The 72089-nt window shown below is 42.9% G+C and overlaps 1 protein-coding gene and 1 long non-coding RNA gene across 3 annotated transcripts; one reads left to right on the top strand and one right to left on the bottom strand.

Moving 5' to 3' along the window:
- Positions 1-28773: 28773 nt before the first annotated feature.
- Positions 28774-30209, top strand: LOC128773679 (uncharacterized). 2 transcript variants are annotated; one of them, XR_008418084.1, is made up of 2 exons: positions 28774-28882; positions 29936-30209. It is a non-coding gene; the product is annotated as an uncharacterized LOC128773679 (long non-coding RNA). The 2 variants fall into 2 exon arrangements; XR_008418083.1 differs by lacking the exon at positions 28774-28882 and adding an exon at positions 29446-29556.
- A 10713-nt stretch (positions 30210-40922) lies between these two features.
- LOC109272069 (monocarboxylate transporter 1-like) lies at positions 40923-69952 on the bottom strand. Its single transcript, XM_019457873.2, has 5 exons — positions 69816-69952; positions 49852-50112; positions 48666-48809; positions 44952-45818; positions 40923-42180 (listed from the first exon to the last, which is right to left on the bottom strand). The coding sequence occupies exons 2-5, from the start codon at positions 50066-50068 to the stop codon at positions 41975-41977; spliced, it is 1434 nt and encodes a 477-aa protein (XP_019313418.1). The 5' UTR covers positions 50069-50112; positions 69816-69952; the 3' UTR covers positions 40923-41974.
- Between the last annotated feature and the right edge of the window lie 2137 nt (positions 69953-72089).

The raw sequence follows: 72089 nt of genomic DNA, 5'->3' as shown, positions 1-72089 counted from the left end.
GAAGCCCAGAGACCACAACTAGCGGGAGATAGCAGTAAGTCTCAGAATAGGCCACGGCTTGCCTGTTTCAATGTTTTTCTCTCCAAGACCACTCACATTCTACCCTCCAGGCACGTTTTATGCCAAGACCACAGTGTCCTGATGGCCTGAACTTTATAGTAAGTATTGAAATCAGAGTTACTTTCTCAATTAGTGCTTCTTTTTAAAGTTGTTTTGACAATTCCAGGTCCTTTACCTTTCCGCATGAATTTTGTAACTCAGCTTGTCAATTTCTACCCCCAAAAAAGCCTGCTGGGATTTTGACTGGGACAGTTTTTGATCTATAGATTAATTTGGGCACAAAGGGTGGAAGGTAGGAATGAGAACCTGACCAGTTGCTCTTGTAGCACTTATCACAGGGTGTGGAAGTTGTCTGTTGACTTGTTTTTCTCTTCCAACAGGCTGTCAATCTGATAAGACCAGGGGCTGGGCTTCATTTATCATTTATTGTTCGCCGTTGCAGCCGCAATACCAAACACTGTGCCTGGCATATAACAATTGATCAGTACGTATTTGTTACAGGAACAATTATTTCTTTGATCATTTATTTGTTTTTTTCCACAACAAAAAAAGAATTTTTGTTTGCTTTTATTCTACATTATCTTCCTTATAAACAGTCTAGTCCTCTAAGTGCTTGTTGAATCACTAAGACATTTTGAGGCATATGCCCAAGGTTCTGTCTTTTTGACTCCTCCGTGTGTAACATTGATGGAGGCCTTTCCATTTTTTCCATCCTGGGATTTATAGAGAGGCAGCTGTGTTAATAACATGTCCAGGTGTTAATAATATGTTGGATGTGCTTCTCCTTTCTCTATCTTCCAGTTATAAACTTCATTTTAGTAGAAAATGAATCAAATATCATGTCTGCAGGGCACCTTGGTGGCTCAGTAGGTTAAGCGTCCAACTTTGGCTCAGGTCATGATCTCACAACTCATGAGTTCAATCCCCGCTTCAGGCTCTGTGCTGACAGTTCGGAGCCTGGAGCCTGCCTCAGATTCTGTGTCTCACTCTCTCTCTGCCCTTTCCCCACTCACACTCTGTCTCTCTCTCTCTCTCTTAACTAAAAATAAATAAACATTTAAAAATCTCATTAAAAAATATATAATAATTATAATTACTATATATATTATATCTAATAATTATAATTATTAGATAATAATTATGATTACTATATATTATATCTAATAATTGTAATTATTATAGTAATTGCAATTATTATTATTATATACTAATAATTATGATATAAATATTATATTATTATAATATATAATTATTATAATATGGTATATTATATATTGTATATTATATTATATATTATATAATACATTCTAAAACATATTATAATATATTACAATTACATATTATATGAACACATTAGTATATACATAATTATATAAAATATATTAATTATTATATACACATATATGTGTGTGTGTATATATATATATATATATATATATATATATATATATATATATATAAAATGTCTGCTTCTTAACCTCTCAAACATGAATTTCCCTAAGCATGGAGTTGGAAGAAACAACCTTTATTTAGACAAATTTATTTATTTATTTACTTATTTACTATTTTTTAAATTTTTATTTATTTTTGAGAGAGAGACAGAGCATGAGCGAGAGAGGGGCAGAGAGAGAGGGAGAGGGAGACACAGAATCGGAAGCAGGCTCCAGGCTCTGAGCTGTCAGCACAGAGCCCAACGTGGGGATCGAACTCACCACCGTGAGTTCATGACCTGAGCTGAAGTCAGATGCTTAACCAACGGAGCCAGGCAGGCGCCCCTAGTTAGACAAATTTAATGTAGCTGCTGCTAACTGGTGGAAGCCACGCCTCCTCTGTGGTCTTGACGGTCCCTGCTCTGGGGATGCTGTAGGAAATGCCCCTGGGCTGGACAAGGAGCTGAAGGAAGTGGCTCAGCTCTGCGTTTCTCTTTGGATGTTTCCTCTGCCCTTTGGCTGAAACCAATTTCTGCTGATGAATGAAGTGAATGGTTTATGTTTATTTTTTGATCAACACTCCATTCCAGCCAAAGTAAAGGGAGGAAGGAGAGGGAAGAAAAACATTGATGAAGCACACTTAAGTATCAAGCTCCCTTTCCGCCTAAAGTCACGCTGCCGAACAGAAGAAAACAGTTTCTTCCCTTGGAGACCCATCAGGTTGGGTGTTCTATACTCTAATGGCAGCAGGGCCTAGCTTCAGGCCGGGAGGCAGCATGGCACCAGGGGACCACCAGCCTGATTTGGGAACAGAATCTGGTTCTACCGTTTACCCGCTCTGTGGCTTCAGGAAGGTGCCTTCACATTTCTGAGCCAGTTCCCTCATCCATGAAAAGGTAGTTAATAACTCCTACTGTATAGAATCAGTGTAGTGATTAGAGAAAATCTCTGTAAAGTCTTCCTGCGCGGTAGAAAGAGCCACTGCTGTCACGTGCCTCCGCGTTGCGGGCTGAGAGTGCCCACGGCGCCTGTGCCAGCAGATGGAGCGGACACGTAACGTGCGTGAGCACGGGTGAGGGCGCCGCACAGGGGCGGTGAGTGTGTGGGATGCGCTTGTGTGTCAGGGGAGCCCTGGCAGCCGTGTGGCTGAGATCTCTCTGTAGCGGAAGAAGTCGGAGCTGCCCTACTTTCTGTAGAGGTCTGTAGGCCAGCGTGGGAGGAAACTGCTAGGGGACTCATCTGGGGTTGTCTGGGGTTTGGGGGGTGCAGCACCCCTTTCCTTGCAGAAGAGGAAGGTCCCGTCTCAGTATTCTGGGAATCACTTCCATGCCTTCATCAGTCCCTGGTGTCTTGTTAAGACACTTCAAAGGAGGAACTTCACACCAGAAACTCACTTGCCATTCACATGTTGTAACATTGAAGATGTAACCGTAAAGAACACGTCTGTGAATGCTGATTAGCTGAGAGAGAGAGAGCGCGCGAGAGAGAGCAGAAGAGACACACAGACAGACCCAGAACTGTAGAAGGCCAGAAAAATGCTGCAGGTACAGCAGGGGGAAGGGAGTAACTGCTCAGTTCTAGAAAACAACCTCAAGGGTACTTATTTATGGCTCACGGAGATTTAAGAGATTCCGTATTAACAACAGAAGGATCTGATCCCAAGGAGGAGTCAGTAGGATGAGAAATGGAGCTTGTGTGGGAATCTCCCTTTTCAAAGAGGCAGAAGGAGTGGGCCCCGCTGCCCCTTGCACAAGTGGGACAGAGACCACCCAGAAAGGAGTGCATTTGGCACTGGGATGTGGGGTGTGACCTGAGGGCCCCTGTCCAGGGTCTCATACCAGGCTCTCTTCCCTGCACCCACTAGCTCCCAGCCACTTACATCTGAACCCCCACTTTAATAGGAAGTACATTAAAAATGGATATTTAGCACCAGGTACATTTTTAAACATGATCTTATTTAATTCTAACAATATCCATATGAAGCAGATACTTAGGAAATATTATCTCCACTTGATAGATAAGGAAACTGAACATCACAAGGTCACGTCTGTCCCTTGACAGTAGAACAGGCTGTTTCTATCCTTTGAGTTTGTTGCTATCAAATTGTTTCAATCTTCACTCTCCCCTCTCATTACCATGAAAATGCTTATTAAAAGGCATTTTAAAAAATACTAGAGGGGTTCCTGGGGTGGCACAGTCAGTTAAGAGTCTGCCTCTTGATCTCGTCAGAGTTAGAGCCCTGCATCAGGCTTTGCACTGATGATATGGACCCTGCTTGGGATTCTGTCTCTCCTTCTTTCTGCCCCTCCCCTGCTTGTTCTCTCTCTCACCCTCTCTCTTTCTCTCTCAAAATAAATAAATAAACTTAAAAAAATTTCTTTTTAAATACTAGAAGTTACAAAGAAGAAAGAGGAATGTAAAAATAATTTGTAAGTTGTAGTGATCTCTATTTCTTTATGGCTTTGATAATTATTATAGCTCATGAAATGCTTTGTTAGGAATACTTTCAACTGTAAGAAACAACTTGACTACCAACACAAAGATAAGCTGTGTTTAAAAAAAACAAAGATTAATTATTTTTGTATATCACAAAGTCTGGAGGTAGACAGTTGCCACTGTTAATTTAGTTGTTCAGCCAGTGCATCAACATCCTCAAAATGCCCTTAGTCTTTACCTCATGCTTACAAAATGGCTGCTGCAGCTCCAAAACTCACAGCCAAGTTTGAAGCAGTAGGAAGAGAAGGGAAGGCACTAGCATCAACTGTTCCTTTATTAGAAAAGGAAAAAGCTTTCCCAGAGGCTCCTGGCAGACTTCTGTTTACAACTTACGGGCCAGGCCTGGTTCACACGCCCACCTCTGTGCACCACAGACGGTGCTTTCCCACAATCACGGAAACGGAAACTGGTAGAAGAAAAGTGGGTGCTATAAACATAAAGAAAAATGGATGCTAGGGAGGCAAGAATGAGAAATGTCCATTACATTTTGTTATCAGTTAACTTTTCTTGCATAACAAATCACCCCCAAACTTAGTGGCTGAAAACAAGCATCTGTGATTCCTAGCAGTTCTGTGGATCATTTCAGCAATCTGTTCTGGGTCTATTTAGACAATTTCTCAGGTCCCTTTCAACTCTCAAAAGTGAAGTAATAATACTTCTATTGACCAGGTGCCTACTATTTCTTAGTGACATTAACCTACATACATATTTCCTCACACTTTCCTCCTTTCCCTGCTATCTGTTAGCAGACTTTAAATGATTTGTATCCTGGGGCGCCTGGGTGGTTCCATCCGTTAAGTGTCAGACTCTTGGTTTTGGCTCAGGTCATGATCTCACGGTTCGGGAGTTCGAGCCCCGCCTCAGGCTCTGTACTGACAGTGCTCAGCCTGCTTGGGATTCTCTCTCTCTCTCTCTCTCTCTCTCTCTCTCTCTCTCTCAAAATAAATAAATAAATTTAAAAACTCTTAAAAAAATGATTTGTATCCAATTGAGGTATATTCTATTCAGATGTAAGTAGTAATTTTTGAGTTTCAGTGCTGGGTGCTCCACATACATGGTTTTGTAAAATCCTCACCACAACCCTGTTAGATATTATATCCATTTACCGGTGAGGAAACTGAGGCTCTGAGAGGTCAAGTGACTTGTTCCAGGTCTCTCAGCTAGTAATTCTGAACTGAAGGCCTCCTTATTCTGAGTATAGCTCTCCTCTTGCTGAACCACATCTGTCTACCAGCTTCCTCAGAACAGACTGTACCCAACCCCATAAAGTCAGGTCCCTGCAGAAGTTACTGGATACTTTCCTTTCACCCCTAGAAAAGCAAATGAAGTGACAGCTACTTTTGGAGTAAAAGCCCCAAATCCCCTCAAGGAACAATCCTCTGTCTCCACTGTGGTTATTCAGGAAGACTTGCATGCTTCTGGGGCTTTTTTTTTTTTTTCCCAGCCAGATTCTCTAACAGACCTTAACCAACCTACTTTTCTGGAGCAAACAAGTCTGTCAGGTGGCTGGGACACAGGCTGCTCAGGTTTTTGACAACCCTTGGCCAGGGTGGCCCCCTTATCTTGGCAGGCTTCCTGGACTTCCTGCCATCCACAGCCCCAACAACTGAGTAGGATGTAGGCTACTAGGAAGGGATTAGAAAGACCCACGGGACTTGGAGGTTTAACTGCCCCCATCGTCCTTCTGGTTCCCAGGTGAGGGATGTCTAGGAACGGGAGTAAGGGCAACATTTTCCCAACTTCCCTTTGGTGCAAAGACAGATCTCCAAATAAAGCTTTTCTTCCCGTTGTTGTGCAAGTTCAATTAGAACTTCTTTTAAGTATGATTGGCTAGGAAGGTGGCAACTCTGTTGTTTAAAAAAAATCTACACCTGCCTGTGTCTATTCACAACTGTGCTGGATGATATACCAGAATAACTACCCAGTAAAATGCAAGATGAGGCGCAGGTGTTTGGAGTACACTTTTTCTCATGGTGTAATTGTTGCATGTACAGTAAGTTAACACCTGACACATTATGATGATATTATCTTTCTAGACAGCATTTATTGTCAGAGTGGGTTTCCTTGTGTTTAACTTCAATATCAAAATAAAGAATTTGAGGGGTGCCTGGGTGGCGCAGTCGGTTGGACGTCCAACTCTTGATTTCACGCTCAGGTCACGATCTCATGGTTCATGGGTTCGAGCCCCACGTCAGGCTCCACGCCGGGAACGTGGGGACTGCTTGGGATTCTCTCTCTCTCTTCTCTCTCTGCCCCTCCCCTGCTTGTGCTCTCTCTCTTTCAAAATAAATAAATAAACTTTATAAAATCATTATATAAAGAAAAGAAACTGTTTTGATTCTGTTTGAGGGGAAATCCCCACTACTCTTCTTTGAAGCTTCTGGAATTAAGAGAGTTAAAGAGGATCCTAAGATTACAAGGTTTAAAAACTGCTAAAGGGGCATCTGGGTGGCAGTGTTGGTTGAGTGTTTGACTCTTGATTTCGGCTCAGGTCCTGATCCCAGAGTGGGCTCTGCACTGAGCATGGAAACTGCTTAGGATACTCTCTCTCTCCCTCTGCCCCTCTCCCCTGCTCTCCCTCTCTCTAAAATAAATTAAAAAAAATTTTTTTTTGATGTTTATTTATTTTTGAGAGAGACAGAGAGACAGAGTGCCAGTGGGGGAAGTGCAGACAGAGAGGGAGACAGAATCTGAAGCAGGCTCCAGGCTCTGAGCTGTCAGAAAAAGGCTCCTGATGTGGGGCTCGAACTCAAAAATGGGGAGATCATGACCTGAACCCAAGTCGGATGTTCAACTGACTGAGCCACCCAGGCTCCCCTCTAAAATAAATTTTTTAAAAACACCGCTAAAATTTACAACTACTTATTTGTGTGAATGAGGATTCTTGTTCTGTGTAACGAAAATAAAGTTGAGAAATAAACAGGTTGAGAAATAAACATGAGATTGCAACCGTTATCCAATATCTCAGTTTCAAAGCAACCTCTTACTACAGCATTGCCTTTAATAAGTTAATACCGTAAATCTTACCTTATAAAATCCATTTCTTCATAGAAAATGCCATTTAATCTGTTTTGTATTGGGACTCTGCATGAAATTGAATTTTGAAAAGAGTTCCTCTGCTCTCCCATTATCTTGCTTCATCTCAGAACAGCCCCTGGGTAGTCAAGTTTTATTATTATTCTCATTTTATAAATAAAGAAGCAGAGGCTCAGAGAGGTTAACTGACTTTCCCAAGGGAAATAAACAAATGAACAAATAGGCAAGTTTTAGGCAGAGCTAGGACTTGAAACCAGTTCTACAAACTGCAAATTCAAACTTCTTTCCACTGTACCCCCACTGTACCACACTGCTCTCTCTACTGTTTTCTAAGCTCCTGGGAATGTGTATATCAAGGCTAGTGCTCACCAGAGGGCACTCAAGTCCAGGACAGACCGAAAATGATCAGTTTTGGGTGGAAAGTGGGAGGAAGCAGCAGCCCTGTGAATTCTCCCCAAGGGCCCAGCAGGCTGTTTAGGGAGAATTAGCTAGTTTTGTCCCCTGAACCCTGCAACCCCCGTGCTCCATCCAGCAGTCAATGGAGTGATCACCTAGGGATTTCCACCTGTCCAGAGCTCAGGCAAGCTCTGAGGGAAGGAGAGGAGCCTGATCACTCTAGAGCCATTCTGTATCTGTAGATGCTGCTCATTCCCACTTTGGCTAAGTGTATTTAGGCAGCTGGAGAAGTGCAGAAACATGAGCTTCTTTTCCAGGCTGAGGCATTAAAGCTTCCTTTGGTTTCAGAGGCTTGTACTGAGGCAGGAAGATATAACTTTGGCCCTATAAGCTCTTTGACGTTTGCACACCGCTCATCTTCCAGAATGAGCCATTAGAAGAAGCCACGCTTATTCACACTGTCCAACTGTCACGGGCAGGGCCTCATTTATGGGGGTTTGCAATACCTGATGCTTCCTGTTCCAGACCTGAGGGTCCCCTGTGGCAGTTAGAGTGAAAGACATATCAGCAACCGCTCCCCCCCCCCCCCCCCCCCCCCCCGGCTCCCATTGGTGTTGTCCCAGGGACACTCAGAGCTCTTGGGGCTTTGCCTCACTCTCCTCTTATACTGCATTCAAGTGAGCTTAATGCTACCTCTTTCCCAGGCGTGAAATGCACCTAGGAAGTCACACCTTCTCTCCAAATGTTTTGTCTGTGCAGGACTCTACTTCCTTCCCTTGGGATTATCATGGCTGAGCACTGCTTCCCCTCCGTGCCCCAGCCACATGTTTTGGAGAGCTGCTGTGTTCTTATAGAACCACACCCCCCAGCTAGGTCGGACTGTGCAGGGGCTGGCACTCCCCACGCGTCATACGTGGGACTTGGCTCTTGGTGAGTGAATAAGAAGCTCATATTTACTGAGCACTGATATTAACTCACTTCATCTCTACCCTGAGCTTTCGAATCAGGCACTGTTATGGGGCGTCTGGGCAGCTCGGTCTGTTAAACGAATTAGGCACTGTCATTAGCCTAATTTGCAGATGAAGAAACAGGCAGAATTTAAGTCACTCGTTCAAGTTTACTCAGCTAGAAAAAGGATCAGAGTTAGGATTCAAACTCAGGTCATCTGGCATCCTCTCCTCTCCCCTCCTTCTCCCCTCCTCTTTCCCCTTCTCCTCTCTTATCAAGTTTGAAACACGCAGGAAAGTAGGCAGAATAGTATAATAAATTCCCAGACACCCATCATCTATCTGGATTTAACAGCTGTTAACATTTTGCCATATTTGCTTTGTTTATTTTTTTGAAAATCTCTGGTAAGGACTTAAAAAAAAATAACATTGCCATAATACTATAATGACACTCAACTAAATAAACAGTAATTTCTTCATATTCTCTAATACTTGGTCCATGTTCACTTTTTTTTCTCACTATATCAGAAGCATCTTTTTACAGTTCTTTTTTTTTTAATTTTTTTGGTGAGAACATTTATTTATTCATTTATTTTTAATATAATTTATTGTCAAATTGGTTTCCATGCAGTTCTTTTATATAAATGAGAATCAAATTTACATATTGCTTTTGGTTAATACATCTCCTAAGTCTCTATTAATCTTGCCCCGTCTTTTTCTAAAGCCATTCATTTGTGAAAGAAACACGGGTCATTTCTCACGGGTCATTTTTCACATTCTGGATTTGGCTGATTGTATTCTCCACGTACGGTTGAATGTGTTACTACTCTACTATAATACATTTTTAAAAAAATGTTTATGTGGTTTTGAGGAACCGATAGTGACCAAGCATGAGTGGGGGAGGGCAGAGAGAGAGGGAACACAAAATCTGAAGCAGGCTCCAGGCTCTGAGCTGTCAGCACAGAGCCCGACGCGGGGCTTGAACCCATGAACAGTGAGATCACCTGAGCTGAGGTCGGACGCTTAACCGACTGAGCCACCCACGCGCCCCTGTACCCTTCCTATTGATTGCATCACACCTCAGGGAACATGATGTTCGGTTGTCCCACTTTTATTGAAGTGAAGACTGATCAGTGGGTTCAAGTAATGTCAGCCTGATCCATTTATGATAAATTTCCCAAGAAAATTCAGCTGGAACGAACCATTTCTCCAGATATCCCCAGTTCTTTTTAGTGGGAAATGGTACTTGGGAACACAAAAGGAACAGTAGTGATGTGGTTTTGAGGTGGTGGGGGTTCAGAGCTGACAGCCAAGAAAGAATTCTTGAGATATTTTTGGTGCAAAAAGGTGGTTTTATTAAAGCACAGGGACAGGACCCGTGGGCAAAAAGAGCTGTGCTGGGGCTGTGAAGATATTGACTGGTTTTACACTATGGAGTCGGGGGAGGTGAAGGCACAAGGGAAGCCTCCAGACAGACTTTTATAAGCTAAAGGGGACTCCTAAGATACCTGAACCTTGCTATTGTCAAGCTAAGGTTGTTTTCCCTCTAGCCAGGCATTAACATTAGGACGGTAGGGGGTTCCTGCAGAAAAGTTCTACTCTGTGTTTGCCTCAAGTATTTACCAATGGGCTGCAGGTTACAAGGAAATTGAATGTTACCTGCCATTTCCTTCTTGCCTTCATTCCTCACATCACTATGGAGGGGAGGGTGATGTTGGTGCTCCAGGAAACTGAGTCCATAAGTTTCTGGCGATTGGGCTGGTGATAAGATTGCCTTTTTCTTGTAGTTTACTAAGACATTTGTAAACTGATGGAGACCCATGCCCTATCAGTTAACCATGATCCCTATCAGTTAACCATGTTTTTTTCCCCTTTCCTTTGTTCTTGGGCAGCCAGAAGTGCCTGAGGAATATCACACATATACCACCTGGGGGGTTAGCTTGTCCTTGGCCCCTCAGCTTGCCTTATGCTCCCTCATCACTAGCAGTGCCCATTGCTACCAACTTGTCACTATTTCTAGGTCTTTCTGGTGAACAGAGCTGAGAAATACATATTTCTTAGAAACAAATATATAATTTTCCTTAAAAATTACATCTAAAAATATTTAAACATATATATTTTTTTTCTTTTTCTAATAAAATATGTATCCTGAGCTCATATTATTATTTCCAATTTAAAACACATATGACAGAATTTTCACTTCTTGGTTTTTTGTTTTTTAATCTCATTCGATTTGTATCTCTTGGCTCTTATTCTGACAATTTTTTACCTTAAAAGCATAATATATGACTCATTTGCTTTATCCCACTACACACACACACACACACACACACACACACATATTTGTGTGGTAGACTGATTGCATTATTAATGGCTCAAATCTGCATCCATACTCTTTGCCATGTGTCTTTTTCAGTCTCTCTCTAAAGAAGCGAAGTCTGTTTTTCCGCTCCCTCCCACCCGTGAATCTGGGCTGACCTCGGGTCTCTCTTTGGCCAACAGAATGAAGCAGAAGTGACCTGTGTTTGTTCCAAGTCCAGGCATTAAGGCTCCTTGGCTATTCTGTTTACTCACTGTGCCTTTACAAAGGCCCAGAACAGGCCCAGACAAGCCTGCCAGGGACGTGTGGTACAGAGCTGAGCCCCTGCCCCCTGCAGTCGTTTCAGCCAGGCTAACCTAGATCAGCCAACAGCTAGTCAAGCTTTCATTATTTAGTTTTGAAAATGTAAGCAATTATATAAGTATATATGTATTCATATCCCCCTCTGTATTATTTTCCTAAGATTGCTGTAACAAATGGTACCACCGACTGGTGGCTTGAAACAACAGAAATGTGTTCTTTCACAATTCCGGAGACCAGAAATCTGAAATCTAGGGCCATCCTCCCTCTGATCGTTCTAGGGAAAAGAATCCTTCCTTGATTCTGTTTTACTTCTGGTGGCTGGCAGGGATCCTGGTGCTCCTTGGGTTGCAGCTGTATCACTCCCACCCCTGCCTCTGTCATCACATGGTCTTTGTCTGTGTCTCTGTGTATAAATTCCCCTCTTCTTAAAAAAAATCTTTTAATGTTCATTTTTCAGAGAGAGAGAGAGAGAGAGAGAGAGAGAGAGAGAGAGAGCATGAGCAGGAGAGGGGAGGGGCAGAAAGAGGGAGACACAGAATCCGAAGCAGGCTCCAGGCCCTGAGCTGTCAGCACAGAGCCTGACTGTCAACACAGCCCCTGACACAGGGCTCAAACTCACAAACCATGAGATCATGACCTGAACTGAACTGGATGCTCAACCAACTGAGCCACCCAGGCATTCCTAAATTCTTTTCTTCTTATTAGGACACTAGTCATTGGATTAGGGCCCACCCTTATCCAGTAGGACCTTCTCTTAAGTTGATTAGATCTGCAAAGACCTATTTCCAAACAAGGTCATATTCACAGGTGCCAGGGATTATGACTTGATCAGATCTTTTTGGGGGACACATTTCAACCCATAATACAAAGTTGCTCTTTGAACACAAAATCGTAGTATACTATTCACACTCTTCAGTGCCTTGAAGATCCACATGAATCTGGCTTCCAGGGTCACCTTTGCAGCAGTTTAGAGGGAGCAGGCAAGGAGGCCCACTAGAAGTAAACTGTAGGGTCACCTAGGTGGCTCAGTCGGTTAAGCATCCAACTCCGGCTCAGGTTATGATCTCACAGTTCGTGGGTTCAAGCCCCATGCCAGGCTCTGTGCTGACAGCTCAGAGCCTGGAGTCTGCTTCCGATTCTGTGTCTCCTTCTCTCTCTGCCCCTCCCCACTCACATTCTATCTCTCTCTCAAAAACAAATAAATAAACATTAAAAAAAATTAGGAGTAAATTGCAGTGGCTTATGTGAGAGATACAGACTGTCTGACATAAGCGAGTCCAACATTCACATAGACAACTTTGCCAACACTTGAAAGCCTCAGTCATCCTCAACTACCCAGTCTCTACCATGACCATTCCCAGGGCTCTTATCTTAGTGAACGCTACCCCTCTCCTCTGTTTGAAACAAAGCTCATGATCTCCCCGTCTCAGAGGTGCTGTATTCCTCCCATGTCCTCCATCTTGGTGAATGGCATTACCATCTATCTGTCAGTCAGTCAAGGCAGAAGCCTGATGTTGCCATTGATGTTCACACATCCATTAACTGTTGGAGATATTGATGTTATTAATGTTGGCATACCCGCCTCCCTCTTTGTCTTGCAAACCTCACTCACCTTTCAAGACTCATACTCCCACCATAAAATCTTCTCAGACATCCCCAAGGAGAATTGGCCATTACCTCTGTGTGTCCCCCTGTGCAGAGATTTATAACATTCCATTCACTTCTTAGTGAACCTGTCTCCCCTCCTAAACTAGAAGTCCCTCGATTACCAAGACTGTGTCTCATTGACCTTGTTTCCTAGCACTGAGTATACTGCCTGGTTCCTGGTCGGTGCGAGGTAACTATTTGGCCAATGGATGAATAGGCTACTGAGCTTCTCTAGCCAAGGGCTTCGGCTCTCTGGACAAAGGGTACCTAAAGTCACTCTCCTGATCCTGATCCTGGCCTGGAATCTTCCCCCTGCACCTGGGAACTTGCAGCTCTCACTTCTGGAAGAGAGGTTGCTAATCTCCTGCCATCCCTGCTCCCCTGCGCACCCCCCTCCACCGCCCCAACATCTGGTTCTGCCTGATGAGACGCTGGATTATCAATGACTCTCATTTAGCGCGTTCAATTTAAAGCCACCTCCACAGCTGTTTGTATTTTATCAGAGGCTTTGGCAACCTTTTTCCACAGCCCCCAGAGCCATGTGTGGAGGGGCGATGTCAATATGGGACATTCAGATCAGCAGCAACCTATCTGCAGGCTTGTTTTTATCCCCTTCTGTCTCTTATTTCCAGCAGGAAGGAAGCCGATGGGAGCCATGGAGGAAGCCAGGATGACAAAGGGCCTCTAAGGGTGCATTGTTTCCTCTCAGACCAAATTGAGTGTGAGGAAGCATGAGTCAAGCTTTACTGGAGGGGCTGCAGGCAGTGGAAGGGATTTAATGGGAAGAACAAAGTCCCTCCTGGATTTAGGACTGGAGACTTCCAAGCTGACTTGTCTACTCTTGCCGCCACTGCCACCATCAGGGACCACCCCTCTCATCCACCTCACGTCATCTCGGGCCTAGTAGGTCTTCTCTATTCCCTAATTCTGGTCGGCGCTGGGATGGCATAACGTTTGTCTGCAGAAAGGGGATGGCTTAGAATTGGGGAGGGACCTCGGCGTGGCTGCTGGCACCACCGTGATCTGGTTGTGACTTTGGACACCTCATTGCTGGCTTCTGGGCCCGTTTCCCAATTTATAAATCGGGAAGCGGAAGCTCAGCTGTTGTGGGGGTGAGGTGCCATTGTGGAAACTGCCTGTTTCCTTGTCTGAGCCTCCCACTCTGGGCTCCTCAGGGTGAAAGCATGTCTCCCTTGTTCTTCATTGTGTTCCCACGCCCTGGAAAAGTCTCTGGCCTGGGAGCTCAATAAAAAAAATGCAGAATAAATCGTTGTAACAGTGTCTCCTGAGCTGTCAAAAGCCATTACACGGGATTATGTTTACTGCCCCTCAGTCTGAGTCATGGCCCCTCCCACCATGCTGCCTGCTTCAGACAAGAGGGGGGAAGGGACATAGGACCCTGTGCATGCCCTCTCCCACCACCATCTCCTTTCCCAGCAACAGGGGTGGGGTAAGTGCTGCCAGGCTCATTCTCCCATCTTTCAGATCTCTAAAGAACTTTATACTTTCACATTCATTATTGTATGCAACCTTATACCAAATATCGAAGAAAGCAGGGCAAGTGAGCAAGCCGACACCCAACCCGATGAAGTGACCTGTTCAGGAATATACCAGGTAAGAGCAGCTTTGGGCCCCCTGCCTCCTTCCAGTTTCTCTGCCCTCTATATCTGTCCCTTACTATGCCCACCCCCCCCCGGCCCCACATTGTGGATGCTGTTCCCTTTGTTAACTGCTACCTGAAGACTCAACTCAGGTGGCAGCTCCTCCAGGGACCCTTCCTTGGCTTCCTAAACCTGGACGAGAAGCCTCTCCATGCACTCCTCATACATCTTGAGTTTACTTCTCCCAGAGCACATGTCCAGGGGAGGTCTGTCCCTCTAGACTGGGGACTCCAGAGGGCAGCCTCATCTCTACATTTGTGAGCTTTAGAAATGTCTGCTGAATGAATGGATGGATGAACAACGCACAGAGTGGGTAAGTGGTTTGTCTGAGGTCACCTAGCTAGGATTATAAACTGAAAATATTTTTATTTAAAAAGAAATTTTTAACTTTATTTATTTATTTTAAGAGAGAGACAGAGCACATGAGTGCATAATAGCAGGGGAGGGGCAGAGAGAAAGGGAGAAAGAGAGAATCCCAAGCAGGCTCCACGCTGACAGTGAGGGGCTCAAACTCAAGAACCGGTGAGATCATGACCTGAGCGGAAATCAAGAGTCAGAAGCTTAACCGACTGAGCCACCCAAATGCCTCGAAAATGCAAATGTTTTTAAAAAGTTGAATAAATGCACAATGAACTCAGGTTTTTGCTAAGTATTTTCCAGTGTCTCGGGCCAAGTTGCTCCAACTTCCAGTGACATACACTTTTCATTGCCTTCCCATGAGTGCCCATCACCCACTCACGAAGTCCAGTAGTGGGATTTGCACCTCCTGGTGAGAGCAGGCCATTCTACCTGGAACCCATCTTGTAGACCCACCTGCGCCCCACTGGGGGCTCCAGAGAAGCCTGCCAACCACTGTTGTTACTGCTGCCATTGCAGGGCCAGAAGTTAGGGCACCATAAATTGAAGTGACTTGCCTTGGTTTGGGTTCTTCTGAAACAAGACCTGGGGACATGCATGTGAGCACAAAAAGTATTTTGGGAGGTGATCCCATGAAACACTTGTAGGGGTGGGAAAGCAAGATAGGGAAAGGAAGGATGCCTATAAAAGGATATTATTAAAGCCAGTCACCACTGTGGGCCGCTGGAGCCCCCCCCCCCCCCCCAGCCGAGGACCTTTAGGGGGTGCTATGGGACATGCTGTAGAGTCATCTCAGCTGAAGGGGAGGAAGCCAGATGCTCACGCCCTACCCTGTTACTGGCTAAGGGCTGCCCCTGGGGCCTTCAAATGTCTGGTAGTTCTGGTTTGCTGGGCACATAGATGTTCTAAGTGGTAACCTCAGATGTGTGGAGGTGAATGCCAAGGGCATGTGGCCACGCAAGGGCAGAGACCGGCTATGAAAGAAAGGAAAAACCCACCTCTACAGCTGGGCTGTGGTGAGGTTAGAGGAGATAAAATTAGGTGACACCACTTGGTAAGGTGGAGAGGATGATGACTGAGTCATGGCTAATGACAAGTCCCACTCTCCTGGCAAATTAAAGAGAGATTAAGACATTGAATGCCAAGGAGAAAGCTGGGACTCCAAGGGGAATGGCTTTAGATTTAGATCTTCGTTACATTTCTGAGTTATGTAATAATGGAGCAAGATGTCCCCAGGCTGCACCCAACTATTGGTCCGTTCACACCCAAACCAAATCCGGGATGAAAATCACTTTCATCTTAGCTCCAAACCTTGGTTGGGTTATTACTCCCCAGCAGGCAGGAACTGCAAGGGAAGAGAGACAAAAGTGTTGAAATAATGAAGGGCTGTTTACCTGCCGGCAGGTGGGAGGGACAGGGCAGGATGTGATTGGGGACAGATGAAATTCATCATTGAATGAATGGAATGTGTGATTTATAAGCTCTCACCCCTGAAGATCTAGAAATTTCAGAGGTAGGGTGGGGAAAGAATGAAGGAACAGACTAAGAAAGGGAGAGTTCTCTTTTTTCTGCATTTTCTCCAACACTGGCCAAGGCTGCTGGCAGTAAATTCAGCAAATGTATCTGATGCTAATCTTGTTGGAAGAATTTACTGTAATTTGGCTCACTGGGGGCATAATCAGATTTGTGCAAACTTTCACAATAGTCTGCACAGGCTCCATATATCTTGACAGATACAGTCTTTAAAATGCCTATACCAGATCCGATCTTAGGAGAGGAAAGGCAAGACCGGGGGCTAATGGAGACCTTGGTTTTAGGGCCCAGAGAGGTGCACAGGTATGCTTTCCTCCCTGGACCCCACTTGCAGGCCTTCCCTCCACCCCCTCCGTGTGGCCTGGCTCCAACGCTGATGGGGTCCCTCTGGTGGATGGGACTGATAGTGGCCCGGGGTTGGGAGGTCGGGATATCTTAACGATAACATGGTGGTTACACCCCACTTCCCAAATCTAATTGCCCAGTAATTCCTGATTCAATCAGCCAAAGGCATTGCCTTTTAAATTCTTTGTTTTGTTGTCCCAGTAGCAGCAAACTCGATTCTTACCAGTATTTTTCATAATTTTCAATTACTAATAGGATTATTTCTATTTATAGTGTAAAGCCATGGTAACACTTATCGTAGGCAGTTTTTTGTGCCTAGAAAACTCGCCATGAATTACAACTATAATAAGTGTCGTAAGCCTAATAAACATGTTATTGTTCTCAGAAACAGGTATTTTTGTTCATTTGTTTGTTTATAACAATGGGAACTGGATTCTTGGAGCAAATGGTGACAGACTGACAGCTGCCATCTGGGAGGCACATGCCCCTCATAGCATGAGACGTTCTGGAGGGCATCAATTCATATCGATTTCTGATGACACGAAACTACCAATCTCCTTTCCTCAACAAAGCACAGACCCCAACTTCATTCAAACCCAAGGCCTAAACGAACCTGTTATTTTATCATAAAATGCAATTCCATGTGGCCCATCTTCAGGCTTTATGACTTCGGAACGTGTGAGGTTAAGGATCCAAGAAGCCAAAGGGAGAAGTAGCCTCGGGGAATGATGCTGAGACTGGAAGTTGTACTGATCACCAGCCCAGGTGGGGAGAGCTGAGGCCAAAGTGGTTTCAGAGAAGTGGGAAGATGGAGCTCTAAGAGTTGCCTCAAAGAGGAGAAGCGATCAAACTTGGGATCAGATTAGGTATGGGCTGGGGTGGGCGGGGCTAGGGGGTGGTTGGGGAGTAATGTGTATAACGCGATAGTAGAGTTGTGAGCCTGGGGACTGGAAAATGGAGGCATATGAGGAGAAATGGAGCTGTTGGGAAGAAGGGACTTTTAGACGGAGGAGATGATTAACTCAGTGTTGGGCGTGTTAAACAGAAGTGGCCTTGGGGCAGCTAACTGAAATGTCCTGCATTAATGCTAAAAAGCATAGGAATGAGCAATTAGGGCAGAAATGGAGACTTGAGAATTATTCATACAAGAAGCATTTATTGGTGCCCTGCTGCATGCTAGTTCAGGCAAGTGCCAGGCGTAGAGGTGCCTGGGAGCAGAGTAGGAAAGGGCTCAAACCCTAGATCACACAGACCTGTGTTCTGATTCCCACTCCACCACTTATGAGCCATGGGATGTTGGGCAAGTCACTTCATGTCTTTAAGCCACAATTTTTCCATCTTAAGAAAGAAAGGGTGTGTTTGGCACACAATTATCAATCATAAAGGCGACTGTGGTGAGAATTGGCCAAGCTAATGCATACAAAGTGGATAGCATTGTGTCTGGGATACAGCAAATGCTAAAAACAAGTTACCGGTTATTCTCAGGAAAAACGTAGTTTTGACTTTTAGGACCTCCTAGTCTAATAGAAATGACGACAGCAAGAGAAGGTGTTAAGAGCTCAGCTGAGCTGGAGGGGAGAGAGAGATGAGCTGTCAGGTGTTGAGTAGTGGATGAAAGCAACCAGCCATAAATGAGTTAAGCTTCTCACTGCTTAGTGTAATGGTATAAACCAGAGGCTCAAACCGAGGAAGCACCAACTCTCTTTGTTCCATTTTTCCCACGAGCTGAAGGTCAAATGGATCAACACAGATGAGGGGTGGTCTCACTCAACAAACAACTCAAGAGTTGGCAGTTTTATGGACACAGGTTGGGGAGGGGAGTGAAAAGGAAGTGTTGGGGTGGAAAACCTTTGAGCACGGAGTCAGAGTAGGGAAAAGTGTCTTCCAGATTCCTCTCCCACCTTCTGTGCAGAAACCCCAGCTCAGGGCCTTAGGTAAAGTGACGTAGGAATGAAGGCACTGGGGGAGGAATGTGAATACGGGGGAGAACATGATGTCCAGGGCCTCTCCTCCCCCAAACCATGCCCTTGACTGCAGTTCCCCTTAGGGACTCAAATGCACTGACTGTAGCCAGGTCTGGCGTGGGGAGGACAGTTTCTCCGGGGAGCTGCTAGGTAAAGACTTTGTGATCGCCTCAGGTCAGGCCTGAAAAGACACACAAGGTTTTTAACGGAGGAGTCAGACTGCTCAGAAGGTACATGACAAAAGAATGGCAGACCAGCAACGTTTCTGTGGCCTACAAGGCGGGGCCCATGAATCTAAGGTTAGGAACAGAAGTGCTGGGCTGTGAATGAGTTAGCCTGGGCTCTGAATGTAGGAGTTCAAATCAGCTTTGCTGAGGACAGTTTGGTAGTTCACCTACACCCCTCACTGACTGCCCCTGGTCCCTCTTCTTTTGGGGTCCCGGCTGGGGTTATAGAGAGGAAAATAAAACTGAAACAAGGTGACTGTGTTTTCCTTTGGACTCTTAGACCTGTCCCCCAGGCTGGTAGCAATCTGAGGGCCGTAGGCTGTGAAGGTAACATGTTCACTTTAGTGTGAACTCTGGGACTTCACTCTGGGGAGCAGAAGACAACCCCCCTCTCCGGGAGTGGCAGATGTTTCTCTGCTTCAGAAGAGAGTTGGCAAATGAGTTTTCAAGTAATTTTCTCCCCTTTGCCCTTTAACCCCAGGAGATTAGGGAGATGGTGGCTGACAGTACTTGTAAAAATTTGCATTTCAAAGTAATATATGCAAAAAGAATACATTTTGGCACACGCTTCATTAGCATTAAAACAAATTGGCTTTGGGTCCTTGCCATTTATATCTTTTTCCTCCTAACTCCAATGCCCCCATTGCATATAAGGAAAAAGGAGAGAAGCCCCTGGAGGGAGGTGTGGAAGTGAGAAGAGTGGAGCTGGAAGCTTTTGAGACAGGGGTGTGTGTGTGTGTGTGTGTGTGTGTGTGTGTGTGTGTGTGTGAAAGAGAGAGAGAGAGTTTGTGCGTTGGGTACTGAAGGATTCACAGAGGGGCTAAGAGGAAAATCGCTCCTCGTGGATGGAAGTTGGGTGAGTGGACCTGTCACCAGCTGGACTCCCAAGACCTGACCTTCACTACCCACCTGCTTGTAGCCACCAACCTTTGTCCCACATTCTCCCTTAAGCTCCTCTTTCCAGCTCATCTCTGAACTCAGGCAAAAGACCCAGGGGCATCACATTCCACGATGCAAACAGAAACTGCCCCTTGAGTATTATCGACTGCCCAGACAAAGAGCTCCAGTGGCCCAGACCACCCAGACCAGTTTCAACTTAACCCCCAACTCACACCTGCGCGGATGGACTGCAGAGAGACCCAAGGAGTGACTAACAGTCACCTTTACCTCATTGTCTTAATAAAATCTCCATCCCAGGAGGAGCACAAGTCTCATTTACAGAACATACAATGTATGTCTAGGCATGTTTCCTTAAGGCGCACACGTGACCTCGAGCTCCCCTCTACATACAATAACAAGGCCCCCTTTCTTTAAAAAAAATTTTTTTTAACGTTTATTCATTTTGGAGAGACAGAGAGACACAGAGCACGAGCAGGGGAGGGGCAGAAAGAAAGGGAGACACAGAATCCAAAGCAGGCTCCGAGCCATCAGCACAGAGCCCAACGTGGGGCTCAAACTCACAAACCATGAGATCATGACCTGAGCCAAAGTCGGACACCCAACCTACTGTGCCGCCAAGGTTCACCCCCCCCAATTTTAAATACAACTAAAATTTTTTATATTGATTTAGTATCTAAATATATTTCCTTTACAGTTTAATTTCTTTAGCAGTAAATTAACATCAGTTTGACCAAAAAATAAGGGAAAGATAAGGGGAGGCTGGTCATTCTGCTGGGTGAAATTCCGTGATCTACCCCTAGAGGCTCAGCCTAGAGCCCACCCCTTCGGCCCTTCCAACACGTTTAAAAGTGCCTAATTCTCTGTATTAAATTTTTTGTGTTTAAAATAGCTAGAATGATTTGTTTCTTGGGCAGACTCTGACTGGTGAGTTTGAGGGCACGGGCTAAGGGTAGCAGTGTCAGAGACTCAACGTGACGGAAACAGAAGTCCAGCAGCAGAACACAGAACTGCTCTTTGCTGCAAGTTCCTCTCTCATACCAACCAAATCCCTCTCTAATCAATTAAGCCCATTTACTTCCTTATTATCCTCTGTAGAAAACCAGAAGAACCAGACATTGGGCTCCACGTCAGACGCTGGGGAATTAATATCTGCTGGAGAAAGCTGTGGCACAGCCCCGCCTGGTTTTGGTCCAGGATATGATGGCAGGACTCTTACTCACATGGCGGTTTAAAGCTTTTCTGATGAGCCTTCCAGAAGTTATGACAGAAGCCTGAGTAGGGTTGGAAAGCACCCCTAGGCCACACCTTCTACCCATGCAAGATTTATGTCCCTAGGCAAAAGTACCTAAAAGACCAAAAGCCTCCTACCTTGCTCCTTAAAGTGATTTTTCCTTGGCTGACACTCTGAAGCAAATGTATTAATACCCATGATGAGTGATGAGCCTTCAATAAATAATGCTGGTTGTTCTAATGTACCTGGCATGAAATATTCAGAGCTATTAATGCGTTTCAGTTTAAATAGTCACCGGGGCTTTCTTCCAAAACAGTGGTGAGCCTAGGTTCTATCGGGTTTGTTTTTGCACAAATCAGATGGAAAGTGCAGGCCGAAAGTTCCAGGAAAGGCATCAAGTATGCAGAAGGTAGGGAACTATATGGTGCAAGATGTGATGGCGTAGTGGCCAGAGTCCTTGCTTGGGGGCCAGAACTCCTGTCCTTAGCCTGGCACTGGCTGTGCTGAAGGACTTGAGACTCACATGGTCATGGGAAGCCAGATGGGAGCATGTTAGGATGTCTTCTCTGGTCCTTCATGTTAAATCAGGCATTAAAAAAATTTTTTTTACATTCATTTATTTTTTGAGAAACAGAGTGAGAAAAGCAGGAGCGGGAGAGGGGCAGATAGAGAAGGAGACACAGAATCTGAAGCAGGCTCCAGGTTCTGAGCAAGCAGTCAGCACAGAGCCTGATGTGGGGCTCAAACCCACAAACTGTGAGATCATGACCTGAGCCGAAGTCGGACACTCAACCAACTGAGCCACCCAGGTGTCCCTAAATCAGGCATTTTAAATGCTTTCAGTCTTGGGACACCTGGCTGGCTCAGTCAGTAGAGCATGCAAGTCTTGATATTGGGGTCCTGAGTTCAAGTCCCATACTGGGTGTAGCACTTAACTAAAAATTAAATTAAATTAAATTAAATTAGAAAAAAAATGCTTTCAGTCTTTTGAGGCCATACAGGGAAAATGGGAGAGTGGAGGAGTCTATATGACCATACAGACTAGGAGTGGGATTCAAATTACCAAGCACTAGGACCTCCACAGGAAACCTTGAGTGGCAAGAGCTCTGAGAAGGCTAACCTCAGAGAGCCTGTCCATATGGAGACGGTTGATAGTCTAAATCCCTGGCGCTGTGGTCCTGACTGGCAGATGGTGAGCACGGGAAGAATCTGAAGGATGAGCTGACAGAAGTGAGTCAGTCCGCACCTAGTAGGACAGCAAAACTTCCCACCTCTCTTGTTAGGTTTCAGGACATTAAATTACGTTAAAGACTTGTTGGCATTGGGGGAGCCCTCCAGACAGACAACTGAATTGCCTAGGCTCCCCACCCCTTCTCAGATCTCGGAAGTCTCCCACCCTGTCCCATCCCAGGTGAAGTCCATTAAGAACCTACTCCGAAGGGATCTGGAAGGAAGCAGCAAGTCTTCCCCGCCCTTCTCTGCCCTGACCAGAGATGGATATGGGGGTGGGGGGTTGGCTTCAGAGATGTCATTAGCTCTCTGAGTCACGGCTGAAAGCCCAAATAGTTTCTCATCCTTACTCCTAGGGAAGGCTGACCTCCCTTACTCTACCCTCTCCTCCCGTTCTCTGCCAGCTTAGCTCCTTCGAGTGCTTTTTCTGTGGGTTTCTTACACTGCCAGTTCCTAGGCGTTCCATTCTCAGCGCTAATAGACCGATCTACTTCCCCCAATATGACGGCTCTCAGCTGCCGCCTGCTTCCGCTAATCTTTGCTGTACTCAGCCACCTCTTAGCTCTCAGAGGCCACAGGGTAGGTCTGGGAGGAAGCCCTGTGCAGACTGGCCTTAGGCGACAGGCAAGAGCCCTAATGTGTGCCCTGGTTACTTAGGTCTTGTCTCTCACCCGCAAACCTCTTGCTGAGACAAGAACTTTGAAAAACATTTCTGACGGGCTATGTAGCACCCTGCTAGATTCTGACAACAGAGGACACTAGGAGTAGACTGGAAGGTGGAGGAAGGTGGGTATACTTTTCCTCTTTACTTCCTGTTCCTGTCAGCACCACCTGCCTGCCTCACACCAGCAAAGGCAGTTCGTTCCAGCTTCAGAAGTTGATTCCAATTTGCAATTTTTCCTCTTCTGCTCAGCTTTTTTCTTTTTTTAAGTAGGCTTCACCTCCAGTGTGAAAGCTCAGTGTGGGGCTTGAACTCACAACCCTGAGATCAGGACCTGAGCTGAGGTGGAGAGTCGGACCACCTGAGCCACCCAGGTGCCCCTCTGCTCAGCTTCTAAATGTTGGATGCAGGGTCCAGTCCTGAAGACCCATCACTTCTCTGTGTACACATTCGCCCTAAAGATTTCAGCCAGTTCATGGATTTATGTGTATTCGGTGACTCTCAAATCTCTATCTCTAGTACTGACCTTCCCCTAGATCCCAAATTTGAGATGTCTGTAATAGGGATCCTCAATTTAACATGGCCAAACATCATTTCTTATTTCCCCTCTTCAGACCAAGCTTTTCTTTGGGTCTTCTTCATCTCAGTAAATGCTACCACCGTCTGTCCAGCTGCTTAGCCCAAACACCCCCCTGTCACCTTCTCCCCACAACATACACTTCCTTCTTCCCTCCAAGCCATCTGCAAACCTAACCTGACCACTATGCTCCCTCTTTGTGGCTTCGCTCTCGCTTCAGCAACCATCAGCTCAGAGGGAGCTTGGGGGAAAATTAGGAAAGTTTCTTCAGTAAGGCTTCTGGAGTCTTGGGTTATAGACTCTCAGAGCACAGTGACTTTTCTCCCTAAATGAAGGGACACTCGGGATAACAAATCTGTTGAGGATGAACCCAGAACTACGAAATGAAGGAGCAGCGTGGGGACCCTCATAAGAAGTGGGATGGAAACAAAGTAAAAATGGGAAGTGGCCCATTTGATGACCTCAGCCTCTCTGCCTTGCAAGGACCACACGATCCCCCTCATTACCAAGTGGGACTGTGCTGTGCTAGGCCACAGCCCATAATTGCCCGTAATGACTTCATGGGGCTCAGCCCAGGTAGGAGCCCAGACATATCAAAATAATGGCTTTTCTTCCCTTTTTGTTCTGACTGTGTTAGCTCCCAGCGTGGACTGAAAGGTGCTCATTAACACAAGTGCCTTTGATAATTGGGTTGGTCCTGGCTTCATTAAGCACTGATAAGCTTCCTGCTTCTGGGTCCAGACGAGAAAATGAGCCAAAAACTGGATTCTCCTTTAAATACTCTCTGGGATGCAGACAGGGAAGGGGGTGTGCTACCCTCTTGCTCTCCTGGGTTGAGCTAAGGGTAGGGGAGGCAGGAGGCAGGTCCCCATAGGGCAACAGGAAGGTGCCTTCCTCCCAAGCATGCCACCCACAAACTCAGCCTCGATTTTCTTACCTGTTATGTGGGGCTTAGAACAGAGAATGTGAGGGCTAGAAGTGACCTCAGGTATATCAATGCCTATACCTTTATCCTACAGAGAAGATACAGCTATGGGGGCCCAGAGAGATGATGGAACTTGCCTGAGGTCACAGAGCTTAGCTGTGCCAAAGCCATGCTCAGAATCCAGGTCTCTTTTGGTTGCTCCAGCCTTGGTGATCCCTGATGTAGCTGCAGGATTGTCGCAAGTACTGGAAAGTAGAAGACAGAAAAGAGAATGGTGTGAAAAGTGAGACCCACCAGGCATCCTGTCTGGGAGTGGGGGTTGGGGAGAGGGAGAAGAGGTTTCTGATGTCCTGGGTTCCAGCCTCATGCCCCTGTGAGCCTTCCTGAGTCTCCTACAGGCCCTGGGGAAGAGGGAGCGAGGCGAGAGAGCCTTTCAAAGCTACCTTGAGAAACAAAGCCCCTCCAGCTGCACATCCGTGGCTTTGCCCTGCCTGTTCCTCTGTCACCCCAGCATCACTGCTCTGGAGGCAAGGGCGCTGCTGAGTCCAGCCAGGCACCAGCCTCAGTCTGCATCTGTAGGGCCCTCACTTCAATTGCCAACAATTAGATCCCAGAGAAACCAGCTCATTTTCATTCCCACCATGCAGAGGCCCTCATTAAAATTTAAACACATGTTTCCTTTTTTGTTTTTAAAATTTCCATGATAGGTAATTAACTTTTCCTTTCTGTGGGTAAGCAATTAATTAATGCTGTTAATGATCATGGAGTTCAGACCAATGTGATTTGCCTGGGAGTTTGTTTCTTTTATTTACTTCCATGTTCTAAATGCATGTTTCGGGGGGGAGGCAAGGGGAAGAAAGGAAAAATGCTGTAGTGAGTGTCCACTTTGTTAGGACTTTCATGAAATCCTTAGAGCATGAAACCCTTACAACAGGAGGGCATAAATAGTTTTCCCTGGGTCAACAGAAGCAGCTGAGGGAGACTTCCTTAGGAGGGGCCAGAGAAATGCCACGTGTGTGTGTGTGTGTGTGTGTGTGTGTGTGTGTGTGTGTGTGCGCGCGCGCGCGCGCGCGCGCGCACATGAGCACACACAGGTTTCCCCACAAGGACAAGCAATTTCCGACTCAAGCTGGGCGTCTACAATTTGACTCACTTCTGTCACTATCTACCCAGAGATAGCATCAGATTCCACAGCGTAAGGGCTCAGTCTATTAAAAAGAAACAACAGGTCCAAAAATGGAGTCACTTTTGTTAAGCCCCACAAGCCTTAATGCCTAACCTAATTGCAGTTTCAGCCTCCCCCAGAGTGGAATTTTAAGCCACTCAGTCTGGAATTTCCTGGTTAGCACTGGGGAGGTCATCTGTTCATAAGACCCCCTGCCTTCCCCAAAGGCCAAGTAACACTCCCCGAAGTAACCCACTTTAAACTTCCTTGGTATCCCCTCCTTCTGCCTAGAAAAGCCCTCCCATTTTTGTACAGCTCTTCAGAGGTCCCTTCTACCTGTTAATGGGATGCTTCCCGATTCGTGAAGGGTTGAATAAAGCCAATTTGATCTTCAGATTTATTCAATTGATTGTTTTTTAACAAGTCCTACAAGACCTCCCCCTGCCCTTCAGGTACCAGTTGAAAGTCCAGGCTGTCACCTGTATTTCTGGCTGACTGGCTGTAAATCAGAGGTTTCTGCAACCTCCTCCTGATGCTCCATTAATTTACTAGAGGGGCTCACAGAGCTCAGAGAAACCTCTTACTTACTAGATCACCAGTTTAGTGTCAAAGGCTAGAACTCAGGAACTGCCAGGTGGAGGGGCTGTGTGGGGTAAGCTAGGCGGAAAGGGGGTGGCGCTTCCATGCCCTCCTCAGGCATTGCACTCTGCTGGAATTTTCACCTGCTCCCCAACCCTGAAGCTCTCAGAACCCAGTTCCTTTGGATTTTTATGGAGGCCTCATTGCCTAGCCACGACTGATTAAATCATCCCCTGATTAAATCATCCCCGTTGGCGATTGCCCCTCCCCTCCTCCCTGGTGGCTTGGGGTGGACTCAAAGTTTCAGTTCTCCAATCACCTGCTGGCTCCTCTGGCAAACAGCTCCCAGCCTTAGGTCGAGGCCAAAAGTCACCTCATTAACATAACCAAAGACCCCTTTGTTGTCCTTGCTTAGGAAATTCCAAGGCTTTTTAGGAGCTCTGTGCCAGAAACGGGAATAAAGAGCAATGTATGTTTGTTATGAAGAAACACAATGTTACAGGGCTGTAACTTCTCTGGCTGAGTTGGGCTGGGGTCTGTGGGCTTCCGGGTTCCCCCACTGCCAGCCTCTGTGCCCCTTGGCCTCCCTCCAATCCCAGCCCCTGAGTCCGTCTTTCCACCACACACACCTCAGCACCAACAGAGCCGGTGCAGAAGTTGCAGGCCACAGGGTGAATTGCTACAATTGATGAGGTTTTGGAGTGGTGGGAGGGTTCAGAGCTGACCACCAAGAAAGAATTCTTGAAGACGTCTTTGGTGCAAAAAGGTGATTTGATTAAAGGAGGAGGACAGGACCAGTGGGCAAAAAGAGCTGCCCTGGGGCTGTGAACAATGACTAGATATATACTATGCAGTTGGGGAAGGTAAAGGCATAAGGGAGGCCTCCAGAAGGATTTTCATATACTAAAGAGGATTCCCTAAGATACCCGAGGCCTTGCTCTTGTCAAGCTAAGGTTGTTTTCCCTCTAGCCAGGCATTAACATTAGGACAGTAAGGGGTCCCTGGAGTGATGTTCTACTCTGTATTTGCCTTAAGTATTTGCCAATGGGCTGCAGGTTACAAGGAAATTGAATTTTACCTGCCATTTCTTTCTTGCCTTTGTTTCCCACATCACTATGGAGGGGAGGGTGATGTTAGGGGCTCCAGGAAACTGAGTCCATAGTTTTCTGGAGATTAGGCTATTGATAAGATTGCCTTTTTCTTGTAATTTACTAAGCACATTTGTAAACTGGTGGAGACCCATGTCCTGCAGGACTGTGATCTCTATCAGTTAACCATCTGTTTTCTCTCTTTTGTTCTTGGGCAGCCAGGAGAGCCTGAGGAATATCACATATATCCCACCTGGGGTGGTGTTGCTAGCTTGTGCGTGCCTTGCCTTATGGCCCCTCATCACAATCACTTTGGAAAACAGTTTGACCTTATCTTGTGAAATGGAGGGTTTGCATATGGTGGGACCCAGTGCCCCTATGCTTAGGTATGCGTGTGCAAAACTTGTGCATGTGTACCAGGAGACCTGTCCCAAAGGGACTTAGCCTCACAGTCAAATGGTGAAGGAGTGGAAACAACCCAAATGTCCATCACAGGAGAATGGGTAAATAAAGAACATGGAGGTAACCCGGAATAAAAAGACAGGGAGCAGCTACCCTCTCCCGAGTGGGGGAACAGAGGGGGAAAAGAAGAGTATCATAGAAGCTTGGAGCTTGGAGGAAGGAGGTGACCACCTACAGCCAATCATTTCTATAAAGATCAAAAAGGCAAAATGAAACAAACATATTGCTTAGACATATGTACCTTTGTGACAAACTTTTTCAAATGCAAAGAAGGATAAACACAACATTTAAGATGATTGCCTCTTACAACAGACAGGCAGGAGGGTAGATGAAAGGGAATGTGATGATGCCCTGGTTCTTCTGTAAGTGGTGGGTTCATGGGGTTGACTATATGTTGTTTTATAACTAACATTTAAAAATTATGTTTTGTGGGCGCCTGGGTGGCTCAGTTGGTTCAGCGTCCAACTTTTGATTTTAGCTCAGATCATGATCTCACAGTTTGTGGGATCGAGCCCCACGCTGAGCTCCACATTGAGCCCCATGTAGGGCTCTGCCCTGTGAGTGCAGAGCCTGCTTGGGATTCCCTGTCTCCTTTCTCTGCCTCTCCCCCTGCTCATGCATGTTATCTCTCTCTCTCTCTCAAAATGAATAAATATTTTTTAAAAAATAAAAAATTGGGGTGCCTGGGTGTCTCAGTCAGTTCAGCGTCCAACTTTGGCTCAGGTCATGATCTCAGTTTGTGAGTTCGAGCCCTGCATCAGGCTCTGTGCTGACACCTTGGATCCTGGAGCCTGCTTCGGATCCTGTGTGTGTCTCTCTCTCTGCCCCTTCCCTGCTCACACTCTGTCTCTGTCTCTCTCTCTCAAAAATAAATAAAAATTTTAAAAAAATTTGTTGAAAAAAATTTTAATAAAAAATATATTTAGCTGGCCTCTAAAAAATACCCCAGTGATCACTGCCTCCTGGAATTCATATTTCCTTTCACATTGTCCCAGGATTGGCCTGTGAGATCAATAGAATATGGCAGACTTGCTGGAATGTCACTGCCAGGATTAGGTTCTAATGGACACTCTGTCTTCTATTTTGGTTTCTCTTGCTCTCTTTCTCTGGGAACATTTGCCCTGTGGGAAGCCACTAAATATGTTCCTAGCAGCCTTATGGGGAGGCCCCAGTGGCAAGAAAGGAAGGGCTCCTGAGCATGACAGACAGCTGACAGTTGACAGCTGACAGACAGCCACACCAAATGAGCTTGGAAGTAGGTCCACCCAGCTTTCAGATGACTGCAGTCTTAGCCAACGTCTCCATGACAATTGTGTGAGAGCCCCAGGCCAGAGCCACCCAGGTAAGCTACTCCTGGATTCCTTTCCTTCAGTAAGGGGATCTGAGTGTTTGGTATTTTATTTACTTTTTTATGTTTATGTTTATGATGTTTGAGAGAGAGAGAGAGAGAGAGAGAGAGAGCGCGCGAGCGAGTGGGGGAGGGCAAGAGAGAGGGGGACAGAGGCAAAAAGCGGGATGTGGGGCTCGAACTCAGGAATCCTGAGTTCATGACCTAAGCCTAAGTGGGACCCTTAATGGACTGAGCCCCCCAGGCCCCCTGAGTGTTTGGCATTTTAAACTGCTACATTTTAGAGGTAATTGGTTATACGGGGTTAGATAACGAATACACACTATTTGATATGCATGAATCTTGAATTTCAAAACAGGAAAAGGTAAGAGACGGTCGCTTGGGCGTAGGCCCACGGGGGCAGTGAGCAAGGCCCCCCGGGCACAGGACTCTGCTGGGGGTGGGGGCGGGCGCAGCGCAGGAGCGGGAGGTCGCGGAGGAGCTGCAGCACCGCGCCTGCCCACAGGAGGGCGCCCCGCGCTGCCCCATCCAGCTTGGGGTTCTGGACTGGAGGAAAGCCGGGGAGGGAGCCTTCTGGGGGGAGAGGGGGATGAGTAGAGAGGGGAGGACCTGCTTGCCCCCCGACCGCCCCCCTCTCCGGGTTCTTCGTGTGGTCACCCTCGAAGAAGGTCAGTGTGAGGTTCCCCTGGCAACTGGACGTATGGCCTGCCTTCAGGCCTGAGGAGGAAATTCCTGTGCATTTGTATCAGAGCTGCCAGCACGGAGGGAGGTTTGTGCTGTGAGGGTGTGAGTGTGTGTGTGTGTGTGTGTGTGTGTGTGTGGCCAGTAAAGGGCCAAGCTGGTGGGGAGTCTCAGAGCTGCACGCTGCGGAGGAGAGAGGGCCAGGGTGCCATTTAAATTGTCAGCAGTTTTTCCCATCTTCCCCTGCCCACTCACCTTCTGCCCCAGCTGTAGACCTTCAAAGGCCATCAGGAAAACATCTCTCCCATTGGTGTGACTGGGAGAAGTCTCCTTGGTTTCTCGTACACTGTAAATGCTTATTGTTAGGATGTCCTTGGAACCACAGTAGAGGGACGGCCATCTTGCCCGCGCAACCCAATGAAAAGCCCCTAGCGGCACACCAGAACGAATTGGAGGTCAACCAATCACCGAGCGACAGCACGACCTGACTCGGAAAAAGGCCCACCCGGACCTAAACCCGGAACCGCTGCAGCTTAAAAACCCCACCCCACCACACCTGGGGGAGACTTCCCTGACTCCTCTTTCTCTCCCTGAGTCACAGAACCTCGCCCGAGATCTTAGTTCCCAAATAAAGCCTTTGACTGCTAAAATTTTTTAGCCTCTGACTCCTGTCTTTACCCTGCCTTAACGCCTGACTCTAACACTTATAAATACTGGAGACTTGAATTACATGCCGGCCTTAAGCTGATGGGAGGCAAAGGGCTTTCTATGAACTCTGTTTCTGTTCTGTGAACACCACCCCAGGCTGGGTTCCCAGACTTACAAGTGTCCCTGCTCCACCCTGTGCGCTGCTTCACCCCCAGACTGGCCCAGGTGGGCCCCCTGTGCTCTCAGCTCCCTGTGACCCCAGGCTTTTTGCACACACGGTTACACCGATCACTTTCCTTGATGATTCCAGTCTCTGCTGCCCCTGGAGGGCCATCGCATCTTCAGGGTCAGGCCCTGTCTTGTTTGCGGGTGTATCTCCTGGGGCCTAGCCCTGAGCTGCCACCCAGCAGCCATGTAGCAGTCACCACGGAGCCTCACCAGAGCCGCCTCCAGCCAGCAAGTGCTGTGTGCCTGGAGTGGTGAGCGCTCTCCAGGCTTAAAGGTGCTTGACCTTCATGGGGCTGAGGGACCTGTTCCCGCCTATTTCCTGTCCTTTTCAGGTAGAGAGCTAAATAAAGCTCCATTTCCCAGACTGCCTCCTTCCAGAGTGGTGGGTGCCTATCGTGAGCCAGCGCTGAGACCCTCACGTGGGACTTGAAGGTGGAAGGAGCCAGAGGCTGCCTTCCTGTGCCTTGGCCACTCCCTTCTGACAGGAAGGCTCGTGCAGACGCATCCTTTCCTGCACTGGTGTCCAGGGTGCGGTCACCCCTGGTGGGGGAGGCCCTGCCTGCTCCCTGGATCACCGCCATGTCGGCGTGTCCCCTAACGCAGAGTGCCCGAGGCAAGCTCTAGACACCCACCTGCCTTTCCTGCTCAGGCCAGGGGAGCAGATCCTCTCAAGCCTCACCCTCCCCTCCTCCCCTCCCCCATCCAGCCACTCCAACCATCCCATGAGCACCCAACCCCCTGTATTAGTCACTTTCTGCTCAAAATACCTCAAGGGTTCCAATTTCCTGCCTGAAGTCCAGCTGATACAACCATTCTTATTACCCTTGTTTTATAGATGAGGGAACTGAGGCACAGAGGTGTGAAGTGACCTTCCCAGAGCCCCACAGCCAGAGAGTGAGAGCCAGGGTCTGAAGCCAGGTGTCTCTGAGCCCAGGGCCACCACACCCCCTTGCCTGGGTGGAAATGCATTGAGGTGTGCCTGGAAGTGGCTGGGTGGGGTTGTAGGCCGGAAGGGGTTGGGCTCACTGCCTTGGCAGGTTCTGAGCAGGTCCTGAGAAGGCAGCATAAGTGGGGCCAGTTCCAGGGGACCCTCCCAGAGGTTGGGGCTGACTCATCTAGGATGTGTGGGGCAGGGAGGCTGCTAGGAGAGCCGGGCTGTGTGGGCACCACGTCAGTCACCTCCCGTGGTTGGGGCAGATCAGCAGTGTTGGGAGAAACACTTCAGTGATGCGTACAACATCAAAAGAGGCGGATGGTACGGTGGAGGTGCCACCAGGCCCGTGGGTCAGGAGGCTAACGTGGGTGGCACCGCCTTGGTGAACTTACAGTGGTTCGGTCTTGTCGGTATCCCAGGGTTGAATGGAGCCTGGAGCCTGACGGACGCTGATCATCTATACACCAGGTCTCCTAGAGGTGAATTCTTGCAGGAGAGTATCAACCATCTGGGCTGGAATGTCCTCGCATACTGGGCATTCTGTCTTTCTTGTCTGAGAGAACTATGGGTGGGGGAGGTAAGGCAAGTGCTGTGGGGTGGGGAGAAAAGTAAATCAAAGTTGTTGATTGATGCTTGCAATGCTTAAATGACTCTTCTTTGGCTGACTACATCTGAGCACCACCCGCCCCCAGGAGGTCCATCTCTTGAGTCTCCACTCATTTATATTCAACATATATTTATATTTATATATATTATGTATTTATATTCAACATATATCCGTGAGTGCTACCAGATACCTCACCCTTTGACTGCATATGAGAGATAGAATCTTCAGATACTCAAAATCCCTGCCTCATGGACTTCACATTCCAGCGTAGAACACATTTTCCTGGATTTTCTTTGTTGACTAGTCCTCCTTTGAACCCATTTCTTTAGGTATGTAATATTATTTTCTTCTCAGTCACTTTAGATGTTCTACTTCAGCCTCTGTTTACCTTTTCTCTAATCAGGGCCTTAATTCCTGGGGAGTTGGGCTCAGGACATTTCCTCCACGCTCATTACTAGCCCACATGCACCCTAAAGAGAGGGAAGGAGGGAATGGGGGAGTGGGGAGTCGGCCAGTGGAGTGGAACACAGATGCTTCGTTCACTTCTCCAAGGCAGCCCATAAACCCACAGGGATGTCCTCGGTTTTCTGCTCTCAGCAGACCTGAGCTTGTAAATACTCTATCCTTGATTGCCTTTCAAGTCCCTGATGTTTGGCTCCTGGACTTTTAGGGTCCTCATACACTGTGTTGTATGCATTGATTTCCTTTTATTGCCCCCAATATATAGAAAGCCTATTCAACATTCTAGTCTCCTAGCCTAGCCCAGGGCCAGATACACAGTCTGTTTACGCATGCTTTCTCCGATAAGATAATCTGTACAATTTCAGAAACGCCTGGGTGGTTAAGCCTCTGACTCTTGATTTCTGCTCAGGTCATGATCTCATCATTCATGAGATCCTGCTCAAAGCTCTGCGTAGGGCTCTCTGCTGATGATATGGAGCCTGCTTGGTATTCTTTCTCTCCCTCTCTCTCTGCCCCTCCCCTGCTTGCACTCTAAATAAATAAATAAATAGATAGATAAATAAATAAATAGATAAAACTTAAAAATAAAGATAATCTGTACAATTTCAAAGGCTGGTTGGTTCTATCAATGGTCTCTATATATCCCATCTTTGTTTTTCATTTTATGGAAGCAATGCCATTTTTCTCTTTTTTAAAAAAAATTTTTTTTTAACGTTTATTTATTTTTGTGACAGAGAGAGACAGAGTGTGAACAGGGGAGGGGCAGAGAGAGAGGGAGACACAGAATCTGAAACAGGCTCCAGGCTCTGAGCTGTCAGCACAGAGCCCGACGCGGGGCTCGAACTCACAGACCGTCAGGTCATGACCTGAGCCGAAGTCGGACGCTTAACCAACCGAGCCACCCAGGCGCCCCCATTTTTCTCTTTATCTACCCATCCCAATCCAGCAATTCAGAGCCCCACTGTAATATCACCTCTTCCAGGGAGCCTCTCCCAACTCCTCTAGGCATAAAGGATGTCTCACTTCAACGTTCTGAAACAATGTTCATTGTCTCAGAAAGTTCACAATCTGGTATGTGTGAGAACGGTGGTTCAGAAAAGCAAGTCGATATGATAAGTGCCATTTATGATAGAAGTAATGATAATGGTGAATACTTATTGAGTACTTACACTAGGTCAGGGACTGTGCTAAGGATTTTACTGCCATTAACCTTATTGAATCCCCACAGCAACCTTCTTAAATTTTTTTAAATGTTTATTTATTTTTGAAAGAGAGACAGAATGCGAGGGGGGAGGGGCAGAGAGAGTGGGAGACACAGAATCCAAAACAGGCTCCAGGCTCTGAGCTGTGAGCACAGAGCCCAACGTGGGGCTCGAATTCAAGAGCTGTGAGATCATGACCTGATCTGAAGTCAGATGCTTAACCTACTGAGCCACCCAGGCGCCCCTCCACAGCAACCTTCTAAGGGAGTTCTGTTGTTTTTCCCATTTTACAGAGGTAGAAACTGAGGCTTACAGAAACTAAATAACTTGTCTAGAGACACAAAGCTGGGAAGAGCCTGATCTGGAACTTAATATTAAGGTTCATTCTCTTTATAACTGTTGTACTCCAGCCCACGAGGAGACAGAAGAACCCAAAGGGGCTGTTGAAAAATGGTGGGGAGTGTATCAGTCAGGGTTGTGCAAAGAACAGAATCTCTAAGAATGATATGAAATAAGCAATGATATGAAATAGGAATCAGACCTTATGTAATGGTGGGAATGGTGAAGAATTTTGTGGAAGGTGGTTGTCTGCACGATGTGGGTCTGAATTGCGGCAGTCCTGCAGGGGCAGGAGTTGGGAAGTTGGGAAGAAAAAGTGGAGATGTGGGGAAGAACCACCACCCACCCCACAGGACAAAGGAGAACCCATGTCTATCCCTTACAGCCTCCATTCTTGATGGGCCAGATGGCCAGCAGGGGAAGCTGGCGCCCTTTGGCATGGAGCTGCAAATGCAGCTGGCCCAGGACTTGGAGATACGGGGGAAGCTGGTGACTGTGAGTCGCCATGCCTACAAGATCAGCCCCCAGTTATGCGGCAGTGTTGCAATAAGACCTCATTTTGGCAGTGTTACACAAAATTATCTAAAAGACATAGGGCAAGGGATGATTATGCGTCCTTTCAAAGTCCTACTGGATGGAGCCTTGTCTAATGGACCCACCCACAGATTATTTAATTCTCTAGGTTCTAGAATCCAGGAGAATAAACCTTTGCTGTCTTTTTACTATTGTTTAGACCCCAGGCTCTGGCATGTGATGTGTCCACACGTGCATTTTGGCCTTGCAGAGATGCAAATGATCTCTTGGCCAGTAAAAAATGTAACTCTGTTGGGAGCTCAGCTGAGCTAGAAGAGAGAGTAGAGCTGTCAGGTGTCAGAGTAGCCGATTAAAGCAACTAGCCATCAATTTAAGAGGTAAGCCTTTAACCACTGACTGCAATCAAGAGGCTAAACCAGAGGAAGCGCCCACTCTCCCTGTTCCATTCTCCGGAGGGACCAGTAGATCAGTGCAGACATGAGGGGCCCCGTCACTGTTGAGGGAGTCCCAAACAAAAGGCTCCAGCAGTTTGGTGGGCTTTGGGGTTTGGGAAGGTTGAGAAGGAAGGGCTAGTTGTGGAAAGACCTGGGGACTGAGGAGCGGGGAAAAGTGTCTTCATGGTTTCCCCTCCTCCCCTCTAGGAATGCCTGGGCAGATGTGTCCAAGAGGAGGACCTCTGCCTAAGGCCTCAGATAAAGACCCAGGAATGAAGGCCCTGGGTGAGGAACCTAAATGTGTGGAAAAGCAACAGTTTTATTGTACCTAGAAGTTTTAACCTTATTCCAGCATTCTGGTTTTTAGTGAATGTATTTAGTTTCTTGAATTTTCCTTTGAACTCAATTTACCATTCCTCTAGTTTCTTCACGAATGAGTTCTCAATCTGTATTTATATGACTCTCATGTTTTGACCCTTCAGTGGTTATTCTTTGACAGTGGCGATGTTGAGGTTGGGTTGGAAGTGACAAGTGAGATCCAAGGCTGGGCATCCGTAGAAGGCTCAGAAAACTCCCCTCCCCCTTCTGTTCCCTATCCCCAATCCGCAGGCCCACATCTTCCTTGCTTATGCTTATCCTTAGCATCTGAGAAAGCAGATAACACTTGGAATTTATCCAGTTCTAGGATGGAGCAACAGGTATTACTAAATGTTTCTACAGCTGCAAATGTGAAAAGCATTCAGAATTACAGTCAGTAATTTTTTTTCTTAAAAAAAAAAGGAGGAAGGAAGGAAGGATGGAAGGAAGGAAGGAAGGAAGGAAGGAAGGAAGGAAGGGTGGGAGGGCACAGAGAACAAAACACAGCAACAAGAGAAACACCCCAGGGTAAACTCTCCTAATTATACACCCACAGATTGTTAGCACACCGAGTGGGGTAATCCCAGCCCACTTCCCCTCCTGGCTTCTTAATGGCTGCTGCCACTTCCTCCCGGGACACAGCTGGAGTTAAGCTCAGCAAATGCAATCTCTTTTAATTCTTGAAACAGCAAAGAATATTAGCAAAAGAAATCTGCAAGTGAAGAAATCACATTATGAATTCCAATGCCAAGGAAAAGGATTATAAATCAGATTGTGAATTCTTTGGGGACCAGGAATTTTCTTATTCTTTTTTGGTGCAGGACCCAAATGATTGGTTTGGCCATCATGCACCCTTCAGGACTACCCAAGGCTCAGCCCCTTCCATTCTTGCTTGTTTTCAGAGCTTCCATCCAGCACTGCCTTCGGCTCTAGCCTCTGAGCTGTAATGCTCTTGCTTTGCCCTCTTCTGATAGTAGATGAACTGCTAGGATGAAGGCTAGGGAGTCAGTGTTGTGATCTTTTTTTTTTTTTTTTTCCTACTTTTTATTTTGGAATTTTATATTTACAGAAAAATTAGTACAGGATTCCTAGATACTCTTCACCCAGCTTCCTCTGATGTTAACCTCTTTCATTATCTTAGTATACTTGTCAAAACTTAGAAGTTAACATTGGACAGTCCTATTAACTAAACCAAAGACCCGCTTTTTCCATTAATGCCCTTTTTTAGTTCCAGGACCCAATCCAGGATATCAAGGTGTGCTTAGAGGGGTCATTGTTTCTTTTTTTTTCTTTTCTTTTTTTTCTTAATGTTTATTTATTTTTGAGAGACAGAGCACTAGCAGGGGAGGGGCAGAGAGAGAGGGAGACACAGAATCTGAAGCAGGCTCCAGGCTCTGAGGTGTCGTCACAGAACCTGACACGGGCTCAAACTCATGAACCTCAAGATCATGGTCTGAGCCAAAGTCCGACACTTGACTGACTGAGGAACCCAGGCACCCCGAGGGGTCACTGTTTCTAATTTACCTACTTCCCTGGGGTTTGGCATGGACTGGATGATAAACTGTATGAAAAGGGCTTTGTAGGAACAGAATAGAGAGCCCAGAAATAAACCCACGATCATATGGTCAATTAATCTTTGACAAAGGAGGCAAGAATATACAATGGGAAAAAGACCATCTCTTCAACAAATGGTGTTAGGAGAACTGGATAGCTCCATGCCAAAGAATAAAACTGCACTTTCTTACACCATACACAAGCGTAAACTCAAAATGGATTAAAGACCTAAATACAAGACCTGAAATCATAAAAATCCTGAAATCATAAAAATCCTACTGCACAGGCAGTAATTTCTCTGACATCTAGATATGTCTCCTGAGGCAAGAGAAACAAAAACAAAAATAAACTATTGGGACTACATCAAAATAAAAAGCTGCACAGCAAAAGAAACAGTCAACAAAACAAAAAGACAAACTTATCGAATGGGAGAAGATATTCGCAAATGATATTTATGATAATGGACTAGTATCCAAAATATATAAAGAACTTAGACCACTCAACACCAAAAAAACCCCAAATAATCCAATTTAAAAAGCAGAAGATATGAACAGATATTTCTCCGAAGAAGACATACAGGTGGCCAAAAGACACATAAAAAGATGTTCAACAACTGTAATCATCAGGCAAATGCCAATCAAAACCACAATGAGATGTCACCTCACATCTATCAGAATGGCTGTAATCGAAAACACAAGAAAGAAGTTGGCGAAGATTTGGAGAAAAGGGAACACTTGTGCACTGTTGGTGAGAATGCAAACTGGTTTAGCCACTATGGAAAACAGTATGGAGTTTCTTCACAAAATTAAAAATAGAATTATTGTATGAACCAATAATTCCACCAATGGGTATTTACTTAAAGAATATGAAAACACTAATTCAAAAAGATATATTCCTGCGTTTATTGTAGCATTATCTACAAAAGCCAAATTTGGAAGCAACCCAAGTGTCCATTGATAGATAAATGGATAAAGAACACAATGGAATATTACTTGGCCATAAAAAGAATGAAATCTTGCCATTTGCAATGACACATGGATCTAGAGAGTATAATGCTATGTGAGATAAGTCAGGGAAAGACTTCACTCATATTTGGAATTTAAGAAACAGAATCAATGAACGGGGGCACCTGGCTCAGTTGGTGGAGCATGTGACTCTTGATCTCAGTATTGTGAGCTCAAGCCCCATGTAGGGTGTAGAGATTACTAAAAAAATAAATAAATAAACCTTAAATATATACATACACTTTTAGACTTTCTAGGTCCTCCCAAGATGGAGATAGCTGCCTTTTTTTTTTTTTTTTAAGTTTATTTATTTATTTTGAGAGATAGAGAGAGAGAGAGCAAGCACAAGCTGGGGAGGGTCAGAGACAGAGGGAGAGAGGGAATCCCAAGCAGGCTCCCCACCATCGGCGCAGAGCCCCATGTGGGGCTTTAACTCATGAACTGTGAGATCATGACCGGAGTCGAGGTCAAGAGTCGGACACTTAATCGACTGAGCCACCCAGGCACCCCAATAGCTGCCTTTCTATATCTGCCCCATCACAGCACTCCCTACACAGTCCTCCACACTATATGAGAAGTTGTGGGTGCCAGAAGCCAAATTTTGTTCACTGTTCTATCTCCTCTGCTCAGCAAAAAGCACATAGAAGAAACTCCAAAAAATGCTGGTTTTTAAGTTTTTATTATTTTTTTTAAAGTAGTTCCCATACCCAACATGGGACTTGAACTCACAACCCTGAGATCAAGAGTTATATGCTCAAATGACTGAGCCAGCCAGGAACCCCTCCAAAAAATGCTATTTTGATGAACGAGCTAATGAAGGCTGATCTTATATCAGTTGTTCTATTCTTTAAACTGCTGTTTTCCTTATGACTTAACTTTTCACTGTCTGTCTCCCCTACTAGAAAGGAAGAACTGTGAAAGAGAGTTATGCTTTACTCCCTAAAGAATCTTCAATGCTTACAACAGTGCTTAGAACCAGCCCAGGGTAAGTGTAAATAATATCTGTTAAATGAATGTATGTAAAGGTCGATGGTCAACTTCCTCCTTTGACCATTATTACCCTTTTTGTAACACTGTGTTTTTTCTGATGCTGATCTCAGTAAAATGATGTTCTAGAACAACTGTAACCCTGTGACATGTTAAGTGCTGATTGCTCAGGCTTCCTGAGATGAACATTCACTTGAAGATGAATGATGATCAGAAGGGAAACTACAGGAATACTGTCCCAAAGAGCACTATCTCCAGGAAGGCACTGGTGGCTGACAGACTGTGGACTCTCTGCATGCCATAGCTTCTGTCCTGTACCAGCAAAATAGCCTCATGACTTGAGGCTATTTGTGTTTTGTGTTTTTAAGTTCAATGTCACATTTACCTCCCTTTCACCAGAATCCAACCCTTAAGGAAGCAAAAAGCAATCAATCAATTAATCAACCAACCAATCAATATCTTATAGTAATCATTAGATTTATTTTCATAGAAAATTCCTGTTATTAGTGAAAGGGTAACTATCACATTCACATTAAGGAAAATGAATATAGGAAAAGTCACCATCCTAATACAAGTGTGGTTGGAATTTTGTGTGTATTCCTTTCCCCCTCTTTCCTGTAAAAGTACATTATATATACTGATCTAACCAGTTTGTGTTGTGCTTTTTACATTTAACATTGTATCATGCTTAGAACATAAGGATCTTTCCATCCTATTAGACTTCATAACCATCTATTTAAATACATTACCACACATTTAAGGATTTTCAAATATAGTGCTCATTTCACTGTCAGATGTGTCAGGAAAAGTTTTCTGAAGAGTTTGAAAGACAAAAATTCAAGGCACTAAATTTTTTTTGACGTTTCAATTTTTTACTTAAATTCTAGTTAGTTAACATGTAGTGTAATATTAGTTTCAGGAGTAGAATTTAGTGATTCATCATTGACATATAACACCCAGTGCACATCATAACAAGTAAGGCACTTAAATAAGTGCCTTAAGGCTCTGTTAAATGTCAGGATTAAAAAACAAGGCTTTGCTAAAAATATACAGATGACCGAGCACATGAATATATGGTCAATAATGGGGTGCCTGGATGGTTCAGTTAGTTAAGTATCTGGCTTCGGCTCAGGTCATGATCTCATGGTTCGTGGGTTTGAGCCCCACGTCAGGCTCTGTGCTGATGGCTTGGAGCCTGCAGCCTGCTTCAGATTCTGTGTCTCCTTTCTTTCTGCCCCACCCCTGCTCGTGCTCTGTCTCTCTCTCAAAAATAAATAAACACTAAAAATATTTTTAAAAAAAAGAAGAAAATATGGTCAATATCATCAGTTGTAGGAGAAATTAAAAGCAAAAAGCCTGACAATGCCAGGTGCTGACAAGGATGCAGAATAACTAGATCTCTCATACTTTGCTAGTTGGATTACAAAATGGTTTGGCCAATTCAACAATAGTTTGAGTTTCTTAAAAGTTAAACATGAACTTGCTACATGACCCAGCAACCCCAATGCTGGGCATTTTCTCAAGAGAAATGAAAGCATATGTCTACACAGACCTCTGTGTGAATGCTTATAGAAACTTTAGTTATAATAGCCAAAAAGTGGAAAAAACTGAAGTCCATCAACTGGTGAACAGATATCCAAATTATGGTACATTCACACCAAGAAATGTTACTCAGCAATAAAAAGCAGCAAACTATGTATAAATGCAATGAAATGGATGAGTCATAAAACGTTATGTTAGGTAAAGAAGCCAGACATAGAAGGTTACTCTGTTACAACACTTCTGACATTCAATTTTTTCCACAATGACCATTTTTCCAACAACTCTCCAGACTAACCTAGGTCCTATAGTTTGATTCAATGCTGACACTAAGTACCTAGAGTTAGTGTCCAATTCCACAGGTTTAAAGGCTCAGTCCCACAAGGCTGTCCTTATTTCAGATTCCAGCCACAAGTCCCAGGTTGTTTACCTGTACCTCTGACCCACTTGCTGTAAGTTGGGAGTTCCCACAACTCTTTTCTCAGGTTTGGCAATTTGCTAGCATGGATCACAGAACTCAGGGAAACACTTTGCTTACGTTTATTGATATATTCTAAAGGAGACGACTCAGGAATAGCCAAATGAAAGAGATGCATAGGACGCAATGGATGAAGTATGGTGGGGAGGCGTGGCGTGGAGCTTCCGTGTCTTGTCCGAGCATCCTACTCTCCGAACACCAGCCCGTCAATGTATTCACCAACCAGGGAGCTCTCTAAGCCTTGCAGTTTAGGAGTTTTTATGGAGGTTTCACTGTGTAGGCATGGTTGATTAAATCACTGGCTGTTAGTAATTGAACTTAACTTCCAGCCCCTCCCCTTTCCCCAGAGCTCGTGGGAGAGGGGCTGAAAGTCCCAACCCTCTGATCAAAGCCTTGGTCTTTTTGGAGACCAGTCCCTATCTTGAAGCTATCTAGGGGGTTCTAGACACCAGTTATCTAACTAGAATGCAGAAAACACTCATCACCCAGAAATCCAAGGGTTTTAGGAGCTCTGTACCAGAAACTAGGGACAAAGATGAAATATATATTTCTTATTATGCTAGCTACATACTATGTGATTTCATTTACTACCTTCTGGAAAAGGCAAAACTATAGGGGACAGAAATAAGACCAGTGGTTGCCAGGGGATGTAGGGAAGGGAAAGAATGGACTGTAGAGGGGCAAGAGGGAATTACTTTGGCTGTCTGAAATGTTCTATATTGGGGTGGTAGTTATTTATATAGATGCCTTGTCAAAATTCATTAAACTTGAGTCTTATAAAAGAGATTAATTATTGTATGTAAAGTATATCTTAACAAAGATGACTTCAAATAAAAGCATTTTCATCTGTTATCTTTTGTAAATCCCCTGGCCCCAAAGGATGTGACATATACATTATGACTGCTGTGAGGGAATGAAACAAAAATTCCATCAGTGGGTACCTGGTATGACTTCCACACAAATGTCCACTGGCTGTGGTGAGCAGTGCCAATAGAACAAGATTCAGTAGAATTTTTCAGATGTTTTTAGTCCAAAGCTTCTCTGGTTATCCATGGTTCAGACTGGATGTTTCTCCTCTTTGGGGCCTCATGTGCCTCTCTATCCTCTAGAGTCTGCTGCTTTAATAACTTCTTTTGGCTTCTCTTTACCTTCCTTTTTCTGCTGCTTCTCTGCTTTCTGTTCTTTCGCCACAAGCCGATAATTGATGCCCATGCCAATGAAGAGATAGATGCCTGCGATAATTAGGATCACACCACACGCCCAGTATGTGTATTTGTAGTCTCCATAGATGTCATTCAGACGACCTGAAGATATCCAAAACACAGTTATGTGGGCAAAAGTGAACAAGTATACCTTTCCCAAATGAAGCTGAAGGATCTACTCAGAAAGATGTCAACCAATCCTCAAAGAGCCCATAAATGACAAATTAGTCTAAAAAAAGAACTGCTAAAAATTATCTCATCTTTTATGATGTCATACTTGGGTTTTAGATGGCCTTGCATATTTTGTTATCTTTAGCAACTTGAAAATAATGAAATCTTTCCAAATTTGAGCCAGGAAAGACCTACAGATCATCTGGAATCAATTCTCTGGATTCACAGTGGAAAAATTTGTTGCTCAAGAGAGGTTTAGGAGTCTTGCCCCAGGCCACAGAGCTAACTGCAGTCTCCTGGCCAATGCTCTTTCGCTGACATTAGCATTTCCCAAAGAGCGGTCCCTGTGAACACTTGGCCTGTGCTATACAATTAACAGCAACACCTTTCCACCATTCGAAGTGCTTAATCCTCATAACAGGCAGATTCTGTCATCATTCCTGCTGTATGATGTACAAACTGAAGTACAGAGACCTTAAGTAACTCGCCCAAGGTCACAGAGCTCATAAGTGAAATAACATGGCTTTTAATCCAGGAAGTCTGACACTGAAGCTGCACCTGTAACCTCCTGAGTGTTCCCAAAGTCAAACTTAGGGAATGGCATAACATATTCTTTTCTGGTAAGGATTCACCATGTGCATATTAAATAGGCTTTGCAAGGTCCTCTGGTAATCTATCAAACTTGGGGTTTCCAAAAATTTTTTGGCCATGAAATCCTTGTTATAGTAAAATTTATTAGCATCTCACCCAATTGGTTAATTAAGGAATAAACACCCAAGAAGACTTAATACAACCAATTCAAATATGATTCCATATGCTTTTCTAACTCAGGACATTGTTCATTCAGCAATATTTATTGGGCTGACACATACACTTGGCACTGGGCTGCTGGCCCTGAGGATAAGGGAGAGCAGAGGAGAGAACATCCACAGTTCAGTGGAGAAGAGAAATGTTAATCAAATAATTATACAAGCCGTGACAAGGAGTGTTTGAAAGCAGAAAATAGGGGGTTGGGAGCAGCAAGCAGGGTCAGGAAAGCTTCTCTTACAGTGTAAATGAAGCAGGGACCTAGAGGAGGATGGGACCCATCTAGGAGGAGGGGATGGGAGAAGGATGAGGCCAGAGCACACCAAGTGCAAAGGCAGGTGGTAGGAAGCTGGGGTGTGAGAGGGGAAGGAGGAAGGGCGGGGCTGTTGGAGCAGAGAGAACAAAAGGTGAGTGACAGGAAATGAGGCTGGAGAGATTGGAAGCCAGGCTGGGGGGCGCCTTGTAGGCCACAAGGGAATTTGCTCTCCACCCCAAGAACAATGGGAAGCAACTGGAAAGATCTCATCAGCTGGAATATCGAGTTTGTATTTGCCTGCAGAGTAGAAAACAGATTGTAGGCTGGCTAGAGTGGATATGGGTAGACCAGTCTGGAGGCTGCTGGAGCAACCCAGATAGGGGACAGGAACTGTGGATGGGGTGGTGTTGTGACAGAAAAAGTGGGCCAACTAGAGAGAGATTTAGGAGCTTACAGATTTAGAAATTTATAGGACTTGGACTCTCATTGGATATAGGGAGGAATGAGGACTGGGAGTCTAGAAAAATCAGTAGTGGATTTTCTTTTATGAATCCTTCCTTACTTATAATGCATAATCTAAAAAGCATGAGTCATATTCAGAGGAAGTCCCAATTACTACTACATTTTACATTAATAGTAATTTTAGGGGCGCCTGGGTGGCTCAGTTGGTTAAGCATCCAACTTCGGCTCAGGTCATGATCTCGCAATTTGTGGGTTTGAGCCCCATGTTGGACTCTGTGTTGACAGCTCAGAGCCTGGAGCCTGCTTCGGATTCTGTGTCCCCTGGCCCACCCCCACATCTCCCCCCACTCACGTGCTGGCACGTGCGCTCTCTCGCTCTCTCTCAAAAATGAATAAACGTTAAAAAAATTATTTTAAATTGTAAACAATTTGGTACTCTCAAAGGATAATCCATCAAGTTTTATGGTCACTTACTTGTTGTGTGAACTTGGGCAAGTTATTTCACTTTTAAAAGCCTCTGTTTCTTTGTTGATAAAGAGGGGACATTAACAGTCTTACCTTATAGACTTGTGAGTTATGACAGGGTATATGAAATTATCTAGACAGTCCCTGGTACACTGTGAGCCCTCGCCTGGTAACTCTTATTATTATTTTAAATATTACTACTATGATAAATTCCACAATTAAAATGAAATTACCGAAGTATTTTAAAGGTAGAGTGTATATGTTTTTCTATAATACACATTAGTTTTATAATCAGAAAAGTTTATTTTAATGAATGTTTAAGTTTGTAATTGTTTTCACTCTCCTTTCAGCTTGATGGTTCAATGTAATTTGATTCTGTAAGTATCTGAGGAATTATGCTGTTCCAAGCATTGTGCCAACACTGAGGCCACAGAGATGAGAAATATTGGGGCGCCTGGGTGGCTCAGTTGGTTAAGTGTCTGACTCTTGATCTCAGCTCAGGTCTTGTTCTCAGGGTCGTGAGTTCAAAACCTTCCTTGGGCTGCACACTGGGCATGGAGCCTACTGATAAAAAAAGAAAAAGGAAAAAAAAAGAGACATGCTTGCTTTCTGCCGCCCAGAGGCTCACTAATCTCTGCTTTTTATCACCTTCCCAATTTTCGATGCCTGTTTTATGTTAAGAGGACCAAAGAGGTAGTAAGGCATACTATACCTAAAAGTGGCGGCCCCAGGAGGACAGGACAGCATTCCACAATGGTCACCAATCCCACAGCGCTGGAGAACCTCTGGGGTCCAACAAGGTCCATCAGTGTTTCGAATAATACTGAGCTAAACCACCCAAATGCAAATCCAAGGAATCCCGCATAGACACAGAACCCAATGTAGCTGGAGGATAAAGGTGCTAGCAGATGACACACTCCATTTGCAATAATAGAAGCAGCAAAAAAGTACTGAACTCGAGGTCTTATCCACTTCGTGTTGGCTACAAGTCCCATAGAAGGTCTGGCTACAATATCGACAAAAGACAGAATGGAAAGAAGGAAGGCAGCCTTCTCACTAGAGTAATGTTTACTCTTGCCATAATTACTAAGAAAGACTAAAGGAGTAGCCAGCCCAAAAGCCATCACCACGTTCCCAGAGAGGTATAGTAGAAAGCCTCTGTGGGTAAACAGGGATAAGTCTATAACTTTGTTAACTCTTTGAAAAACTGATTGTTTCTCGTCTTTGGGGTTTCTGCCATTAAAATCTGTACTTGCATTATTTGTCCCCTTTTCTACATCAGATCTTCCAGCATCCTGAAGGGATTCTTTAGACCCGTCTTTCCCTGCATTCGTTGGCGGGGGCCCTATTGGTCGCATCAGGGCACCAGCTACACAGCAATTTAGTAGGAGGCCCCCAAGAATTAGGAAACTTCCTCTCCAGCCAAAGATACCGAAGAAAGCCTGATTGAGGGGGGCCAGGGTAGAGAGGAACACAGGGCTGCCTGCCATGGCCAGTCCATTTGCCAGTGGTCGCCTCTTGTAGAAATACTTGCCAATCATCGTCAGAGCCGGATTCAAGTTGAAGGCAAGCCCAAGACCTGTGGAGGGGAGGAAAAGAATTACATACCAGAATAAATGTCAGAAACATATTTGTTATTGATCAACTAGACAAAATGAATGGCAGGAGGTCAAAATCATCATTGTAAGAGAGGTGATTATAACTAGTAAGTAGATGATTAAGTGGGCTGCTATCGAATAAATACAGACATAAAGTCTCTTTATGCAGCAAATACTAGATTTATAATATAACATTAAAATAATTCTTTGATGTTAGCAACAATAAGAATAATATATGTAGACTCCTTAGTTTAATTTCATAATTTAGGTAATTGAAAACAAAAAGGAGAGAGGATAAATCTCATAAATTCAGGAAGTAAGACATAAATGGTGGGGCTGAGGTCAGAAAAAGAAGAAAGAGGGAGGGATGGAAAGAGAGAGAAAACATTTTGGGACAGTAAAACACAACACTGTGAAGATGCTAATACACGTTAGTAGATCCATTAATGTAATGTAATTTCTATGAGAATGCTAACGTATTCAATTTTTCAGATGAGGTAGAATGACTCTAAAATATACCCGGAGAACAAATGCATTAGAAGTATTCAAAAAGGGTAAATAATTGGTGGGACCAACACTAACAGATATATAAATATTTGCTACAGTTACAGCTACAGTAATTAGAACAGTGTGCACTTAGTCAAAAGGAAAAACTGATCAATGAAATTGGGCAAAAAGTCCAGAAACAGAACCAAAAGATACATTTAAATAAATAGGGAAGAGTAGATTTTTCAACCAATGGAGCTGAGACAAGTATCCCAATAACCTACTAAGTGTTCTCCCATTCTTGTTCCCTTCCCAGGGAAACCAGACTAGAATGCCACCCATTCAGTCTCTCCACTGACTGCCATCCACAGCTCTTCACCCTGGATTAGGAAGCACCATGATTTGGCCCTTACCTACCTCCCTACCCACATCTCAGTATATTCTCAGACATTCTGAGGGCATCTGTTCCTCTAGATTTTCACAAAATCTAGAGGAAGAACTCCTACTTATCGTCCACATCTCAACCCAAGGTAACCCATTGAGAGGCCTTCCCTTTAGGGGTCATTCAATCCTTCACCAAAATTCTCTGTTTTAAGTTTTTGCAAAGCACTTCTCACTAGCTAATATGTATTTATCTATTCATTTATTTGTTGGTCTGTTTATTGTCTGCTTCCCTCCACTACAAAGGAAGAACCTTGTCTGTCATGTTGACTCTATCCCCACAGAGCTTGGAAACAGTCCCTGACATATCAATAGGGACTCAATAAATATTTATTGAATGAATTAATAAATGAAGTAATGAACAGGCTGAATAGCCAAGTGAGAACAATTAAGTTCTGTTCGTTCCTTATGTTATTCACATGCTCTAGATGGATTAAAATATTTAAATGTTTAAAATGTTCATGAATGTAGTCAAAGTACAGATCCAAAAAGATAATACCTGTTATTGGCATTATCTCACATCCTGCAGGTGGGACTGTACATTATTATAACCTTTCTAAAACAATATCAAAAACCACATCAAAAACCTTTTCCCTGAGTAATTCTACTTCTAAAATTTGTCCTATGGAAATTATCATGTTCACAAAGATGTATAGAGAAGTACTATCATATAAATATGGTTTATTAATAGTGAAAAATATAAACAACTTAAAGGTCTTTCTATTCCAGAATGGTGAAATAAACTATGGTATATCCATCCAATGGAAAATAGTATCCATCCAATGGAAAACAACCCAGTTACAAACATTATACATAATTTTATCCCCTTTATTTTCTAAGAAAAGTACATGTGTATGCATAAAAAATACGAGCATCAAAATATTAATGGTTTTCTCTGAATTGTAGAGTAATGGGTGATCTATATTCTTTATCCTTAGTAGTTTCATTTTCCAAATGTATCTGTTAAGAAAGGGGGAAGGGAGGTTTTCTCATGTGTGTCCTTAAGCCCTTGAAAACGTATATGGATTCTCAACCAGAAAATTCTTGCTTTGTATCTGACATTTTCTCTTACTCTAAATTGAGCCAACTTCTTCTTGGGTGGAAGGATAATGAGTGGGAATAGACGATAACCCCCATTTCAGCAACTTGTCACACCCTATCACCACTGTTTCTTAAGCTTGAAAAAAAAAGGAAGAAAGAAAAACTTTCAGTAAAATACAACCACCCAATGGCTCAGTCAGTTAATCGTTTGACTCTTGATATAGGCTTAGGTCATGATCTCACAGTTGTGAGTTTGAGCCCCACAATGGGCTCTGCACTGATAGCAGATAGCTAATAGAGAAGAGCCCGCTTGGGATTCTCTCTCTCTCTCTCTCTGTCTCTCTGTCTCTGCCACACTCTGCTTATACTCTCTCTGTTTTAGCAGAGATAAAATAAATAATAAATAAAATAAATAAATCAACTTAAAATAACCACCCAAAGTGCCAGAACTTTCTTTTTTTTTTTTAATTTTTTTTTTTAACGTTTATTTATTTTTGAGACAGAGAGAGACAGAGCATGAACGGGGGAGGGTCAGAGAGAGGGAGACACAGAATCCCAAACAGGCTTCAGGCTCTGAGCTGTCAGCACAGAGCCCGATGTGGGGCTCGAACCCACGGACCGCGAGATCATGATCTGAGCCGAAGTCAGACATCCAACCAACTGAGCCACCCAGGCGCCCCCAGAACTTTCTTTAAAGACATGTTTTTCTGGTACTATGAAATTAACATATCTATAGCTCTTAAAAATGGTAACCCAATCATTTTTCTAAGAACTTTCATTTCTCAAAAGAATTGGCAGATGAATGCTACAAATAATCTGCATAAAAATTAATGCTTCAAAATACATCAGTAGCAACTCACCTCCAATGAATCCAACGTACAAGTAAAGTTCCTGTACAGTGTTGGAGAAAGAAGCTGCAATCAAGCCACAGCCTGACAAGCAGCCACCAACAATCATGGTTGGACGACTGCCATATTTATTCACCAGGATACTGCTGATAGGACCTGGGAGAGAGCGAGTAACTCAGTAACATAGAGGAGAAGCCCCCCCACTCCCATCCACACCTGCACAAGGCATTACTGACACGAAAGGATGCCAAGACATAAGTACCCCACCCCACAAAATAAACAGATGAAACAGAAGACACTGGTAAGAAATAGTGCTTTCTATTTTATATCAGAGTTACAGGTTTGTGTAATGGGAAAAATCTAGCATTGATTGTATATCTATACACTTACAACATATTGGATGGATTTTAACTGAAGTATGGAAGACCTAACCTATCTCCTTTAAGGCAAAATAGGCTGCAAATAAGTATTTATAGGATTCTTCATGTATCTAGGATATTACTGACATATATATATGTAGCAAGTTTGCTCTGTTTTTAATTTTTTAGATGATCATCTGATGCAAATGCACACGAACATGATGAGATGTATGAGCCTGATCAAACTTCTGACTTTAGAGCATATTTTCAAGTTAGCTAAAAGGTACTTTGTTTCTCAGAGAAAACAACAAAACCAAAACAGAACTACAAAACAAGAATGCCTACCATCACTTTTCTTCAACATTATACTGGAGGTCCGAGCCAGCGCAGTAAGAGAGGGGGGAAAAAGGTGTAAGGAAAGGAAGAAACCAAACTATCAGTATTTGCAAAAGATATGTTAGTCTATCTTAAAATTTTGAAAAAAAAAACAAAACACCTACCAATAAACTATTGGAAGTATTAAGAGTTTAGCAAGGATATATGATTAAAACATAAAACATCAGTTGACATTCCATATACCAGCAACCACACATAAACATTTTTAGTGAAAGTTATCCTTCATAATGATATCTGCTTTGCAATATAACTGAGCTAACAGCACACAGTTGTATGTAGCCTTTATTGTTAAAGGGAATGAAAAATATGACTCAAATCACATAGCCTCAAAAACTAACATTTCAAGTATCTTACACAGAAAGGCATCAAGAACAAAAAGTATTCAATATGGGGTTTTTGTCCGCCTTTTGAAAGCTAAAAGAACAGACCTTCTGGGTACTTACCTCCAGCATACATGACAGCGAACATAATAGAAGAGATCCATGACACCTCGCTGGTGCTGGCATTAAATATTTCTTCAATTTCTTTGTAAAATACAGAAATAGATTTGCCAAATGCACAAGAGAAGCCAATGGAAATAAAAGCTCCAGTAACCACTGCCCAACCCCAGCCTCCATCTGGGGGGCTGGGTCGAACTGGACCTCCATTCGATGGTGACATTGTAAGTGAAGATGAATTCCAAAATGCAGTGCAAATCCAAATATCTAAAGGATATGAAATTAAAATAGTACATAACAAGTAGGTCAATAAAAAGCACTTCCATAAAACCCCTTAAACTTATAAAATAAGTGAAAAGCTTTTCAATAGTACTTGTACTCTGTGAACACAGTAGAAAAAGTCCAAGAGTTAGAGTATTGCCCCCAATTTTTATAGGCTTGAGGTTAAAAACTCATCACCACTTGAACTGTATGCCCAAGCCCTTTCAATCCTTTTCAATAAATGTTTTGCTTTTTCAAATTTATAAACATACCTGTTTTAATAATAGATTAGTAACTTTCCACATTACCAGAGATAACTAAATAACTCATCTGACTTATCTGCATGCAAATCTCACAAATACACACACTATAAAAGTTTCACAATGTAGTATTTCCTTTATAATTTCTCTCATTTCTCAAAATATATTCTCCAATACTCACCTGGTTTTTATGTTCCTAGAATTTATAGGCTAACTTAGAAGTGTCAGGAAGGGGGCACCTGGGTGGCTCAGTCAGTTGAGCATCCGGCTTTGGGTCAGGTCATGATCTCGAAGTTTGTGAGTTCGAGCTCCACATCGGATTCACTGCTGTTAGCCTGTCAGCACAGAGCCCACTTCAGATCCTCTGTCCCCCTCTCTCTGCCCTTCCCCCACTTGTGCTGTCCCCAAAATAAATAAATATTTAAAAAAATTTCAGGAAGGACATACTAGTATCCCATAAAACTCACTAGATATATGGCAACTTCCTTCCTTCCTTCCTTCCTTCCTTCCTTCCTTCCTTCCTTCCTTCCTTCCTTCTTTCCTCTCCCTTTCTTTCTTTTCTCTTTCTTTCTTTCTTTCTTTCTTTCTTTCTTTCTTTCTTTCTTTCTTTCTTTCTTTCTTCTTAGATTATGCAACATGCAAGCGGGTGAGAGGGGCAGAGGGGGAAAAAGAGAGGAAGAGAGAGAATCTGAAGCAGGATTCACTCTCAGTGTGGAGCTTGTTGTGGGGCTTGATCCCACAAACCTGGGATCATGACCTAAACCAAAACTGAGAGTCGGCCACTCAACTGACTGAGCCTCCCAGGCACCCCAGACATACAGCAATTCTTTAAAAAGTTCTTTCCACTTTGGTGCTATTATGAATAATGCTGCTATGAAATTTTGTGCACAGTCTTTTGTGTGGACAGGTTTTCAATTCTTTCAATTCACTTTTACTTAGTAAAAATGCTAGGTCATATGGTAATTCTGTTTAACATTTTGAGAAACTGCCAAACTTTTTTTTTTTTTTGCAAAATGGCTGCACCATTTTACAATTCCACCAGCAATGTATGAAAGTTCCAATTTTTCTACATCATCACTAACATTGTTTATGTCTATGATTTCTAACTATCCTAATGTGTGTGAAGTGGTAACTCATCATTATTTTGATTTTCATTTCTCTAGTAACTACTGATGGTGAGCACCTTTCATGTGCTTATTGGACATCTGTATAACTTCTTTGGATATATGTCTTTGGAGAAGTGTCTTCTTTGGAGAAATGTCTATTCAAATTCTTTGACTAAGATCATGATCTTAGCCGAAGTTGGACGCTTAACCAACTGAGCCACTCAGGTGCCCCCTGATTACTGTAGCTTTACACTAAGTTTTATTTATTTTAATTTTATTTTTTTAAAGTTTATTTATTTACTTTGAGGGGGTAGGGCAGAGAGAGAGAGAGAGAGAGAAATAATCCCAAGCAGTTTCTGGGCTGTCAGTGCAGAGCCAGATGTGGGGCTTGATCCCAAGAAATCTGAGATCCTGACTTGAGTTGAAATCAAGAGTCAGACGCTCAACTGACTGAGCCACCCAGGTGCCTCACTAAGTTTTAAAATGAAGAAGCATAAGTCCTCCACTTTTGTTCTGTTCCAAGGTAGTTTTGATGACTCTGAGTTCTTGCATTTTTATATAAATTTTAGGATCAGTTGTCAATTTCTGCCAAAGGGGGTGGGGGGAAAGGCTGAGATGTTGAGAAGGACAATGTTGAATGTAGATTTGGGGAGTAATGCCATCTTAATAATATTAAGCCTTCTGGTCTTCTGATCTAGAACACAGGAAGTTTTCCCATTTATTTAAGACTTCTTTCAGCAATGTTTTGAAGATTTCAGTGTACATGTCTTGAACCTCCTTGTTTAAATTTTTTCCTGAATATTTTACTATTTTTGATGGTATTGTAAATTGATTGTTGATTGTTTTCTTACTTTTGCTTTTGGATTTTTCATTGGTGGTGTATTGTCATATAATTAGTTTTTGAATATGAATCTTGCATCTTACAAACTTAACTCATTCATTACTTCTAATAGATTTATGTGTCGATGTGCATGGATTCTTTAAGATTTTCTGTATATAAGATCATGCCATCTCTGATAATTTTACATCTTCCTTTACAATGTGAATGCTTTGTTTTTTTCATTGCATCATTAGCCTGGATAAAATCTCCAGTACAATGTGAAATAGAAGTCATGCGAGTGGACATCCTTGTCTTATTTTTGACCTTAGAGGAAAAGATTTTATTAGCTCACCATGAAGTATGATGTTACTTATGTTTTTGGTTTTTTTGTAGATTATCTTTATTAAGCTTGGGAGTTTCATTCTATTTCTAATCGTTGAGTGTTTTTATCATGAAAGTGCATTGGATTATGTCAAATGCATTGTTTAAGTCTATTAAGAGGATCATGTGGTTTTGGTCTTCATTTCATTAATATGGTTTGGCATACTGACTGATTTTTATATGTTGATCCGCATATGAATTCCCATGTTCATGAGATAAATTCTGTTTGTCATGATATATAACCCATTTTATATGCTGTTGAATTCAGTTTAATCCTATTTGGTTGAGAATTTTTACTATATTAGTAAAGGATAGTGGTTTGTAGTTTTCTTTCCTTGTGGTATCTTCAGTTTTGGTATCAGGGTAATTCTGGCTTCAAAGAACAAGCTGGGAAATGTTCCCTTCCTTACTATTTTCTGGAAGAGCTTGTAAAGGATTGGTGTTAGTTCTTCTTTAAATGTTTCACAGAATTTACTGGTGAGGCCATCTGGGTTTCCAGTTTTCCTTGTGGGATTTTTTGATGACTACCTCAATCTCTTTAATTACAATAGGTCTATTCAGATTTACTTGAGTCACTTTGGTAGTTTTTTTTTTTTTTAACGTTTATTTTTGAAACAGAGAAAGTATGAATGGGGGAGGGTCAGAGAGAGAGGGAGACACAGAATCTGAAACAGGCTCCAGGCTCTGAGCTGTCAGTGCAGAGCCCGACGCAGGGCTCAAACTCACGGACGGTGAGATCATGACCTGAGCTGAAGTCGGACACTCAACCAACTGAGCCACCTAGGCACCCCTGGTAGTTTTTTTTTAAATATAAATTTGTTAATTTCATTTAGGTTTTATAATTTTTTTAGCATGTTTATAGTATTTCTTTACAATCCTTTTTTTTATTTCTGTAATGATATACAAAGGGTTTAGTCAACGAGGAACAGTCCTCACAAGACTGCCCACACTTTTAACAGCAATTGTAAATTTGGTAGGGAAACCCGTGAAGTGTTTCCAAAAACTCTCTCAGGTTTGGTAATTTAATGGAAGCTCTCACAGAACTCACTAAAAACTATTATGTTTATAATTTCTTGCAGGGAAAGGACACAGGATAAAATTAATCATAGGAAAAGATGCACAGGGCAGAGTCTGGGAGAAGTCCAAATGCAGGGGGTTTTTTTGTTTTTTGTTTTTTGTTTTATTTTTCAATATATGAAATTTATTGTCAAATTGGTTTCCATACAACACCCAGTGCTCATCCCAAAAGGTGCCCTCCTCAATACCCATCACCCACCCTCTCCTCCCTCCCTCCCCTCCTCCCCCATCAACCTTCAGTTTGTTCTCAGTTTTTAAAAGTCTCTTATGCTTTGGCTCTCTCCCACTCTAACCTCTTTTTTTTTTTTTTCCTTCCCCTCCCTCATGGGTTTCTGCTAAGTTTCTCAGGATCCACATAAGAGTGAAAACATATGGTATCTGTCTTTCTCTGTATGGCTTATTTCACTTAGCATAACACTCTCCAGTGCCAACCACGTTGCTACAAAGGGCCATATTTCATTCTTTCTCATTGCCACGTAGTACTCCATTGTGTATATAAACCACAATTTCTTTATCCACTCATCAGTTGATAGACATTTAGGCTCTTTCCATAATTTGGCTATTGTTGAGAGTGCTGCTATAAACATTGGGGTACAAGTGCCCCTATGCATCAGTACTCCTGTATCCCTTGGGTAAATTCCTAGCAGTGCTACTGCTGGGTCATAGGGTAGGTCTATTTTTAAGTTTTTGAGGAACGTCCACACTGTTTTCCAGAGTGGCTGCACCAATTTGCACTCCCACCAACAGTGAAAGAGGGTTCCTGTTTCTCCACATCCTCTCCAGCATCTATAATCTCCTGATTTGTTCATTTTGGCCATTCTGACTGGCGTGAGGTGATATCTGAGTGTGGTTTTGATTTGTATATCCCTGATGAGGAGCGATGTTGAACATCTTTTCATGTGCCTGTTGGCCATCTGGATGTCTTCTTTAGAGAAGTGTCTATTCATGTTTTCTGCCCATTTCTTCACTGGATTATTTGTTTTTTTGGGTGTGGAGTTTGGTGAGCTCTTTATAGATTTTGGATACTAGCCCTTTGTCTGATATGTCATTTGCAAATATCTTTTCCCATTCCGTTGGTTGCCTTTTAGTTTTGTTGATTGTTTCCTTTGCTGTGCAGAAGCTTTTTATCTTCATGAGGTCCCAGTAGTTCATTTTTGCTTTTAATTCCCTTGCTTTTGGGGATGTGTCAAGTAAAAAATTGCTACGGCTGAGGTCAGAGAGGTCTTTTCCTGCTTTCTCCTCTAGGGTTTTGATGGTTTCCTGTCTCACATTCGGGTCCTTTATCCATTTTGAGTTTATTTTTGTGAATGGTGTGAGAAAGGGGTCTAGTTTCATTCTTCTGCATGTTGCTGTCCAGTTCTCCCAGCACCATTTGTTAAAGAGACTGTCTTTTTTCCATTGGCTATTCTTTCCTGCTTTGTCAAAGATTAGTTGGCCATACGTTTGTGGGTCTAGTTCTGGGATTTCTATTCTATTCCATTGGTCTATGTGTCTGTTTTTGTGCCAATACCATGCTGTCTTGATGATTACAGCTTTGTAGTAGAGGCTAAAGTCTGGGATTGTGATGCCTCCAAATGCAGGGTTTTTGATCATCCTCTTCCCATGGTCATGGATAGCATTATGTCTTCCCAGACACAGTGTGTGACAATACAGAGTATTACCAACCATGGAAGCTCACCTGAATTTTTAGTGTCCAGAATTTTCAATTGGGCTTGATCACATATTACTCACATGGATAACCTTTAGTCTCCAGCTTTTCCCATAGGGTAAGCTAATATCTTTAGTTTCCATTTCTTTTGAAGGTTGGAAATGATACAATATGGCCAAATGTTCCAGACAAAGAAAGACACTCCTATTAGGCAGGAAGTTTCAGAGGTCTAGAGATAATATCACAGTAGCCAAGGGCAAAGGCCAGATCTCTCTATGGGTGAGGTTAATTCTTTATTACATGGTGTACCCTCTTTCATTTCTGGTTGAGGCTTCTCTTTTATTTTCTTGGTTAGTTTAGCTAAAAGTTTGTCAATTTTCTTGATCTTTTGAAAGAACCATCTTTTGTTTTCATTGATTTTCTCCTGCTGTAATTTCTAGTTCATTTATTTATTTTCTAATCTTTATTATTTCCTTTATTCTGGTTGCTTTGCATTTAGTTTGTTTTTCAAGTTTCTTAAGATAAAAGGTTGTTATTAGTTTGAGATATTTTTTCATTTTAAACATGGACATATTCAGCTATAAATTTTTCTCTAAGCACTATTTTAGCTATATTCCAGAAGTTTAGGTATTTTTATTTGTATTTTTGTTTTCATTCATCTCAATGTGTTCCATAATTTCCTTTTATGATTTCTTCTTCATTAGTTATTTAGGAATGTGTGAATTTCCACATATTTGCCCATGTGCCCAATTTTTTTTTTTCTATTGTTGAGTTCTGATTTCATTACATTGTGGTCAGAGAATACATTTGAGTCCTTTTACATTTATTGAGACATGATTGTGGCCTAATACATGCTCTGTCCTTGAAAAGGTTCCATGAATACTTGAGTGTATGTTCAGCTGTTGCTGTGTGAAGTGTTCTATGTTTTTTGGTTTACTTGGTTTATGGTGTTGCTCAAGTCTTCAGTATGTTCCTTGACTTTCTAGGTAGTTGTTCTATTAAAACTCTATTGAATCTCCAACTATTATTCTCGAATTGTTTATTTTTCCCTTTAATTCCATCAATTTTTGCATCATGTACTTTGGAGGCTCTGTTGTTAGGTTTATATACATTTATAATTGTTAGGTCTTCCTGATGGATTGACCCTTTTATCATCATAAGATATCCTTCGTTTTGTGTAGCAACAATTTTTGTCTTAAAGTCTATTTTGCCTGATTTTTAAAAATGCTTACTTATTTATTTTTGAGAAAGAGCAACTGTGAGTGGGGGAGGGACAGAGAGAGAGAGGGGGTGGGGAGGGAGAGAATCTCAAGCAGCCTCCACACTGTCAGCACAGATCCTGACATGGGGATCAAACTCACGAACTGTCAGATCACGACATGAGCCAAAATCAAGAGTCAGATGTTCAACTGGCTGAGTCACCCAGGTGCCCTGATTTTGCCTGATATTCTTATAGCCATTCCTGTTTTCCTTTGGTTACTGTTTCATGACATGTCATTTTTTTCATGTTTACTTTAAATCTGCCTGTGTCTTTGAATCTAAAGTGTGTCTCTTCTAGATAGCACATAGTTGGATCATTTAAAAAATCAATTGTGCCCATTTACAATTGCACCAAAAATAATAAAATATCTAGGAATAAACTGAACCATGCAGGTGAAAGACCTGCATTCTGAAAACTATAAAACTTTGATGAAAGAAATTAAAGATGACACAAACAAATGAGAAGATATTCCATGCTCATGGATTGGGAGAACAAATATTGTTAAAATGTCTGTACTATCCAAAGCAGTGTACAGATTCCATGCAATCCCCATCAAATACCAATAGCATTTTCAACAGAACTAGAACAAATAATCCTAAAATTTGTATGGAACCACAAAAGACTCCAAAATAGCCAAAGTAATCTTGAAAAAGAAGAACAAAACTGGGGGTATCATAATCCCAGATTTCAAGTTATATTACAAAGCTATAATAATCAAAACAGTATAGTAATGGCACAAAAATAGATGCATAGATCAATAGAAAGGAATAGAAAGCCCAGAAATAAGTCCATGATTATATGGTCAATTAATCTTTGACAACGGAGGGAAGAATATGCAATGGGAAAAGGATAGTCTCTTCAACAAATGATGTTGGGAAAACTGGACAGCTACCCACAAAAGAATGAAACTGCACCAATTTCTTATATCATACACAAACATAAACTCAAAATGGATTAAAGACCTAAATGTGAGACCTGAAAACATAAAAGTCCTAGAAGACAGCACAGGCAGTAATTTCTCTGACATCAGCCAACAATTTTCTAGCTATGTCTCCTGAGGCAAAAGAAACAAAAACAAAAATAAACTATTGGGGCTACATCAAAATAAAAACCTTCTGCACCGTGAAAGAAATAATCAACAAAGCAAAAAGACAACCTACTGAATGGGAGAAGATATTTGCAAATGACATACCTGATAAAAGGTTAGTATCCAAAATATATAAAGAACTTATACAACTCAACATCAAAAAAACAAATAATCCAACTGAAAAATGGGCAGAAGACATGAACAAACATTTCTCCAAAGAAAACAGACAGATGGCCAACAGACATATGAAAAGATAACCAACATCACTAATCATCAGGGAAATGCAAATCAAAACCACAATGAGATATCACCTCATATCTGTCAGAATGTCTATAATCAAAAACACAAGAAACAACAAGTGTTGATGAGGATGTGGATAAAAAGGAATCCTCATGCACTGTTGGTCAGAATGCAAACTGGTGCTGCCACTGTGGAAAACAGTATGGGGTTTCCTCAAAAAATTAAAAATAGAATCACCATATGATCCAGTAATTCCACTATTGGGTATTTACCCAAAGACTATGAAAACACTAATTTAAAAAGATATATGCCCCACACTATGTTTTTTGCAGCATTATTTACAATAGAAAAATTATGGAAGAAACCCAGTTGTACATCAGTAGATGAATGGCTAAAGATGTGGTGTGTGTGTGTGTGTGTGTGTGTGTGTGTATACATACATATATATGGACTATGGACTATTAGCCATAAAAAAATGAAATCCTGCCATTTACAACAATATGAATGGATCTACAGGGCATAATGCTAATTCAAATAAGGGGCACCTGGGTGGCTGAGTCAGTTAAGTGTCCAACTTCGGCTCAGGTCATGATCTCAGTTTGTGTTCGAGCCCCGCATCGGGCTCTGTGCTGTCAGTGCAGAGCCCACTTTGGATCCTCTTTCTCCCTCTTTCTCTGCCCCTCACCCCTTCCCCAGTCATGCACACATGTGCACATGCTCTCTCTCAAAAATAAATAAACATTAAAAAAAAAAAAGGATGAAATCCTGCCATTTGCAACAATATGGATACATCTATAGGGTATGATGCTAAGTGAAATAAGTCAGTCAGAGAAAGGCAAATATATGATCTCACCCATATGTGGAAGTTAACAAAACAAATGAACAAACAAAAAAGGGACAAACAAAAAGACTCTTAAATATAGAGAACAAACTGGTGGTTACAAAAGGAAGGTGGTGAAGAGACGGGTGATACAGTAGATTAAGAATACACTTATTGTGATGAGCACTGAGTAATGTATAGAATTACTGAATCACCATATTGTACACCTGAAATAATAAAACACTATATCATACTGAAAAATTTTTAAATGTTTATTTATTTTTGAGAAGGGGGTGGGGCACAGAGAGAGGGAGACACAGAATCCAAAGTAGGCTCCAGGCCCTGAGCTGCCAGCACAGAGCCCAATGCAGGGCTTGAACCCACAAGCTGCAAGATCATTACCTGGGTCAAAACCATGTTGGACACTTAACTGACTGAGTCACCCAGTCACCCTGAACATACTGAATCTTTTTAAAAAATGGGGTACACAGTCAAAACATATAGGAAAGAATGTGTTATAAATTTGCTATTCAGTTAGTTAATAAAAATACGATGTTGGTTTTCTTCACTTTGGGGGCAAAATCAATTCTGCCAATCACTGCTTTTTGATTGGAGTTTTTTTATTTATTCATATTTAATGTAATTACTGATAAGCTAAGATTTATGTTTTCCATTTCCCTATTTGTTTTCTCTATGTCTCACGTCAATTATGTTCCTCTATTTTTCCATCACTGCTTTCTTTTGTGTTAAATAGATATTTTAAGTGTGCCCTTTTATTTATTTATTTTTTATTTAAAAAAAGTGTTTATTGATTTGTGAGAGAGAGCAAGCAGGGGAGGGGCAGAGAGAAGAGACACACACACACACAGAATCCAAAGCAGGCTCCAGGCTCTCAGCTGTCAGCACAGAGCCCGACGCAGGGCTCAAACTCACAGACTGCAAGATCATGACCTGAGCCAAAGTCTGACACTTAACCAACTGAGCCACCCAGGTGCCCTAAATGTGCCCCTTTAATTACCTTGTTTATTTCATGCTATTCTCTTAGTGGTTGTATGGATTGCAATTAGTATCTTAATTTAAAACAATCTTGTATGGATTACTACCAACTTAATTGCAATAGTGTACAAAAACTATTCTCCTGTATACCCCCCCCCATTTTTATAGTATTATTGCCATACAAATTACATCTTTATACATCATAAGCCCATAAACAGTTTTATGATCATTGCTTTATATAGCTGTCTTTCAAATCAGGTAAATGAAAAATGTTACAAACATGTATATTGCCTTTTCTTTCGTAAATTTATTTATTGTTTAATTTACATCCAAGTTAGTTAGCAACAATGATTTCAGGAGTAGATTCCTTAATGCCCCTTCCCTGTTTAGACCATCCCCCCTCCCACAACCCCTCCAGCAACCCTTTCTTTGTTCTCTACATTTAAGAGTCTTTTATGTTTTGTCCCCTCCCCGTTTTATATTATTTTTGCTTCCCTTCCCTTATGTTCATCTGTTTAGTATCTTAAATTCCTCATATAAGTGAAGTCATATGATATTTGTCTTTCTCTAATTTTGCGTAGTGTAATACCCTCTAGTTCCATCCACATAGTTGCAAATGGCAAGATTTCATTCTTTTTGATTGCCGATTAATACTCCATTGTATATATATACACCACATCTTCTTTATGCATTCATCCATCGATGGACATTTGGGCTCTTTCCATACTTTGGCTCTTGTTGATAGTGCTGCTATCAACATGGGGGGTGTTTGTGTCCCTTTGAAACAGCAGACCTGTATCCCTTGGATAAATGCCTAGTAGTACAATTGCTGGGTCATAGGGTAGTTCTATTTTTAGTTTTTTGAGGAACCTCCATACTGTTTTCCAGAGTGGCTGCACCAGTTTGCATTCCTACCAGCAGTGCAAAAGAGATCCTCTTTCTCCACATCCTTGCCAACATCGGTTGTTGCCTAAGTTGTTATTGGTAGCCATTCTGACAGGTATAAGGTGGTATTACATTGTGGTTTTGATTTGTATTTCCCTGATGATAAGTATTGTTGAGTATTTTTTGTATGTGTTGGGTTGGCCATCTGGATGTCTTCTTTGGAGAAGTGTGTATTCATGTCTTTTGCCCATTTCTTCACTGGATTGTTTTTTGGGTGTTGAGTTTGATAAGTTCTGTATAGATTTTGGATACTAACCCTTCATCTGATATGACATTTGCAAATATCTTCTACCATTCTGTCAGTTGCCTTTTAGTTTTGCTGATTGTTTCCTTCACTGTGCAGAAGCTTTTTATTTTGATGAGGTCCCAATAGTTCATTTTTGCTTTTGTTTCCCTTGCCTCTGGAGACGTGTTGAGAAAGAAGTTGCTGAGGCCGAGGTCAAAGAGGTTTTCACCTGCTTTCTCCTGGAGGATTTTGATGGCTTCCTGTCTTACATTTAGGTCTTTCATCCATTTTGAGTTTATTTTTGTGTGTGGTGTAAGAAAGTGGTCCAGGTTCATTCTTCTGCATGGCACTGTCCAGTTTTCCCAGCACCACTTGCTGAAGAGATTGTCTTTATTCCATTGGCTATTCTTTCCTGCTTTGTCAAAGATTAGTTGGCCATATGTTTGTGGGTCCATTTCTGGGTTCTCTATTCTGTTCCACTGATCTGAGTGTCTGTTTTTGTGCCAGTACCACATAGTCTTGATGATTACAGCTTTGTAATACATATTGAAGTCCAGGAGTGTGATACCTCCAGCTTCGGTTTCTTTTTCAAGATGGCTTTGGCAATGAATTCTCTGAGTTTTTATCTGGGAATGTTTTACCCTTTCCTTCATTTTGAAGGATAGTCTTACTGGATATAGAATTATTGGTTGACAGTCTTTCTTTCAGCACTTTGAATATTCCATCCCACTGCCTTCTGTCTTCCATGGTTTCTAACAAAAACTAGCTGTTAATCTTACTAAGAATCATTTGTGATGAGCTGCTTCTCTCTTGCGACTTTCAAGATTCTTTGTCTTTGACTTTCAGAAGATTAGAATGGGTGTCTTTGTGGGTCTCTGGGTTTATCCTGTTGAAGAGTTTGTGGAACTTTTTAGATGTGTGATGGCTTTCATCAAATTTACAGAATTTTTGCCCATTATTTCTTCAAATATTTTTCTGCCCCTTCTCTCCTCTTCTGAGGTTCCTATTATGCATATGTTTGTACAGTTGATGTTTCATAGGTCTCTGAGGCTCTATTCATTTTCTTCATTCTTTTTTCTTTCTTTTTGTTGGGTTGATAACTTCAATTGACCTATATTCAAGTTTCCTGAATCTTTCTTCTGCCAGCTTAAGTTTGTTTTTGGGGTCCTCTCATAAACATTGCATTCAGTTACTATACTTTTCAGTTCCAAAACTTCTATGTTTTTTTTTCTTAAAGAATTATCTCTTTATTGGTTGATAGTCTCTATTAGGTAAGACATTGTTCTCAATGTCTTTAGTCATGGTTTTCTGTAATTACTTGAACATCTTTATAATAGTTCATTTAAAGATTTTGTCTAGTAAGTCCAAAATCTGGGCTTCCTCAGGAATAGTTTCTACTGAATGACTTTTCTTCCTGTGTATAGACCATACTTTCTGTTTCTTTGTGTGTCACATATTTTTGTTGTTGTTTTTGATAACAAGACATCTTACATAACATACGTCACAGTTGTGGGAATCAGATTCCCTCCCTCCCCACGGGTTAGTTGGTATTGCTCTTTGTGGCTTGTGTTGACACTGCTATTGCCTTTTTTAAAATAACTTCCTGAACAAAGTATGTTAACTTTATTGTTGTTGTTGTTTTGTTTTGTCATATGTGGCCACTGAAATCTCTGCTCAATTAGCTTAGTGTTAAATCAATAACTGGACAAAGACTTCCCTAAATACCTTGAATCAGGATATCTCCTAGGCATTGCAAAAGAGCATTATGTGTGTGGTGTGGCATATTTTCAACTCTCTAGCAGACAGCTTACATGTCTACCTTAGTCTTCAGTTCCTGCTCATACAGAGCTTCATGGTCAGACAGAGGTAGTAAATTCAGGCCTTCTCAGGTACTTCTTGAGCATGGGACCAGTCTTGTACATGTGCATGATCTTCTGGAGTCCCAGGATTATATCAGAGCTTTTCAAAAATTCCCTACGGACATCTTATTCCCAAGATTTTCCTTTTGATTGTTTGGTCATCTTTTTGTTTGTCCCAATTGTTTTTCCAACTCAGGCAGCTGAGATGTTAAATAATTGCCTCTGGTTGTTTTCAACAAATGTCCTGGAGAAAAGATTGTTCACACTAAGCAAGCTCTGAATTAGATCAAATAAAGATAAGCCCTGGGAGAGACCTGGACATGTTAAATAATGACAATTCTCTGAGAATAGGGCCTTTTAGAGGGTTCCAAACCCATTCTGCCCACCAGGGGCACTAGATTGCTGGTGTCCACAACTACTGTTATTGTGAGGTTATTTGTTTTTAGTCATTTTTATAGACTTGGGGAGAGAAGGATGGGAATGGGTCATGTTTAAACACCACAAATCTTGCTGTTCTTCGATTTTACTATTTTCTGGTATACAGTTTCATTGAGTTATTATAAGCCTTTGGTTAATTGAGTTCTGAAAAGTTGATTTTAGTAATTTTTGCCAGTTTTCTCATTGCTTTTATGAAGGAGATTTTCAGAGAACTTACTCCATAAGTACCACCACAATTGATTTTTGAATACTGTTCTTTAATTTGAAAAATTTGCAAACATTTTATTATTTTTTAATAATTAACTGGTATATTCTTTAAGGTTTTCTACACTGACAATCATGTTATGTGAGATTATTATAGCTTGGTTTCCTCCTTTTTAAGTCTGACACTTTTTTCCCCTATCTTTTTGTGCTGGGCTCACTATCCAGTACAATGTTAGATAAAAATATTGGTGTATTAGTTTGCTCAGTCTGTCGTAACAAAATACCATAGACTAAGTGGCTTAAACAACAGAAATTTATTTTCTTACAGCTCTGGAGGGTAGGCGTCCAAGATCAAGATGTCGTCAGCAGGTTTGGTTTCTTCGGAGGCCTCTGTTCTTGGGTTTGTAGATGGCTGCCCTATTACTGTGTATTCACATTATCTCTCTGTGTGTACAAGATCTGGTGTCTCTCCTTTTTTTTATAAGGATACCAGTAATACTGGATTAGGGCCTACTCATGTAGCATCATTTTACCTTAATTAACAATTTAAAGGCTCTATCTTCAAATATAGTCATATTTTGAGGTACTGGGGGTTAGGACTTCAACACATGAATTTTGAGGTGACATAATTCAGCCCTTAATAGTTGGCATTCTTGTTTGTGATTTTAAAGGTAATGTATACAATGTTTCATCATCAAGAAAAATATTTACTCCAGAGTTTGGTAGATGCACTATCATGTATAAGAAGTTTTACTCCTAGTTCATTAAGAATTCATTTTAGGGTACCTGGGTGGCCCAATCATTAAGCATATGAATCCAGCTCAGGTCATGATCTCACAGTTCGTAAGTTCAAATCAGTGCCACATTGGGTGAGTACGAGCCCCGCTTCAGGTAAAACACAAGCCCCGGGTGAGCCCCACTTCTTTCTCTCTCTCTCCCCCTTGTGAGATTTTCTCTCTCTCTCTCTCTCTGTGCCCCTCGCTCACTTGTAGCCTCTCTAAAAAAATAAATAAATAAAAGGAATTTTAAATTCAGTGACCACTTTAATTTTTTTAAAAAATGCCTTCACATGACATTTTTCTTTCATCTGTAAAAGTAGTTAATAACATTTATATAAAGTTTATTTTGAGAGAGAAAGAGAGAGCACATGAGCAGGGGGAGGGGCAGAGAGAGACGAGAGAGAGAATCCCAAGCAAGCTCCATGCTATTAGTACATAGCCCAATGTAGGGCTTGATCTCATGAACTGTGAGATCACGACCTGAGCAGAAATCAAGAATTGGACACTTAACCAACTGAGCCACCCAAGTGCCCCAGTACTTTTCTTTTAAAACGATGGTCATCCACAATATCCAGAAAATGCTTTATTTAGATTGTCAATTAAAAATATAAGATATGAAAAATTTTCCTACAGAACTAGTTATTCTCCATAATATGTGTACACAGATATCTAAGAAAGGTTACCTTATTTGTAATCTCATTTAAACACACACACACCAATGCACATATAAGGCTGATGTTACCACAAAAAACAAGAGCTTGGGCAACCTTTTCACATTGCTTCTGTTCCTCCAGGATTTGAGACTTCTTCCACAGTGTTCCTTGAAAGGCTCTGGACTTGCCCCAGGCTTTCCCAGGGCCTCCTGGCCAGAGAAATAGAACTGAGATATGACCAGGGCCTGGAAGTTCCACCAATCAGATTGCTTTAAGTCCTCTAAAGTGATTTAGGATAAATGGCCCACACGTCTCCTCCTAACATTTAGAATTTTCCAAGTAGCTGCTAGAGCTCAGAAATTAATGGAATTAAATCCGAACAGGAGGCCACCATTGTTCTAGGGCTTGATAGCAATTACAGAGTCATCTCCTTCAGAGATTTCCTCCAATTATTTTGACTATTCATCAGAATGGGTAAGAGTATGCCACGAAATTATTACAAATACAATTTTCCACACATTTCCATTCACTGATGCAGCAAACAAAGATAAGCGAAAATCCTTGAAAGAATACAGAACATAGTGTCCATTTCCCTACAAAAGAGATATGGTTAGTGTAGGAGCCATTTCAAAGTTTCCCCAACACCACTGGGCCTTGATTTCCCAAAGCACAATTCATCCTTGATAAAGGAATTGGCTGGTTCTGATTCAGGAACTTGGTCCCTAGCTAGGTTTCTGTTTTTACTCTGGATAATAGTGTTGCATCCCATAATATCCTTTGCCTCAGGTCTTTCTGGACAGAGCTACTGAATTTTCTTTCACAACTATAATCCTTTATAAGATTCATATTTGGTGTGAAGCAGAAAAACAAGCAAAATACTGAATGATATAAAGACTTAATTTGTACCACTTTATGTTCTCTTAACCTAACATCCTAAATTTACTTTGAAGGGAAGTAGGTGTATATACAAGTGACTCCCAAGTCTGTGATCTTCAACTGTTTTGTCGCAAAAAGAACTTTGGAAAATATGTACCCCTTACACCTTGACTACTAAAATGGTAAGTTTAATGGTTGCACATAATGTAGTTTCTGGCATATTGTACATGTGTTATATGTGCCTTAGATATATCATTGTCAAAACCTTGGCACTTGGTTCATTATGTTTATAAAAAACAGCCACTCTATAACCTAACTGGCCAGTCCTCATCATCAGAAAAGATCTGACCTCATTTGAATTCAAAACAGTGAGTTGATAAACACTCCTATTACAAGCTACTCTCTTTCAAGTTCTAAGATTCATGGAAGACAATCAGCAAAGGCAGAGTCTGTGTCTGGGTGAAATATGGTCCTGCCTCCTTCAACATTTCTCTCTCTAGGGTTATGCATTCTGGATTTTTCCCTTTGTTTGGATTGTTCCCCAAAGATTTTTATAGCCTGGGGCAGTACACCAGAGTAAGAACTGGGACGACTGAGATAGCCTTCCTTTCGTAAAGGAGAGGAAATCTATGTAAGAAGAATTGGTAAAGAAGTCCTCAGGCACCCATTCTCATCTCAGTAGAGATCATTTTAAATTCAGAGTACATGTGAAACAATTTGCAAAATAATTCCATAAAACTGCTGCACCATTTGAAACTAAAGAGTACCTGTGCTAAAAGCATTTCACCTACCTATGCTGAAAGTAGGATTATAAAAATATTTCTAAAAAGGTTTCTAAAATTTTCATTTGAGTTATAGAAACCATAACATCTCAGTTCAAAAGAAACAATCCAGGTTTTAAGACTACATTAAATAGAAATGCTCCAGGGCATGAATTTTATAAGTTTTTCCTCTGAATTAAGATTCAAAAAACAAGGTTAATTCATCTCAGATTATTTATACTTGAATTTTTAATTCTTTTTTAAAGATTTTATTTTCAAGCAATCTCTACACCCAACTTGGGGCATTGACCTTACAACCCTGAGGTCAAGAGTCACATGCTGTACCCACTGAGCCAGCCAGATGCCTCATGAATATTTATGTTTAAATTTACATAGACAGTCACAATAGAGCTGTTTGATACAAGAAGTTTCACTTGGAACAGCTAATATAATACATTCTGGATTTGATTAAATGTTGAGTTTAGTTGCCAGTTATGATTTCTCACCATTTGTTTTTAAAAAGTCACAGTTTTTGGTCACTAAGAACTGACTCATCACAGTTTTAATAGTAACATTGTCTTGTGTTAAAAACTTTATTCCACGGTCATAATTATATTTAAAACTGCAAGTGTCTTAGACTCAGAAAGAAAAAGAAAGCGAATAAACTTGAGGATCCAAAAGAAAAATTATGGATTAAAAAATTCACAACTCAGACATGAACTCAACACAATTCTGCCAGATTAACAAATTCCTGTCTTTCTGGTTTGAAATTTATTTTGGCATGATTTCTAAATACAGACCCATTTCCCCCCCACATTTTAAAAAGGACATTAGACTCTGAATAGTGGAAAAAAGGGAGGGTTGAGGCTGTGTCCTTCAGTTTTTTACACTATACAGGAGACTTTTGCTTAGAATTCCAGATTACAATTTAGAATACAAGCTACAAACGCTATTTTCTACAGCAATCCAAAGTAGGCTCTCCAAGTCAAAACCTAAATATACTATTTTAATTAATATATGATGAATTTTACCCCAGAATTTGAAGCAGAAATGTACTGGCTCTTTTAAAATAACAAATAAGTAATTAGGGTTATGGTCATCTACATTACTCCTTTTGAATAGAAATGCTACTATATACCACTGCTAGCATCCACTTCACACAGTTTTGAGGCCAAGCTGGGAAAAAGCATCACAAAGAGGAAGACAGCAGAGAAAGTTGTTATTCCTTTTCTTTGGAAAAAAAAAAAAAAGTTGAACTACTTACAGAAAGATGTAACACTATCATTAGCTTCATAGTTTTTAAAAACAGTTTTATAGTTTATTGTTCTATGAAAAAATAAATCGTAGGTTTTGGTAACTAAAGACCACAGACTAAAATATTATTTCACAATTTTATTCATTACTCTGAAAGTTCTCATCCCAAATTTGAGACCCTTAAATTTGTCTCCTTCTAGTACACTCTTGTATACATACTTGTTTAATATTCCATGAATGAATCTGAAGATCATTATTACTGCTGCATTGGAGCACCGTTACTTCAAAGAAGGAATAAAGTTATTTTGTTTCTGTAGAGGGCCTAATCACAAAACACTGAGTATTGTTTGTCTAGCTAAACATTATTTACACTACATACTGATAAATGCTTATTTGCAAAGTTGTTTTAAAAAGCATTTTTGGACACTAAAGAAATATCAATAAAGAAACTGTGTTACCTGAAAATACAATTACAGGTTAAACTTGAGTTTTAAAATGCTGACAATATAAGCCCGAGAATACACTTATCATTAAAAATCACTTCCTTTAAAGTACACTTACAATAATTTCAACAATCTATTCCACTTTCCTAAAAAAACCAAGAGTAAATTGTTGATCTGCTCCCCTGCCATATTGTTTTCTACATCACAAACTGAAAACATCAACGTGTTGCAACCACAGCAGAGGGATGTAAACATGTGCATTTAAAAAAAAAAAAAAAAAAAATTTCTTCTAATGTTTATTTTTGAAAGACAGAGAGACAGACTGCAAGCGGGGGAGAGGCAGAGAGAGAGAGAGAGAGAGAGAGAGAGAGAGAGAGAGAGAGAGAGAAGCTGAAGCAGGCTCCAGGTACTGAGCCGTCAGCCTTGAGCCCCAAGTGGAGCTTGAACCCCAGATCTCTGAAAAGGGTAAGTCGGATGCTTAACCAACTGAGTCACCCAGGCGCCCCAAGCATTTGCATTTCTAATTTGCAGGTACGGTAATCCCAAATTTAAGGGTCAAAGGACTCCCAAGAAGTTACTGCAATTGGTATGACAAAGGCTTGTGCTCGCTTCGGCAGCACATATACTAAAATTGGTATGACAAAGGCTTGCATTAACTCCATATAAGATTTGGGGCTAATTTAACTAATGTAACTGATGTGACTGGACCCATAAGAAAAGAGTACTACATGGGTCATAGTAATTACCCAAAAGTTGCTCTTACCGTTCAACTATGTGCTATGGGAACTACAAAGATAGTCACTACCGTAACGAAACTCAAAACGAAGGAGAGAAAGTAAGCAAAACTTTGTACAACCATAATAAAGGTTCCCATAATACAAAAAATTACAATGGAGAACAGGACAGGCAGGATTTGAGAAGAAAGGGGAATTTCTGTGGGCAGAGCAGTCACAGAGAATCAAGAACAGGGGGGAAGTGAGTTTGTCAGGATAAATTAAAAAAGGACCAAATATGGGCGCCTGGCTGGCTCTGTCGGAGAGCAAGCGACGCTTAGCTAAGAGTAGAGGAGTTCGAGCCCCACCTTGGGTGTGGAGATCACATAAAAAACAAACAAACAAACAAACAAAGACTTTAAAGATTGGAAAGTTAAAGATGGCATGCCACACCGCCAAAAACGAAAAACCTCCCGCCCGAATCACCTGCCGCAGAGCCACAATCTGACCAACAGAGCCCGGAGGCATGAGGTTGGTCAACCCTATTTGATTTTACAGCCCAGGTCATGTTTCTTCCAGAACAAAAGCATTCCCGGTGGAGACAAAGCGATTTCCCTCAGGTCACCACGACCTCATCCTCTCCCCGGTCGGTGGCCTGCACACCTGCCTGAACCTCCGCCACTGGCCCGAATCTCCCGCTCCCGGGTCGGAGACCTCCCAGTCCACCGCCTCCCTCCCTCGAGACCCAGGTCTGCGCAACTCCCCCCACCCCCACCGCCCCAGGCTCCCTCCCACCCGCCAGGGCAGCTGGGGCACCGCAGGCTCCGCGCCGAGCGCCGCCGCCGGCCGTTACCCAACTAACCGTTATGCGCGGCTCGTGGCGCCGAGCGTGTGCGTGACGCGGCGGCGCGGGGCGGAGCTCCTCTGGGCCGCACGCGGCTCCCACTCCCACGCAGCAGGAGCGCTCCACGCGGAGTGTGGCGGGTGGGCTCCGCTCCCTTTTACGCTGCCCCTGCGGGAGCTTGCGCGCGGGGGCGGAGCTGGCTCTTCTGGCCACCGCCCCCTGCCCCCCAGCGCGCCGACACCTGTCCGGCCCCCACGCGGCCGCGACCGCGGAACCCCCATCCGGCCACGAGTCCCCCGCATCCTCGCGGTGACTTACACGCGTGCGGGACGCCGGCGCCGGCCTACCCCTCAGTCTCTGGCAGACAAAAGGGAAAAGCCGCGAAGGACGGATGGGGCGTACCTCCGGGGTCTCAGGTGTGGGGGGCGACGGGCGGGCGCGCGGAGGAGCCGGGAAGCTGCTGGAAGAGGAGGGGCTGGGCGGGGTGTGAATGGATGCGGGTGCACCTCGGGCCCGGGAAGAAGCCGAGGGGCGGGTGGTGCGAGCGCGGGCTGTGGCCTCCGCAGAGTTGGGTGAACTCGGGGGAAGTCACTCAAACCGTCAGAGCGCTTTAAATGAGTTTTGTGAGGGAAATTAGGGAACTTGCATGTGGCATTTGGTGGATGGTGGCGGTTAAACGCAGAAGTCGGGAAAGAGGAGCGGGTCAGAGGGTGGCGGCCCCCCTCTCTAGGGGGAAGGTGCGTATGCCGGAAACGGAGAGACGAGCGAATCTGGGAGGCCAAATTTGTTTGGACCCCGCATGTTCGAGACAGGATTTAATTAGAGCTAGCAGTTTTGAGGGACCGATTCTGTGCTAGGCACCTCACTTGAATTCTCATGACCCTGTGATGTGGCTACTACATTTTGCAAGTAAAGAACCCGAGGCTCGGAGAGATTAAGCATTTTACACAGGTCACAGAGCTAGCAGCAGCCAGCCTTTGAAGTCAGACTGATTGTGTCCTAAGAGCCATTGGAGGTTCTTGAGCAAGTCCAGAGACCAGAGTGTGTCAAAGTGATTACATCACGTTGACTTTTAAGAAATACCAAGAAAGTATAGATCAAGGCCTCTGCCTTCCAAGAAATTAGTTTCTTTGAGGAGGCTGAGGTTCGAAAGAGCCAACATTTGTTGAGCATTTGCTGCATCCTGGGATCTTGTCCAACCACTCCACCCCCATCCCCTACCACACACATTTAAATCCCTAACCAACCCTAGGAGTAGGCCACTGGTGCTTTAGGGGCTGTTAGGGTGGCGGCAGCATTCAGGGTTGATTGTAGACAGTTAAGTTGGGGAGAGAGTGGGAGACTCTGGTTCAGAAGTGAATTTATAAAATGGCAGTGGGAAGAGATGGGATAGGGTGATTCCCAGGAAACTTCTCAAAGAAGTCTTGTAAAGGAGCAGTGTAGTGGGTTCAGAATATGGACTCAGGAGCCAGACTGCTGAGTTTCAAAAACCAAAGGACCTAATTAGGGTTGTTACGGGATTAAAACTAGTGTTTGTGAAGCATTGGGATAGAGCCTAGCATAGAGCAAGTGCTGAATAAGCATTTGTTAAAAACAGAGAAAAAGAAATTAAGAGAACAATTCCATTTACAGTGGCATCCAAAAGATTAAAATACCTAGGGCTATATTTAACTAAAGCGTTTGCAAAGCATTTAGGCAACAGTACAATATGAAGAAACGGCACCCCCAAACTGCCCTTATTTTAGACACCAGCTGTAAGTTCAAGGGTCCCCAGGGCCACCCTCAGTTCAAACGATCTGGCCACAAATTGGGGAGTTCCCACAACCACCCTCAGGGTCACTGATTTGCTAGCAAGACTCAGAACTCACTAGAAATTATTATACTCAAGGTTATGTTTTTCACAGGTAAAGGATAAATTGGAATCAGGCAAGGGAAGAGTAGCATAGGGAGAATCTGGGACTTGATATTCTAGTCCTCTCTCCCAGCTATGATGTGTGACAATGTTCAAACAGTTTTGCCAGCCAGAGAAAGTCACTCAAGACCTGGTATTGAGCATTTTATTGAGGCTTCATTACTTGACATGAGTCGTCACGTAGATGATTGAACTCAAATCTCCAGCCCCCACTTCCCCCAACCACAGAGGTTGGGCTGTTATCATGTGACACAAAGCCCTACTTCTCCAAATCACATGGTTGTTCTTTCTGGCTTGCCAGCCCCCACCCTGAGTTGTTTCATTAGCATAAACCATTGGGGTTGATCTGTGGGACATACCCTGAATTACAAAGACACTCC

Source organism: Panthera pardus, unplaced genomic scaffold, assembly GCF_024362965.1.
Source record: "Panthera pardus isolate Hobbes unplaced genomic scaffold, ASM2436296v1 HiC_scaffold_11, whole genome shotgun sequence".
Lineage (NCBI taxonomy): Eukaryota > Metazoa > Chordata > Mammalia > Carnivora > Felidae > Panthera > Panthera pardus.
Note: the sequence above shows the minus strand (reverse complement) of the source record. Positions and strands in the feature narration are given on the sequence as shown.

What these genes read in the sequence shown, in the direction of transcription:
- LOC109272069 (XM_019457873.2), bottom strand. Translation starts at nt 50,068, where the DNA reads ATGTCACCATCGAATGGAGGTCCAGTTCGACCCAGCCCCCCAGATGGA. An exon ending in CGCTGTCATGTATGCTGGAG is followed by an intron (nt 48,810 to 49,851) that starts GTAAGTACCCAG and finishes GCTCTCTCCCAG; the next exon opens with GTCCTATCAGCAGTATCCTG. An exon ending in GTACGTTGGATTCATTGGAG is followed by an intron (nt 45,819 to 48,665) that starts GTGAGTTGCTAC and finishes TCCCCTCCACAG; the next exon opens with GTCTTGGGCTTGCCTTCAAC.